General features: G+C 37.1%; 4 protein-coding genes across 4 annotated transcripts; 2 read left to right on the forward strand and 2 right to left on the reverse strand.

The window, feature by feature from the left end:
• Nucleotides 1-10,769: 10,769 nt before the first annotated feature.
• Nucleotides 10,770-20,605, reverse strand: LOC112775599 (uncharacterized). Its single transcript, XM_025819344.3, has 21 exons — nucleotides 20,147-20,605; nucleotides 19,603-19,701; nucleotides 19,340-19,491; nucleotides 19,085-19,157; nucleotides 18,860-18,982; nucleotides 18,350-18,458; nucleotides 17,441-17,520; nucleotides 17,207-17,288; nucleotides 16,190-16,329; nucleotides 15,990-16,100; nucleotides 15,786-15,902; nucleotides 15,591-15,680; nucleotides 15,452-15,505; nucleotides 15,100-15,174; nucleotides 14,906-14,981; nucleotides 14,700-14,799; nucleotides 14,199-14,268; nucleotides 13,781-13,854; nucleotides 13,212-13,321; nucleotides 11,785-12,042; nucleotides 10,770-11,460 (listed from the first exon to the last, which is right to left on the reverse strand). The coding sequence occupies exons 1-21, from the start codon at nucleotides 20,270-20,272 to the stop codon at nucleotides 11,192-11,194; spliced, it is 2,388 nt and encodes a 795-aa protein (XP_025675129.1). The 5' UTR covers nucleotides 20,273-20,605; the 3' UTR covers nucleotides 10,770-11,191.
• Nucleotides 20,606-28,365: 7,760 nt separating this feature from the next.
• Nucleotides 28,366-30,530, forward strand: LOC112777335 (CBS domain-containing protein CBSX6-like). The gene has a single exon (XM_025821686.2). The coding sequence runs from the start codon at nucleotides 29,097-29,099 to the stop codon at nucleotides 30,369-30,371; it is 1,275 nt and encodes a 424-aa protein (XP_025677471.1). The 5' UTR covers nucleotides 28,366-29,096; the 3' UTR covers nucleotides 30,372-30,530.
• Nucleotides 30,531-32,239: 1,709 nt separating this feature from the next.
• Nucleotides 32,240-35,894, reverse strand: LOC112775567 (ubiquitin carboxyl-terminal hydrolase 2). Its single transcript, XM_025819266.3, has 6 exons — nucleotides 35,725-35,894; nucleotides 35,544-35,599; nucleotides 35,203-35,249; nucleotides 33,615-33,661; nucleotides 33,398-33,500; nucleotides 32,240-33,296 (listed from the first exon to the last, which is right to left on the reverse strand). The coding sequence occupies exons 2-6, from the start codon at nucleotides 35,572-35,574 to the stop codon at nucleotides 32,520-32,522; spliced, it is 1,005 nt and encodes a 334-aa protein (XP_025675051.1). The 5' UTR covers nucleotides 35,575-35,599; nucleotides 35,725-35,894; the 3' UTR covers nucleotides 32,240-32,519.
• An 8,292-nt stretch (nucleotides 35,895-44,186) lies between these two features.
• On the forward strand, nucleotides 44,187-49,842 carry LOC112779827 (uncharacterized). Its single transcript, XM_025824176.3, has 14 exons — nucleotides 44,187-44,519; nucleotides 44,937-45,065; nucleotides 45,586-45,678; nucleotides 45,836-45,964; nucleotides 46,597-46,680; nucleotides 46,764-46,882; nucleotides 46,965-47,066; nucleotides 47,238-47,354; nucleotides 47,834-47,890; nucleotides 47,972-48,038; nucleotides 48,322-48,375; nucleotides 48,494-48,583; nucleotides 48,737-48,775; nucleotides 49,353-49,842. Exons 1-14 carry the CDS (start codon nucleotides 44,478-44,480, stop codon nucleotides 49,446-49,448), a joined length of 1,218 nt encoding a protein of 405 aa, XP_025679961.1. The 5' UTR covers nucleotides 44,187-44,477; the 3' UTR covers nucleotides 49,449-49,842.
• The last annotated feature ends 22,247 nt before the right edge of the window (nucleotides 49,843-72,089 follow it).

Genomic DNA, 72,089 nt, shown 5'->3' on the forward strand with positions numbered 1-72,089 from the left:
TTAAACGCCAGAAATAGCACACAGAGGGCGTTTAAATGCCAGAAAGGTGCAGGGAGCAGAATTCCTTGACACCTTAGGATCTGTGGACCCCACAGGATCCCCACCTACCCCAACTCACTCTCTCTCCTCTTCACACCTCTCCATAACACTCTTCCCCAAATACCATTCACCTATCCAATCCTACCCTCTTTCCCATAATCTTTTCACCACTCACATCCATCCATCATAAAACCCCACATACCTCACCATTCAAATTCAAAACATTTCCCTCCCAAACCCAACCCCTCATACACGACTTCCTTCTCTCTCTTACCCTATAAATACCCCTCCTCACCACCTTCAATTTCACACATCATACACACTCCTACCCCCCTTGGCCGAATCCAAAACACACCTCCGTCTCCTTCATTTCTTCTTTTTCTCCTCCTTTCTTTCTTCTTTTGCTCGAGGACGAGCAAACCGTTTAAGTTTGGTGTGGAAAAAAGCTCTGCTTTTTGTTTTTCCATAACCATTAATGGCACCTAAGGCCGGAGAAACCTCTAGAAAGGGAAAAGGGAAGGCAATTGCTTCTACCTCCGAGTCATGGGAGATAGAGAGATTCATCTCAAAAGTCCATCAAGACTACTTCTATGAATTTGTGGCCAAGAAAAAGGTGATCCCCGAGGTCCCCTTCATGCTCAAAAAGAGTGAATATCCAGAGATCCGACGTGAGATTCGAAGAAGAGGTTGGAAAGCTCTCACCAACCCCATCCAACAAGTCAGAATCTTAATGGTTCAAGAGTTCTATGCTAATGCATGGATGACTAAGAACCATTATCAAAGTGTGAACCCAAACCCAAAGAATTGGCTCACAATGGTTCGAGGAAAATACTTGGATTTCAGTTCGAAAACTGTAAGGTTGGCATTCAACTTGCCAATAATGAGAGGAGATTCTCATCCTTTCACTAGAAGAGTCAACTTTGATCAAAGGTTGGACCAAGTCCTCATCGACATTTGTGTGGAAGGAGCTCAATAGAAGAGAGACTCAAGAGGCAAGCCGGTTCAATTGAGAAGGCCTGACCTCAAACCCGTGGCTAGGGGATGGTTGGAGTTCATCCAACGCTATATCATTCCTACTAGCAACCGGTCTGAAGTAACTGTGGACCGGGCTATCATGATCCATAGTATCATAATTGGAGAGGAAGTAGAAGTTCATGAGATCATATCTCTAGAACTATACAAGGTGGCTGACAAGCCATCCACTTTGGCAAGGTTAGCCTTCCCTCATCTCATCTGTCACCTATGCAATTCAGCCGGAATTGTCATAGAGGAAGACATCCTCATTGAAGAGGACAAGCCCATCACTAAGAAGAGGATGGAGCATACAAGAGAGCCCACTCATGGACCTCAACAAGAGTATGAGGAAATTCCTCATCAAGAAATCCCTGAGATGCCTCAAGGGATGCATTTTCCTCCACACAACTATTGGGAGCAACTCAACACCTCTTTAGGAGATTTGATTTCTAACGTGGAGCAACTAAGAATGGAGCACCAAGAGCACTCCATCATCCTCCATGAAATCAGAGAGGACCAAAAAGCCATGAGAGAGGAGCAACAAAGGCAAGGAAGAGACATAGAGGAGCTTAAGCACTCCATAGGATCTTCAAGAGGAAGAACTAGCCGCCGTCACTAAGGTGGACCCTTTCTTTAATTTCCTTGTTCTTATTTTTCTGTTTTTCAATTTTTATGCTTTATGTTTTGTCTATGTTTTTGTCTTTATTACATGATCATCAGTGTTTAGTGTCTATGTCTTAAAGCTATGAATGATTCCATGACTCTTTCACCTTTCTTAAATGAAAAATGTTTTCTGAAAAAGAAAAAGAAGTACATAGGTTTCGAAATTTATCTTGAAATTAGCTTAATTATTTTGATGTGGTGGCAATACTTTTTGTTTTCTGAATGAATGCTTGAACAGTGCATATTTTTTATATTGAAGTTTATGAATGTTAAAATTGTTAGCTCTTGAAAGAATAATGAAAAAAGAGAAATGTTATTGATAATCTGAAAAAGCATAAAATTGATTCTTGAAGCAAGAAAAAGCAGTGAAAAACAAAGCTTGCAAAAAAAAGAAAGAGAAAGAAAAAGTAAGCAGAAAAAGCCAGTAACCCTTTAAACTAAAAGGCAAGGTTAAAAAGGATCCAAGGCTTTGAGCATTAATGGATAGGAGGGCCCAAAGGAATAAAATCCTGGCCTAAGCGGCTGAACCAAGCTGTCCCTAACCATGTGCTTGTGGCGTGAAGTTGCCAAGTGAAAACTTGAGACTGAGCGGTTAAAGTCATGGTCCAAAGCAAAAAGAGTGTGCTTAAGAGCTCTGGGCACCTCTAACTGGGGACTCTAGCAAAGCTGAGTCACAATCTGAAAAGGTTCACCCAATTATGTGTCTGTGGCATTTATGTATCCGGTGGTAATACTGGAAAATAAAATGCTTAAGGTCACGGCCAAGACTCATAAAGTAGCTGTGTTCAAGAATCAACATACTGAACTAGGAGAATCAATAACACTATCTGAATTCTGAGTTCCTATGGATGCCAATTATTCTGAACTTCAAAGGATAAAGTGAGATGCCAAAACTGTTCAGAAGCAAAAAGCTACTAGTCCCGCTCATCTAATTGAAACTAATCTTCATTGATAATTTTGAGATTTATTGTATTTTCTCTTCTTTTTATCCTATTTTGTTTTTAGTTGCTTGGGGACAAGCAACAATTTAAGTTTGGTGTTGTGATGAGTGGATAACTTATACCCTTTTTGGCACTATTTTTACATAGTTTTTAGTATGTTTTAGTTACTTTTTATTATATTTTTATTAGTTTTTATGCAAAAATTACATTTCTGGACTTTACTATGAGTTTGTGTATTTTTCTATAATTTCAGGTATTTTCTGGCTGAAATTGAGGGATCTGAGCAAAAATTTGATTCAGAGGCTAAGAAAGGACTGCATATGCTGTTGGATTCTGACCCTCCTGCACTTGAAGTGGATTTTTTGGAGCTACAGAAGCTCAATTTGTACGCTCTCAATTGCTTTGAAATGTAGACATCTTGGGCTTTCCAGCAATGTATAATAGTTCATACTTTGCCCGAGATTTGATGGCCCAAACTGGCGTTCAAACGCCCACTAGAGACCCTTTTCTGGAGTAAAACGCCAAAACTGGCAACAGAACTGGAGTTAAACGCCCAAACTGGCACCCAAGCTGGCGTTTAACTCCAAGAATGGCCTATGCATGTGAAAGCTTCAATGCTCAGCCCAAGCACACACCAAGTAGGCCCCAGAAGTGGATTTCTGCACTATCTGCACTTAGTTAATTATTTTCTGTAATTCCTAGTAATTAGTTTAGTATAAATAGCACTTTTTACTATTGTATTCGCATACTTTTGAGACTTTGATCACTTTTATGTTAAATTTGGGAGGCTGACCACACGGCCATGCCTAGACCTTTCATTCTTATGTATTTTCTACGGTGGAGTTTCTACACCTCATAGATTAAGGTGTGGAGCTCTGCTGTTCTTCATGAATTAATGCAAGTACTATTGTTTTTATTTCAATTCATGCCTACTTCTTCTCCAAGATATACTCTTGTATTTAATTCTGTTAAGTCAGAATGAAGGGGTGACCCGTGACAATCACCCACTATCTTCATTACTCGCTTAGCCAAGATCCGCGTGCCTGACAACCACAAGCAATCTACATGATGTTTAACGTAGTCATTGGACGACAGCCAGAGTATAATCTCTTGGGTCTCTGATCTACGGACCGAGTCCGGGAGATTAGAACCTTCGTGGTATAGGCTAGAACCATTGTCAGCATTCTTGAGATCCGGAAAGTCTAAACCTTGTCTGTGGTATTCCGAGTAGGATCTGGGAAGGGATGACTGTGAAGAGCTTCAAACTTGCGAATGTTGGGCGCAGTGACAGTGTGTAAAAGGATAGAGAGATCCTATTCTGACGCTAGTGAGAACCGACAGATGATTAGCCATGCGGTAGCTGTACCTGGTATTTTTCATCCGAGACGAGAAATCCGACAATTGATTAGCCGTGCAGAGATCGTACCTAGTATTTTTCATCCGAGAGGATCATACAGCTTGCCATGGAAGGGAGCACGCATGATTGGAAGAAGACAATAGCAAAGCAGAGGTTCAGAAGCAACAAAGCATCTCCAAACGCTTATCTGAAATTCCCACCGATGAATTACATAAGTATCTTATTTTATTTTATGTTTTATTTATCTTTTAAATATCAAAACCTCATAACCATTTGAATCTGCCTGACTAAGATTTACAGGATGACCATAGCTTTCTTCAAGCCGACAATCTCCATCCCTTACTCACGTAAGGTATTACTTGGACGACCCAGTGCACTTGCTGGTTAGTTGTGCGGAATTGTGAAAAGTGTGAATCACAATTTCGTGCACCACCGTCCCCTACCGCCGCTGTCATGGGCCGCATGGTTGTTCCCCTAAGCTATCGCCGCCATTGTTTGGATTGTAGTGGTCAAAACGGCCGCTGATGGAGTTCACCGGAGCTGTTTGGGAGTTGTTGCCATTCCGTTGTCTCGATTCCTTCTTAGTGCAATAAGTTATTTTCCTTCAAAACTTTTATAGTCGTTGTTCTATTATATGTTGCTAAGGTTTTATGATGTTAATGTCTTAGGGTTGAAATAACGTTCTTGCGTGTTGTGTTTAGAGGTTGTGGCTGCTGTGGGGATGGTCGGCATTGATGCCACTGCTGCAAGATAAGAATAGAAATGGAGTCTGTCGCGGTGTTAAGTCGCGAACAAGGTAAGGGCGCTTTCCTTAAACTCATTTTATTTTCAAGATTGTTATAAATCGATATTGATGCAAAAATATATTTCAGTGATTATGTGAGTCTTATGGATTGACTGAGTTATTTTGAAAGAATGTGATTGTTTACTTGATTGAATTCTTGATTGATTGAGTTGGTGTTGTGATAATTAATGAAATCTTGATTTGAAAATCCGATTGGTATATTTATATTGAGAATTGAGTTGCGTTAGAAGTCTGGTTTATATATATTTATATTGAGGAAATGTTTGGTTTGAAACTGTTTGAAAAGGTTGAGAATTCTAAGTTATTGGTTGATGTTGTTGAAGTTGGTTCAAATTGGGATTGATGAGATTGGATGATTGTGCATTCCTTGTATTGTTTTAACTATGTTTGAACAAATGATAGATCCCTTATGCTGGTGCTGGTGACGCTGAAGGTTGTTCCGGATGTGGTATTGGCTATAATTGTTCTCTAAGTGTAATTTGCCTTGTACTATTTGATACCGGTAATTGACTCTATTTTGAGACTGATTTTTTATGGTGATTTGATTTGAGTTGGGCCGGAGGCCATATTTTGGCTTGATTTGGACCAGAGGCAGAGTTGATTTGATTATATGTTGGGCCAGAGGCTGAAATTGATTATGTTATGAGATATTAATTGAGTTTTGAAATTCTTTAAACTAAAGAAGTGAACTTTCAATTTTTGGATAATTAATTATTAATGTTTTGAATATATTCATAAGATGAGCGATAATCACTATAGTTGAAATCAATCCTTTTCTTATACGTATCCTCTTATGACAATTCTTAAAAGCCTCTACTGAGAACCAGTGAGGACTATGTTCTCACCCCATACAAATTTTCCTTTTCAAGACGGATGAAGAGTTTAAGGAGTTTCTTCTTTGCATCTGATTGTGTTGTATATTATTGTATATATTATAGTTTTTCCTCGCTTTTGTTATTATATCTTTATAAGAGGAATAGGAGTTGTAATGACATATATGCTATAATAATTTGTAAGTTACTTATATAAGAAGTCTGGTTTGTTTAATAATTTTGTTATATGTGATTCATTAAGAAAAGTATTTTCGGTTTTTCAAAGAAAACAGCGATATAGATTTGAGTCAAAGGCTCCTATTCTATTATTAGTATATAGAAGAAGTCGTAATATTCTCGTTATCAGAGTGGCGCAGCCAGAAGCGTGACATTCTGATAGTAAAGATGTTACAGTTTATTTATGCAAATTATTAGATAGTGATATCTATATAAAAATTTCTGAAGGACTAAAGATATCTAAACCATCCAATGAATATTTGCAGGAGTTATAATCATTCAAATTGCAAAGATCTTTATATGGTCTGAAACAATTTGGACGAATGTGGTATAATCGTCTTATCTAGTATCTGGCCAAAAACGGAATCAAGAATGATAATATCTGCCATGTGTTTTTATAAAGAAATCTGCATCTGGGTTTATTATAATTGCTGTGTACGTTGATAAATTAAATATCATTGGAATCCTTGAAGAGATTCCAACCATCATAAAAGCTCTAAAAGAAGAGTTTGAGATAAAAGATCTTGGAAATACCAAATTTTGCCTCGGCCTGCAGATCGACCATACAAACAATAGGATCTTTATTCATCAAACAACATAAACAGAAAAGATCTTGAAGAGATTTTATATGGATAAGTCACATCCATTAAATACCCCAATTATTGTAAGGTCTTTGGATGTGAAAAAGGATCAATTCTGTCCTAAAGAAGAAAATGAAGATATCTTTGGTCCCATATCTCAGTGCCATTGGTGCACTAATGTATCTTGCTAATAATGCATGACCTGATATATCATTTGTTGTGAATTTAATAGCAATGTATAGTTCCTCTCCAATCAAAAGACATGGAAAGGAATCAAACAAAATTTTCAATATCTTCATGGAACTGTTGATATGGCACTATTTTATCCATATGAATCCAAGTCACAATTAATTGACTATACAGATGCAGGATAATTGTCTGATCCATACAAAGGAAGGTCTCAAAAAGGATACCTATTCACATATGGTGATACAGCTATATCATGGAGGTCTACAAAAACAGACGATAGCCACAACATCCTCTAATCATGCTGAAATACTAGCGATACATGAAGTAAGTCACGAGTATTTTTGGTTTAAGAGTTTAATCCAATATATTCTGTTATCATGTAGACTGATTGATCATAAAATAGCTCCAACTATTTTGTTTGAAAATAATACAGCATGTATTGCTCAACTTAAGGGTAGATATATCAAAGTTGATAGAACAAAACATATTTCTCCCAAATTCTTCTTCACTCATGACTTTCAAAATCAAGGAACAATTAATGTCCAACAGATCAACTCAAGCAATAATTTGGCAGATTTATTTACAAAGTCACTTCCAAAATCCTCCTTTGAAAGATTGGTACGTCAGATTGGGATGCACTGATTTCAAAATATTAAATAATGTCAACAAGATGGGGAGACTGTACTCTTTTTTTCTTAGTCAGATTTTTATCCCTATTGGATTTTTTTTTACAAGATTTTTAACGAGACATTTTTTATCACAAAGGATAGTGTACTCATGTTCCTTCATTAAAATTTTTTCCCATTGAAATTTTCTTTTGTAAGACTTTAGTGAGGTATAATCCTAAATGAACATCCAAAGAGGAGTGTTGTGATATGGATGTCCATGACTTCTTTCACAATATGAGTGGCTCAATTTTTCAATGTTGAAAGACTCATGTTATTAAGAGAGATTGAATTTAATGAGATTTGAAAATAATGCTCCTTGTGAGTGTATAAATAGAGTAGTAGATAAGAGATACACAAAATACTAGAATAAAACACTTTTTTATATATATGTATGCTATAAAAGAGTGAATTATCAAAACATATATGAATTATGTCTATTATATTGAGATAATAATATTAGAGAATATTAATACTGAAATTTTTTATTTACATTTTTTTATTTTATATTTATTTCTCTTCCTTATTTATTTATTTTACAACACTTTGTTATATATAAGTATATTATTCGATGATCTTGCTCTCTTAACATATTGTAGGCCAAGGTGATATTATGCCAACTTTGTCTTCTCCTTCCTGTTTCCCCACTTTGGTACTCTTAGTTTTCCTTCTAGGGTTGACTTATCCGAAGCACTTATTTATACTCATAATTTATATAATTTATTACTTTAGATGAAATTCAAAATAAATCAAACTAAAAATATAATTTTCATTATATTCGAATACTTACTATTATGAATATTATCATTATTTTTCTTGTTCAATATTAATTTATAATAGATTTTAACATGTAGAATCTATCATGATGTAATTTTTTCTTGAAATACTTTTTCTTGATATTTTTGCTAGAAATTTTCATTAAAAATTTATTCTTGAAATTACTTAATCCCTTTAAGACATAATCAAACTTATCCTATTAAATAAGTTGTTTTCAAGAATCAAACAAGAAAACTTTAAGAACAATCATGCTCATATACACTAAAGACCAACCATCAAATCAATTATTTGTATAAAATATATATTTAAATATAAGATATATATTAAAAATCAATTAAATCCCCCATATATTGATATACAACAACAACAACAAAGCCTTGTCTCACTAAGTGGGGTCGACTACATGAATCAAACGATGCCATTGTGCTCTGTCTTGTATCATGTCTAAAGAGAGACCGTTTACATGTAGGTCTCGTTTGACCACCTCATGGATAGTCTTCTTAGATCTTCATATGTCTTTCGCCCTTTGTCCATCTTCCATCTCATCCACCCTCCTGACTGGATGTTCTATCGGTCTTCTTCTCACATGTCCAAACCACCTGAGACGCGATTCAACCATCTTTTCCACAATGGGTGCTACTCCAACTCTCTCCCTTATATCTTCATTCCTTATTTTATCCAATCGCGTATGACCACTCATCCATCTCAACATCTTCATCTCTGCCACACTCAGCTTATGTTCGTGCTCCCCTTTAGCCGCCCAACACTCCGTACCATACAGCATAGCCGGTCTTATAGCGGTGCGATAGAATTTACCTTTAAGTTTTAAAGGCACTTTTTTGTCGCATATAAAACCAGATGTACTCCGCCATTTTGACCAACCTGCTTGGATCCTATGATTTACATCCTGTTCAATCTTTCCATTGTCCTGTATGATGCACCCAAGATACTTAAAATTTTTAACTTTTCGTAGGGTGTTTTCTCCAATCTTCACCTCTATATTGAGGTTTTCCCTTCTCAAACTGAACTTACATTCCATATATTCCGTCTTGCTACGGCTTATGCGCAGACTATACACTTCTAGAGCTTCTCTCCATAACTCCAACTTCTTATTTAGGTCTTCCCTTGACTCTCCCATAAGGACGATATCATTGGTAAAAAGCATGCACCATGGCACAAGTTCTTGGATGTGCTCTGTGAGTATTTCCAAGACTAATGTGAAAAGGTATGGACTTAAGGATGATCCCTGGTGTAATCCTATACCAATAGGAAATTCCTCTGTCACACCACCTTGGGTCTTCACACTAGTTGTGGCCCCATCATACATGTCTTTAATTGCCCGAATATATGCGATCCTTACTTTCCTCTTTTCTAAAACCTTCCATAAGACCTCCCTTGGTACCCTATCATACGCTTTTTCCAAATCAATAAACACCATATGTAGATCCCTTTTATTACTATGATACCTCTCCATCATCCTTCTTAATAGGTATATCGCTTCAGTGGTAGATTTGCCTGGCATAAATCCAAATTGGTTCTCTGTTACTTGTGTCTCTTTTCTCGACCTCCGTTCTATCACCCTTTCCCACAACTTCATAGTATGACTCATAAGCTTAATCCCTCTATAGTTTTCGCAACTTTGTATATCCCCCTTATTCTTGTAGATAGGTACCAAGGTGCTCTTTCTCCACTCATCAAGCATCTTCTTTGACCTTAAAATCTCATTAAAAAGCATGGTTAACCAGTTGATGCCTTTTTCTCCAAGACCCTTCCAAACCTCAATCGGGATATTATCAGGTCCTACTGCCCTGCCATTTTTCATCTGCTTTAGAGCCTCTTTTACCTCGAAGTCTCGAATCCTTCGATAGTAGTCAAAGTTTTGATCTTCTTTCCTTGTGCATAATCGACCAAGGCTCGGAAGAGTCTTCTGTACCTCATTAAATAACTCGTACAAGTAACTCTTCCACCTTTCATTAATCTTCTCCTCTTGAGCCAACACCTCTCCATCCTTATCCTTTATGCACTTAACCTGATCCAAATCTCTCGTTCTTCTTTCCCAGCTCTTTGCGATTCTATATATACCTTTTTCTCCTTCTTTCGTGCCCAAAGACTGGTAGTGACCCTCATATGCTCTTGTTCTTGCTTCACTTACAGCCACTTTTGTCTCTTTCTTAGCCGCCTTATATTTTTCCCAGTTATCTGCATTGCGGCATAAAGACCACTCTTTAAAGCATTCCCTTTTTATCTTTATCTTTTCTTGTATGCTCGCATTCCACCACCAGGACTCCTTGTCTCTTGGTCCTATTCCTTTGGATTCACCAAAACTTTCTTTTGCTGTTCTTCTAATAACTTCTGCCATCTCCCTCCACATCTCTTCCGCGCTTCCATTTCCATTCCACTTTGCCTCTTCTCCTACCCGTCTTAGGAAGCTTCTTTGTTCCTCACCTTTCATCCGCCACCACCTCGTCCTTGGGTTCTTCGTATGATGTCTTTTCCTTAACTTTTGCTCGACGCAAAAATCCATGACGAGCACCCTATGTTGTGTTGTCAAACCATATATTGATATACAAATATATAATAATTAATCATTAATTTAATGATTGACATTTTGTGTGTACGAAAATTTTTTTTGAACAATATTGAGTATATTAATATTAATAGTGTTAATAGCCTTTAAGACGCACACATGGGTTGTCAATTACCGTATGACACTAATCACTAGTAATGTGCATCAAAGAATACAGTGTATTTGATCCATCCGATATTGAAAAGGTTTAAGTACACGTTTAACCCAAAACTTTCCTATAACAGAAACTAATTACATTGCCTCTAAAATGTTGCTTGTTCAACACAAGAAAATTTAGACATGCCCCCAAAACATATGGTGAAAATACCACACAGCCATTATGCTGCCCTTAAGATTTCCCTTCAAATAAAATCATTATCTATGAAAGAATATTACAAATCAACTAAGCCAATAGAAAGCACAATTGAAATTCATATACCATAGAAGTTTCTTCTATTTTAACATGATCACCAGCGGCCAGAAGGAAATGTTAACCTGCAGATTCGACATTTTTCCTTACTCCTTTTGTTGTCTGGCAATTTGCTTTACATCCCAGATGATGATGTTCGGTTTATCCTCTGAGCACCTAATTTTAGAGCAGCTGGTTTGGCTCCCCGGCCTCGGCCTGCTGCCAAGGGTTTGACCTTAGTGGTGGGTGCAGGAGCAGCAATAGCGGCCCAGGGGTCATCATCATCAGTTGCATTTGGTTTCAAATTTAAAGGTTTTGATGTTTTCGGAGCAGGAGCTGCTATGGAACCCCACAATTCATCATCTTCGTTCAACTTCGGTGTACTTTTGCTTCTCGAATTTGAGGCTGAAAGAAATATAAATAAGAAAACCCACTCGATTAACACGAGCAAACAATCAACCAAATTATACGGATCACTAATTATAAAACAGTAGAATCCCTGAAACATAACGGTATTTCTCAAGATAATTATCAAATTCAATGCCATCTAACAAACAACAAAAGCTCAAAGTGCGTTCTGCTTTAATTCCCGAATTTAGTAAAGGCCAATCCATTCATTTGGTGCAAACATGCAGAAAGAATTCACACACACACGCACATAGTATACATGACTTTCAATATCTCATTCATATTTCCAAACCAGAACATTAACACTTGAATACTTGATACCTAGTTTTGTCTGTGCAACAGGTTGAGTAACTGGCCGCCGTTGAGCTGCTTGAATGTTTGCAAGAGCCGGAGCTGGCTTCGATTCTTCTAGTGGTTCCAGATCACCCCACCCATCTTTGTCATCTTCATGCTCTTCATCAATTCCGTTCTCTAGTTCCCCCCAACCATCCGTTGATGTAGGGGATGGAGGAGCAGGCTGTTCAGCAAAATCAGTTGAGGAGCTTACTCGAACAGGTACTGTTGATGGTGTTTCTACAGCTAGAATACACAAAATGCAAAAAGAAATAAACATGTTAGACCTAAAACCAACTAATAGAAGGAAACCTTTCTAATAAAGCAAGATAACGTCAACAAATCAAATAAGGAAGAAAAAATAACGGGTTCAGTTTTGCCTTCTCCTCACACTTCTCCATTTACTTATCCTCCCCTTCATTTAAAAATCATCACAAATGAGAAGTAAGAGGTATGCAGATGAGTTTTGGAAGCACACGATTTCATTTAAGTAGAAATATGTTGGAATAAATGAAATGTAAGTTTAACAAGAGTAACAGTAATTTTAGCTTAAACGTTAAAATTAAAAATCATATCATACCACAAGTAACATACATTAATAAGCATCTTGTGTTTGTCGTACAAAATAATGACAAAATAGAGGGATGTAAAATAGATAATCTAAGATAAATGGATAAACTAAAGGAGAGGTGACTGTTACTTGTGGTAGAATCTAGAAATGTATCATGTAAGACTAAAATAAAATATTACAACTAATAAGCCTACAATGTCATATAGGAATATATATTGGTTATTACAAACCAAGAGAATAAATAAAACATTGTAAAGATGAGAAAGTTATGGTTAATAACAGCACAGATTAGACTGTCTCTAACAGCAGGTACGGCATTTGACATAAAAGAAAATGGACATGAAAGGAGCGATACCCAAAGTTAATAAACCAAACTGTATGGTGGCTTCATCAGTTATATAGTAAGAACAGTTCAATCTTCAGATACCCTCTCAAAGAAAAAGGGGAGAGACAACAAATCCTTTAAGAAACTTTTCTCAGATAATTTCATTGTTTTAGAGGAAGTTCCATTATCTTAATCCTAACACATACATTTGTCATTCCAGGAAGTCAATTTTTTATTCTCTAAATAGCTAGTTTTAGCATTATTCTGGTTAACTAGTATGATTGACTAAGGCTAATTGGAAGGCATCATTAGCATTTGAAATTATCTAAATGATAAGCAGGGTGGAACCCTCCCGCATGTTGTAGATGTTCAGTGCGAAAGTAAAGACTAATCAAAACAGCTTGATGCAATTCATGACACAAATTTAGATTATGCAATAAGCAGATCAGGTTCAAAATAAGTAAATGCTTGAGACACTAGTACCCAAAAACACACAAGCACACTGATCATTTAGCATACCTGAGCTGGCACTAGAAGTTGTTTGTGTACGTGTGCTAGTAGTTGCTGAAGCAACTGGAGCATGATGATCAGAAGGTTTACCCTTCAGGGTCAACGAGCTCATAGCCCATCTGTGGAGTGAAAAGAGTTTAGTCAGGAACACAAAGACGACGGGAAGAATCAATCATGTTAAACAAGGAGAAATATCAGGTACTCTATGTTGACATGCACACTCGCCTTTGAGAATATAAGAGATATCTCATGCTTTCCTATGCTACCATGTACGTTATCATTGGTGATCCTCCCTAGTTATCATATTCATATATTTATTTATGTGGCCACTGAATCAAGTTTTCAAAAGCAGACTACAAGAGATTACATATTAACGAAAACAGTACCAAAACAAAGTAGACAAGAATTTAAGAATTAGCTACTATTTGCTGAATTTCTTTGACATTAATAGACGGGGTACTGCAGCTAAATAATCATAATAAGAAAAGCTAATGCCAAAAAATGTTTAGTGACATTCTTGCTTTCTCTTAATCTTTAACTTGTTAACTGACAAGCCAATAAAATTTGCACGGACATACCCAAGTAAGCCAGCATTTTCTGGAACAGACGAGCTTCCCATGCCTGCAGCTGCAGCACCCTCTGCTACATTTGTCTGGAAGAGAGAACAGAAAAGAACATGACCATCAGAAATTCAGTATCACAGATCAGCAATAAAAGGCGCCAACAAAAAATTATCACCACAAAAAATATTTAATTTAGAAGCCAGTCAACAAAAATAAAAAAGTTGCTCAACCAGTCCAACACTAAACTATATCTATGCAGTTAAGAGCCCCAATACTGCACCTCTGTACATGCTAGTCATTCATGATGGATGCAGGCCATAGAGGATAAACCGCAAATACATAAGAAACCAGTTTAGCTAAGAGTATGTCCATACACATAAGATTTACTTACAGTCAAGCATCTGAATTAAAGATGAAAAACTTCAGAATTTACCTTCTGATAATAATTCTTCGCTATCTGTAAAAATTGATCAACAGCTTGAAATGCCTTAGCTCGAACATCACTATTTGGAACATGACAAGGATAACATAATCAGTGTCTTGAAAAGGAGAAATAACTAAAGATCTGATCATAAGAATGATATCTATTTGGAATCTGAACACACAAAACAACCAAAGCACCACATAGCGCACAAATAAATGCTCACACAAAGGAACATTCATCATGAACATTCCCCTACAACAGACTGGAATTTGAAAACGGAAATCAAAAAGAGAATCTTGCAGCAATGCTAGTACAATTGTATGATGAAAAACTAAGTGAACCCATTAAAAGATATTAAATAATCGCATATATCAATTTACTAGAGAACTCCTTCATGTACAAATAGCAAAAGGGATCTAAGGAAATAATAACCGATTAACCATTCTCTTCGACTTCTAATGAAATGTTTTTTTCTGGAAAGAAATAAAGAAAGAAAAAAAAAGATGTAACCTGTCAGGATCAATTGTGAGTACAACAACATTAGGAAGAATACGCGTTGCAACTTCAGTAATGTCATAGTAGGAACTGGTGGCACATAAAGCCATAATGCCTGACCAAGTAAAGTTAAAATGGTCAGAAAATACTGCTTGAAGAATTTATCAGCTGAACAAGAACAACTGAATAAAAACACTAATAGATGTGTATGATTGAGTTACCTGCTGCTCTAGCAGGAGGAAAAGTATCACGCAAAGCACGAGCAGTAAATGCATTAATCAACACTCTTTTTCTTGTCTGCAAAGATAGTTATTAAGCCATCAGTAAACTCAACAGTGAAACATAAGCTACTATCATAAAATAAAATATAGTAAACCAATTCTATTTGAGTTTACAGATATCATTTAGATCATACCCCATCATTTAAGTAGGTTGCAATATTTCCCAACAAGATGGTGGTATTTGTTCGTATAGCTGGTTCTTCATCAACCTACAAAGCAAGTTTCAGGTTTATAAAGTTTAAATTGGAAAACCGGAAAGAGTTAAAAAAAAAAAAATTTCATTTAAAAAAAATTAAAAGGGTAGCCCAGTGAACAAGCATCCCATGTTAGTAGTTAACGCAGGGTCAAATGCTCCAATTTGAAACGAATTTAGCAGTTATAAACTGTTAACACAAAGCTAAAAGAAAGCTATCATATGCTTCACTTCCTCAGTCACCAGAGGCAACTAATCTATAACTCCCCAAACTTTAGTGGTTTAAGCAGTACCTGTAACTTTGACAGATACTTTAATAACGACCCTGAAATTGTCCTTTGAGACAGCTGCAATTATGAAGAAAACATAAAAATTCAAGTAAAACCAGAGATAATGCATAATTTTCTAACATGAATACAAAAGAAAGCATGCCTTTGGAGCCAGAGTTAGCATGGATTTGAGAGTCAGCTCCCTTAAAAAAGCAGATGTATCAGAGAACCCAGTAGCAACATGAGGGTAAACCTGAACATAAGCCGATAAGCGTCAACAATAATTGCAAAGTAATCATATTGTAGTTGAGAATCTTTCTTGATGTAACAAGAGGAGGACAGAAAAAGAATCACATACCTGCTCATCAACAATTTGTGCTGTTAATGACTCTCCATATTGATCAATATGTTGAAGTAGGGCAACTCTAATAGATCGGTCATTAGAGGCATATAGTTTAACAATTGTTGGAAGCACCTAATATTAAATTATAATGATGAATACTGAATCAGAAGGAATATAGTACTTTATTAAAGAAAGAGGAAAAAGTGAAAAAACTGATACCTTGACACGAAACTCCTCAGCAGAAAGCCAGGAACCCATTTTCAAAAGTGCAGTCAAAGCAGGGGCAGCAGCTGAACCAAATTCAAGGGCAGAAGCTAATAAAGGAAGTAACTGTGAACACCGAAAACGAGTGACATAATCAATTGGTATTAAATGAGGTTGATATGAATTGTAAAATTATAACTTCCAAAGAGATTTACCTTCTTCAATACAATTGGACGAGGAAGCTGCTCTGCTAAATTTGGAAGCTTGCGGAAGAAGGTGTCTTTCTCAACACTATCTTTCAAACTCAGAATTTCCATGAAATGTATTGTATCAACCAACTTATTTTGAAAATACTCTGCAAATCCATAAGGGATCAACACAAATTAAATACAAGGATCACGGAGAATTAGATAAGGGATTCAATCAGGTGAGAACTATTGAAACAAGGGGAAACTCTGGATGTGCTATAGATTGTTGATAAAGCGAAATTTCATTTCAACTGTTTGCAATGACCCTGAAGCAAAAGACCCCCCCCCCCCCCCCCAAAAAAAAAAAAAAAAAAACACACACACACATCTTTCTCTAATCTGGAAATAGCGGAAATCAATGTATATTATATAATGTGCTCAAACATGACTCTATCATCTAAACGATAATCTCAATACGTGTATAGGCTCTAAAAATGTGAATCACCATCTTTTCTTTTTTCTTGTCTATAAATAGTTGAGCAGGAGAGTTTACAATCATATATATAAGCAGTAACAGATGCTAAAATCAGTTTACACAGGCAAATTCTGCAATATGATATGACCCTATCATATTAAGAATAACCCTCAGTACACATATATAATACCCTAAACACAACAAAATATATTGGTGCGCATACCATCAAAAAGTAGGGTTTAAGGTTTAGGTTTAGAGTTATACAACACATGGCAGACTTTAACTGCAGCATGATTATGACAAAGTACAACCTTTAGAACTGATTAAACAAGGAACTTCCAACAAAAGCCTTATGCTAGCTAAGAATAGATTGCTAAACCATTTATTTATTAACAATAACATATTGGTCAAATTTATGCCTCTGAAGACCTCAATATAACAAGTAAAGGCTTTAAGTAGCCAAGAGCCATTACAAGCTACAAATCAAACTAATATCACCAAGCTTATGATAATATCAAGATAAAGAAATGTTGTTTAACTATAAATATATCAAAGAGCAGAGCACCTACCACTGTTTTCTATAAGCTTTGAAGTATTTAATCTACGAGAAGGCATGGAACTCAGTAGTCGCTGGTAATCTGGAAGCAGAGACTGAGAGAGGGGGGGGGGACAAAGATGAAGAACGACTATTCCATTAGAATAAGATGTAAATCAATCACAACAGACTAAAACCACCCTTAGTCTTTGCACACAGCCATAACTAAAATATAAAAACAAACCGATAAATTCCTAAGTAAGCTGACCTTTGGAATGGAGCCTGTGTTGCGCAACTCCTCTGTTTTTCCCAATCTCGTGCCAGAGAATATCTCATAGATTAGACAACCTAAAAAACCAGAATGAGGGAAGTGCACTTGGAACAGGTAAAATACTAATATATAATGGGGCAAAAAATGTTCTGTGAACCTACAACATGTGTCACATAAGTTAAACTAAGGTTACTAACTCATAATTCAAAGAACATTTATGTTAAGAAAAATGTTTGGATAACTAATAAAATGGTTTTTATTATTCCATTCATTATAGTTATCCAAACATACCATATGATCTGTTCCCCACAAAGCAAGAACTAATTGAGGCCCCAAAGTTGGCAAGTATGTAGGCATGCGTCAAAGACCCACTCCTCAAAAGCTTAATATGTTGTGCAAGGTTGGACATTGGCTTGTATATCCTAAACACAACCTTCACCGTATACCAATCTAGACCTTAAGCATGAACAATGCAAACACTCGCTCACTGTGCTGAAGCTCACTTTATTTAGAACAATGGAGGTGGCCGGAAAGAAATACTAACCACAGTTCATCTAGCATGCCAAGGACCAACTCTCCAAGAAACTTAAACAATTAAGTGAAAGTTCAAGGTTTAGTTTTTATAACTCTAACCGCAAGAATTTCACAAACTAGAAATCAAAACTTAATAGTATGTATATTTACAGAAGCAGAGAAGCAACAGGTCTAACTGAAGAATAAGTTTCGAAACATAAGTGATGGCCATGTGCTAAATGGGATACTAACTGGCATCGATAGCAAATGAAAGTTGTCACCATCGGCATGCAAGGAAAAACAAATAGAAAAACACTGGATCGTCCTTATATTCCAAATTGCTATTATATTGTGTTATTTATTAAGAATATAAAGGGTCAGCATATAACATACCCATGCCCCAGGAATCAATGGACCACGGAGGAGACTTCTTAATTGCAGCCCAGTCCGATTTTACCAGCTCCATTGGTTTGTATTGTGCCCCAACAAGCCATGCATATTGCTGAATGGAAAACATGAGACCATATTTATTTTAACTACTTCAATTTTTAATTGAAAAAACAAAATCAGAGGAAATCCTTGCAATTAGCCAAAAAAGAGTAAAATTGCAAGGGAGCATCCAGTATGTCAGTCAATTTTGTCATAAATGCAGCAAGTATACAACAGATGGCTGAAACTGGAAAGCAGGTTACAGATGGCTCACTTCAGTCTACTCAACTATTAATGGAAGGTAACTTTTTAGATTTCATATAAAAATTTTGTGGCCTTACTTGGAGGAATTATTTCACTAGGATGAGTTCCTAATGTATGAGAGAGAGAGAGAGAGAGAGAGAGAAGGGGGGTTTAAAATGTAATGCTATAGCTAACATATATACAGGGTAGTACAAGCAATCAAGAAATTACCAGCATTGAGGTAGATGAAGTTTCATTATTCCCATCAAACTCCGATAGAACATCAAAAGCATGGAGTTTCCAGTCCAAAGTTTGTGTGACGACAACACTAGCCATGCAAACATTACCATGAACCTGCAACGGACAAAGTATGTCAAGAATAACAAAACAAAACTAATGATCATGAGAAAGAAGAACATGAGAGCCAGAAACCACATTTAGCTCACAAATACTCACAAGTTTACAATCGTTATTTAAGAAGCTCACAGCTTTAGCTACTTGGTGCAAACCCCAAGCATAGTACTCATCCCTACAGCCCCAATAATCAATATATTAACAAGTGAATTTTAACTTAATTCCATAAACCAGATTAACACATGACAGTACTAAGAAAGTGTAGACCATAAAAAAGAAAACATAAAAGAAATGTTTGGAGCAATTGAAATAAACACTTGACAACTGAAACTTATGAAGTAGGAAACCCATTCTTACCTTTGTGTACCTTCAAGGCCTAGCTCCCTAATCTTGTCCGTAAGTGGCATCACAGGTTCAGTCACAATGTAGATGGTAACCTTGGGAGAACCGCCATCATAGGTTTCGACTTCGGTACTATGAAGAAATGACAAGATATTCGGATGCCTAACCTGAAATCCAGCACTACCATTCAAAAAAAGGGGAATTTTCGACGAAACTGAAACTCTCACAAACCTTTAAAAATCTGACAGCACACAACATAACTTTAAGATGAAACTCACAGTTCGGAGTCGCTTGACACCATTTCGACCCGCCGCTAAATGCCCATCCTGGGCGGTGCTCCCAGTCAGAGAGAAGATTGATACCGGAGACCCGTCATCCTGAATTTGACAAAAACTGTAGCATTATCAACCAAATCAACGTGAAATTTAGAGGACTATCATCATTCAATCTAGCAAGTCCTATGCAGAAAGCTCCATGCTAAATCTCAACCAAGAAAATCAAATAGTGAGCAAGTGCATCATGAATCAAATCAATTGTTTTTGTGTGGGTGGGGGTGGGGGGGGGGGGGGGAATGGCAAGTAATCAACTTGGTTCTAGAAAGCATAAAAGCACATCACCCTAAATCAAATTAACCAACTCATATAGCGACTAAGTAACTACATGATTGATCGATTGTTGCTAATTGCTATGTGATATAACTAGATGAGATCAAGCAACATGTATTATAACATTAAAACTAGGCGATCATTAATAGTTACAATCATAATTATAATCATAATTGTAATTATAATCCTAATGAGTGGGATAATTAGGAGGGGGTACCTTGTTGGTGCCGCGGTGATGAACCCAAGAGCCCCAAGCGGAAGGGTAAGCCTCGCCGATGTTGTAAGGCAGATCCTTCAACCCTGTCCCAGATCCACCCACTACCTCTTTCAAAAATTTGAACATTTTCTTCTTCTTTTCTGGCTTTTATTATTGTGAATTTTGGAAATCTGAAGAAGATGATGAAGGTGGAATCTACTTAGTTGTGCTGCTAGCTACTGTGTTACTGGATCTGATTGCTTCGTTCGTTCGTTCGTTAGCTTTCTGTTCTTATGCCTTCGCAGCAAACACAGATCCTTATTGTAGATTCGTCTACTTCAGAAACCCGTCGATTTCCAGTAAACTACGAAACACCAGCCATATTATTATGAAATTCTTCTTATTAATTCTGCGATTTTTTGTTATCGTTTTAGTAAGCTAAAAATTAGTTTATTTAAGTGTAAACACCCGAATTATTTTGGGCTCGAACAAATATTTCTCAATTTTGTTATCAATAAAAATATTTTTAAATTATTTAAAAATATAATAAAAATACTTAAAAAATATTATTTTTTATAAATAATAAATAATTTTTGTATTTAATAAATTGTGTAAATATTTGATTTAAAAGTTTGATAAAATGATCATTTATTTTTGGTTAAATTATCCAATTGGTCCTTATATTTTTAGTGAAATTGTAAATTGATTCTTACATTTTAAAAATTTGTAATTGAATTTCTAAAAAAAAATTAAAATTTACAATTTAGTAGTCTCCGTTGTTCAAAAAGTATTTGATTTAACAGAATATTTTTAACATATTCTCTATTTTAAACATGTGAATGCGTGTTTAACAAATAAAGACCAATTTGTAATTTTAGTAAAAATATGGAGACCAACCATATAATTTAACTATTTGAAAATGACCAAAAATTCTCTAAGCTATCGGAATCCACCTCTGCCCCTCCCTAGCTCTCTCACTCTCACTTTTTCACTTTTCAAAATGGCACCCCAACCTTTGCGCTTTCTGTCTCTCACCTCGGCTCACTATCGTCGTGCCTCTCGGCCGCATCGCCGCACCAAATCCACTGATAAATTGAGTTACTATTTTTATGTTGATTTATTGTTATTTTCTTCTTAAACATTGAATTGTTCGTTTTGAGCATGTTTGGGATTGGAATTGTTCTCTTCCATTTATCGGTGTTCAGTATTGAGATTGGAAGAAAAGAAAAAGTCGCCGAAGAAGAGAGGCAAGATGGAGTAACGGTGGGGACTAAATTATAAATTTTAATTCTTTAGATGGACTCAATTATAAACTTTTAAAATATAGGGACCAATTTACAATTTCACTGAAAGTGTAGAGACCAACGGTATAATTTAACCTTTATCTTTTTATTTTTTATTTTTTTAATTAATTTTTATTTAATCTAATTAAATCAAACTTTATTTGAAAATAAACTTTAACAATATTCTCACCATTTTTTCATATTAGATCGTACCGATCTCTCTCATTTCTTAATCCAACTTAAGAGAAGTAGTGAATAAAGTAAACAATCTCGATTCTTTCTCTAAACTTGATTCAAATCTTTTCATCTAAAAACAACAATTCACAAGCTTGTAAGCTTTAGCAAATTGCCCTAATATTATGCACTTTAATTTTGCATAAACGTGTGATATTGTATCTTTTAATTTTGCTAATAACATACTCGTTGATAAAATTATTAGGTGCTCAGTGCTCTTAAGAGTGCGTGTGTGTTGTGCCTCTAACCAAAAAATAATAAAAATTGTGTTATTCAATAAAAGTTGAAGTAACGTGAGAGTATGAGAGCAGGAGAGCGAGTGGGGTGGGGAACCACCAGGAGGGAGTAGGACCCAAGGGTTTGGAACCGCGACAAGTTTCTTCAGTTGGAACAGGATTCATTCACTATCTTTGTGGACAAGCTACCGGGGGACATTTCAAAACAGGAGTTGTTCGGTTTGTTTTCATGGACAGGGAGGATTAATGATATATACTTGTCGAGGAAGACGCGAGGTGGGGTGGTGTATTTGTTTGCGTTTATCCGGTATACTACGAAGGGGGGAGCCTTGAAGGCGATCGCAGATATGAATCGGACGCGTTTAAGGGGAAAGGAGATTTTCGTCGGAGAGGCTCGCTTTAGGAGAGATGGCTCGAAGGGGAAGGAGGTGCGGGTCAGTACTTATATGAGGAAGGATACGGGAAATACAATGGTTAATACCGGGCACATTCTTGCAAAGAACGGGACTCTTGAGGCAGCAAGGGTAGTGGACTACGGGGCACATTCTGCATGGAGCAAGGATCAGTTGGCCTGGAGAATGAGTCAGGAGCCTGGGAGAGAACCCCAAGAAGGGTGCTCGAGGAAGGACTTGGAGGCTAAGGAGGGCATGGTGGTACAAGCTTCGGTGGTGGAACGTAATTTGGACTGGATGCACAGGAGCCTTGTTGGAACTACTATAACAGCCATTGATTACGGCTGGGATAGTGAAGGTGTGCGAGCTGGGAGCGCACAAAGCATTGCTTATCTTTGCTAGTAGTCGGGACGTGGATGAGGCTCTCAGACTCAACATGAATGGTCTCTTGAAGGCATTCTGTAGAATTGGTCGGTGGAGTGAGACTGACCGATGTGATAAACGAGGAGTTTGGATCGAATGCACTGGGGTTCCGATACATGCTTGGGCTGAAGCCACTTTCCGGACTATTGGGGAACAGTGGGGGGAAGTGGTGGGTTGTGATCGTGCAATTATGTCAGGAGAATCCTATAGAGTAGGCCGGGTATTGATTGAGACGAGCAGATTTGCGGTCATCCGTGAAAGAATCGGCATCTCTGTAGGTAAGGCTATGTTTGATGTCATGGTCACGGAGATGGACTGCGGGGCTCACCCCGTCCTGGGTAGGGCACCGGTGGCGGAGATGGAAGGTAACCAAGGAAGCGGTTCTGGAGGCGGTTGTGTTACCGGAGAGGACAGTACTGATGGTGATCATGGTCGTCAAGCACCGCTGGGAGGATGGGATGCGGCGGAGGAGTTGGTGACGCTACCGGTACGGGAGGAAGGTACGGAGAAGGGTCGAGGGGTAATTTTCTTGGAAGAATTGGACGAGTGGCATAACAAACTTTTGAATTTCAAATTCAGAAGTGCTACAAATACGGAAGTTGGTCCCAAGGTGACGAAGGCTGGATATGCGGGATCTTCAGCTAACGGTAAGGACGTTGATTCAGAGAGAACGTTGTCATGGGATATGGAACATGGGAGGGGTGATGCTGATGCAGATGTAACTAGTATTATGAGGTATGTGGGGCAGAGGGAGGTGCATGTGGTTCCTAAAACCTTATTGGCCCAAGTGCAACAAAATGAGGTTCAGGAAAATCAATTGGGCTTACAGCACTACAGCCCACTTGATGGGTTTGACAGGTATTACGGGAAGGGCCATGCTACTAGCAGCTTGGAGCGGGTTCACAGCCGGGTCTGGCCCAAGGAATCTGATCTGCAGGTTATGCGACTTCACGGGGATTGGTGCCCGCAAGACAGTGTGAACTTGGACAGCGGCGGGGAGAACCGATCAACTCGCGATGAGGCTCGGTGGAAGGAAGGGGGGACTCGGCAGCGCGGAGGGGGAGATTGGCTGGGTATCCCGTCGGATGGAGGCGAAGGGAATCGGGCGAGGCTGGTTCATGGTTGTGGTGAGGGACCTCCTCGTCGAGGGGCGGATAAATTGGAGACTGTTGGCCGGTTGGAGGTCACGATGCCTACGCAACACATGGGAGGCCTGGTCGAAGATTGCACTAACGTGGTGATGGCCATGGAAGGTGATACACAGGGTACCTTGGGCGGGACAGCTAGGCGTTGGGCCGAGGGAGGAATGGGGAGCTCGAATGGGTTTGAGCAACATGGTGAGGTGCAGGGAGCATTGGAAAGTGTGAAACGGTGTGAGAATACCGGTCAAGGGGTAAAAGGGATTAACAGCCAGGGGGAAGTGGGGGTAAGTACGGAAGCAGGATGCGCTGGGGAATGTCATCAGTACCAACAGTGTGTGACAGGGGGTATTGGACTAGATGGCCACGGTGCAAGACAGGTAAATGGGTTGTTGGAAAGCTCGGTGACGAATACGGTAATTATTGGGAGAGGACTGGCAGGTGAGGGAGTTGTACACAGCAATGTGGAGAGCGACGATGCATCCGAGAATTCTGACACCAAGCGTGCGGAGGAGGTGCAAGAAAACAAAAAAGCTTGGGATTTGGCAATGGAATCTGGGGTGGTGCTAGACAATGAGGAAGATGATATTATGACAATCCTACAGGCTCAGAATGAGAAAATAGCTCGGAGGAGAAAACATGCCAAACAGAAGGAAAAAGCAAGGAGAAGTCGTCCGAAAAACAGAAAACAGGTGTGTAAATCTGGTTTACAATGATCTTTGCATCTTGGAATGTACGGGGGTTGGCGGGAATGGGGAAATTAAGTATGGTAAAAAATTTCAGAAATAAATTTAAGGTGCATATGTTAGGCTTGATAGAGACCAAGAAAGAGGTGGTGAGTAAATTTGATGTTGTGCAATTGTGGGGTAATGATGGAGTGTGTTGGGAGTTTGTGGAGGCAGAAGGTGCATCTGGAGGCTTACTGTTAATGTGGGATGAAACGGTGTTTAATTTAAATAACTGTTATAAAGGAGCTAGGTGGTTATGTGTGGATGGGGTGCTGATAAAAAATAATGTTAGATGTGCATTCTGCTTAGTGTATGGGGAGCATACTAGGGAAGCAAAGCTTGTTGTGTGAGAAGAATTAAGCTTTTTGGCTGGATTATGTCAGATGCCGTTCTATTTTATGGGAGATTTTAACAAGGTTGTAACAGTGGAAGACCGTCTTGGAGCTGGGTCTTTGCCACAGTCTGCAGTAGAGTTTAAATCTTGGATTAATGACATGGAACTAAGGGACCTAGATTTATCTGATCGTCGATTCACATGGTTCAGGGGCCAGTCATGTAGTCGCATTGATAGAATCCTGGTTAGTTTGGAGTGGTTAGAAGAGTTTCCTGAAACAAGGCTACGCGGGGGGCCAAGAGGGTTGTCCACTGTCCATTGGTGATGAACGTCACAAAGGCGGGAGGGGGCCGAAGACCTTTTCGAAGCCTAGATTCTTGGTTTACTCATGATGGGTTTCTGAGGGTGGTAAAGGAGGAGTGGAGGAGCATAGGTGAAGTCCAATTTATAGATAAGTTGGCAGCTTTGGCGGATCCGCTGGGGAGATGGCATCGAGAAAATTTCGGTAATATAGACATGCGGATTGATAAGTTTGAAGAGGAGATTAGGAAGGTAGATGATATGGCGAGCCAGGGCCTGCATGATGGTACATTGGAAGCTAGACGCAAGGCGCTTGTGGGATCTTGTAAGAAGTGGTATGTCAGGAAAGAAATACATTGGAAGCAGATGTCCCGCTCTAGACATGCTAAGGAGATGGATAAAAATACTAGATATTTCCACAATATTGCTTCTACTCGGAGGAGGAACAATCGAATCGATGCTTTAAGAATCAGTGGAAGAATAGTGAGGAATCAGGCCCGGATCAAAGTAGCTATAAGGGATTTCTACAAGGACTTGTACCATCAGGAGGCGTCACCGAGTATAGGTATTAGGGATGGACTAGTTAGGTGCATCACTGATGAGGAGGCAGCAGAGCTAGAGCGCCTACCGACTGCGGAAGAAATAAAGACTGCAGTGTGGGATTGTGACTCATCAAAAGCGCCGGGGAGCGATGGGTATAACATGAATTTCATCAAGAAATGTTGGTCAGAAGTTGGGAAGGAATTCACAGAAGCAGTGTTGGGATTCTTCCAGTCAGCAGTGCTACCAAGGGGCGCAAATGTCACCTGGGTGGCGTTGGCACCAAAATTCGTCGGAGCAACTGAAATTAAGGATCTGCGTCCAATTAGTATGGTAGGATGTGTTTACAAGGTCATTTCTAAGGTGCTGGTTCGAAGGATGAGACATGTGATGCCAGGACTAGTGGGCGAGACTCAGAGTGCTTTTGTACAGGGCAGGAAGATCCATGATGGGGCTTTGATAGCTTGTGAAACGGTACAGTGGTTGAAGTCACGGAAAAGGAGCTCAGCAATAATTAAACTAGACTTCCAAAAAGCGTATGATAGGGTTAGGTGGAGCTTCGTGGATATTGTGCTGCAGAAGATGGGATTTGGAGATAGGTGGAGGGAGTGGATTAAGGAGTGTGTATGTTCTGCGTCTATGTCACTTCTAGTTAATGGCGCTCCTACTAAACCATTCAAAATGGAGAGGGGACTTCGACAAGGAGATCCTCTATCTCCCTTTCTATTCGTCCTTGTTGTTGATGTTCTTCATAGAATGATTGGAGAGGCGGTGAGGAATGGGCGCATATGTCCGCTCTTGGTTGGCCGAGATCACATAGAATTATCGCACCTATAGTTTGCAGACGATACTATCCTCTTTTGCCCTCCAGAAGAAGAGACCATACGGAACTATAAGCGCCTGCTCCGCTGCTTTGAACTGATGTCTGGGTTGAGCATTAATTTTGAGAAGTCCAGCTTCATTCCGGTCAACTGCGAACAGCGTTGGGTGTGGAAGATGTGTCGCCTGCTGGGGTGTAAGGAGGCATCCCTCCCTGTTCGATATCTTGGCATATCCTTGGGAGCGAATCCAAGGCTCGTGAAGACATGGAAACCAGTAATTGACAAGGTGGAAGGAAAGCTTAGTTTGTGGAAAGCTAAGACCCTTAATAAAGCGGGTAAGTTGGTTCTCATAAAATCTGTTCTTAACAGTTTACCTATCTACTATCTGAGCTTGTACAAGTTGCCTAAGGCTGTAGCAGAAAAGTTGATAGCCTTACAAAGACGATTCCTGTGGAGTAAAGAGGACAGGAGGACCGGGATGCCACTTGTGAGATGGGAGGTAGTGATGGCGCCCAAAAAGGCGGATGGATTGGGTGTGGGAGATGCAGTGATTCAGAATATGGCCCTACTTTTTAAATGGTGGTGGCGATTTTCAAAGGAGGACTGCCCCTTGTGGAAGAAAGTAGTATGTTCGTGTAATAACATGAGTCCTGCTGAGATGCTGCATGGGCAGCCTGTGCCTCAAAGAGGGGGGCCTTGGAAGGATATATGTCAGCTTCGAATAAAGGAACCCCAAATAAGGGAAAGGATGATCAGAGGACTATCGATGGACGTTGGGAATGGCAGAACAACCCGATTTTGGGAAGATGTCTGGCTACCTGGTGGGGTCTTGAAGGAGATGTTCCCAAGATTATTCTCGGTCTCAAACCTTAAAGAAGCTGTTATTGGGGACCGTGGGTTTTGGGATGGCTTGGAGTGGATATGGAGCTTCCAGTGGAGGAGGCAGCTATTTCAATGGGAACTGGAGCTTTTGAACCAACTCCATGAGATTTTACTGCCAGTAAACCTAACATCTGAGAGAGAGGATAAGGTCGTCTGGAAATTTGATAGAACTGGTGTATTTTCAACTAAATCCTTTATCCAGGTGGTGCAAGAAGCGACCCTCCCGGAGGAAATAACGAGCTATAGCTTCACTAGTGCGGTTTGGAGAGGCTTCGTTCCGCCCAGGGTTGAACTATTTACTTGGTTTGTGTTGATTGAGAAGGTCAATACTAAAGAACGACTATCCAGACTAGGTGTTATTGGTCAGCAGGATACTATGTGTGCCTTATGCGGTAAGGCTGTGGAGACTGCTTTTCATCTATTTGTTGGGTGCGAGATCACGTGGCAGGTGTGGAGCGCGTGGCTATTCGCCCTTGGAAGGTCATGGACCATACCAGGTACACTGAAGCAACACTTTGAGAGTTGGCAGCATGCGGCACTGAGAAAGCTTGAGAAAAAGAGGTGGTTAGTTGGATTCTTTACTGTCATTTAGGCAATCTGGCTCGAAAGGAATGATCGAGTTTTTAATGATCATGGCTCAAGAGTTGTGGAAATAATCAACAAGTCCTTCATGTTCTCTGACGAGTGGCTTGGTAGTGCCCCCTATGGATGTTGATGACAAGTACAACGCTGACAAGAGATGATATCACTTGGGGTTGTTAGTCATAATTTGTACTTAATTTTTACATGTTTCCTAGACTCTACTTGCTCCACTGTACTGTGTTGAGCACGCTTTAATTCAAAAAAAAAATGATAGATTAATATTGGAACAAATTTTTTCCAATATACTACTGTTTTAAATTTTTATTACCAAAATGTCGTCGTTTTTACTTAGGTGCACTGTTTTATCATGGTAACATAAACCCCTCATATTTGTTTTCGCATTCTGACTGGATGGTGTTTAACCGAATTTTAGGCTCTAGCATGTGAAAAAACATGGAATGGCACCGTGATAAAATGGTGACATTTAAATAAATAATTTAAAAAATATAATATTTTGATCATAAGTGTTTAGAATAATAGTATACTGAAAAAAAACACTCTTAATATTGTCAGCATTTTTGATGGAGTGTCCGAATATATGATATATCTCAATGATGTTAGTAGCAATTTTATAAATTCTCCCGTTGTAATTGCCTTGAAAAAAATTTAGCGATTTAACAAATTGGTTTGCTCAATTTCACACCGCATATATAGGGTGTGTTAAACTAACAAGCCATTCATTCTTCAAAACATGCTAAATATTCATAAGCCACAAACCAGAGTAGACCTCGTCAGTCTAGTCTTTCGGAGTTAGACAGATATATTTGGATGTTTGATTAATTTTCCTTAATCACCTCCTTCTTCAAATCCTAATTCTCCTTATACATCTCTTGCTCTTTCACTCTCTCCTACATTTGATCCTATACATTTTACACACATAGCCCATTCACAACATTAAGTCACATGAATCGATCCGATTCGTCATCCGGGAGATACAGAAACTATGAAATGGCCATGAATTGCACACGAATCGTGGGAACCAGTCTGGTGTAAGAACACCATCAATCAAATAAGTTTATGGCATTGGCCTTTGTGTATCACACAGTGGGAGATCTCACTGTTGGAAAGCCTGACTTGGTTGAATTTCATGACACTGAGACACTTAAGTCAGCAATTCAAGCAATAGCAGATTCACCTGGAGGCAGCATACCAATCTGGAAGAAGAGATCATTGTCGCCGTCGTCATCATCCTCAGATGTTAATGCCCATGAAGACAATGAACTGAGGCAACAAAGATTTGTTGGCATGCTCAGTTCTCTTGACATTGCTGCTTTCTTGGCCAACACGGCAACTAGTAGTCAGGATCAATCTTTGGACATGGACAGGAAGCTCAACTCCCCAGTTTCCGAGGTGGTTGTCCCAAACAACTCCCTACTAAAGATTGTTGATCCTTCAACAAGGCTCATCGATGCACTCGAATTGATGAAGCAAGGAGTAAAACGCCTGCTTGTTCACAAGTGCCTTGTATGGAAAGGTTCGTGCAAGCATTTCTCGGTTGTTTACTATTCTAGATGGCTCAAGAACATTGAATCTAGCAACAGCAAACAAACAAGCATGAATTTTCAAGCATCCTCGACATCATCACCATCAAGAGTTACCTCGATTCCTAACAAGTTTTGTTGCCTCTCCAGAGAAGACGTGCTCCGATTCATCATTGGTTATCTTGGAGCTCTGGCACCTCTTCCTTTAACCTCCATGGCTCATCTTGGTGCAATCAATTCCCATTACAACACCGTTGAATCCTTCAAACCGGCCATTGAAGCAGCAAAAGCAACTCCAACGGACTCCATTGCGGTTGCAGTGGTGGAACAAACACCGGAAGGCAAGAACAAGATTATAGGGGAAATCTCTGCGCATAAGTTGTGGAAATGTGATTACATAGCTGCATCTTGGGCTTTGGCAAATCTGTCCGCAGGACAATTCGTAATGGGAGTTGAAGATAACGATAACAATAGTGATATTGAAACTGAGTTGAGTGTGGATACAAAAAGACCTAAAAGGTTCAGTAGCAGGAGCATTAGATTCTTGAGTAACCCTTCAGGCCCCGGCATTTTCGGCCAAAGCAGGAGCATGTACAGAGGAAGAAGTGCTCCTTTGACATGTAAAGTGAAAAGCACATTGGCTGCTGTCATGGCTCAGATGCTTTCACACAGAGCAACTCATGTTTGGGTGACTGAGGATGAGAGGGATGATGTTCTAGTTGGTATTGTAGGATATGCCGACATTTTAGATGCTGTGACAAAGCCTCCTACTGCATTTATCCGTGCAACTAAATCCACTGAGATAATGTGAAATAAGAACTGACTTGAAAATTCTTTTTTATTTTTCCTTTTTAATGATTGTGTCTATTGTGCTGTGCGGCATGTGTTGGAAATGCGATATTTGCCAAAAGATTTTCATGTCTAAGAAGGTTGCCAATATTAATGGAAGATAATATCTCTGTTGGTTTTATTTAGCTCAATCTGCTTCAGCTCAGAAAATGTTTAAAGTCCTCAAATTTGGATTTAAAATAGGGAACTTAATCAGATACTTTTCATCCAAGTAAAAAAGAAGACAAACAAAAGAAATAAAACACAAGCCAAATCAGATGGCTGGGATCATGTCTAAACTAATAAGGTGTTGAAGCTCATCGCAAGGTTGATTCCAATCCAAATACGGGTCCGCACTAGAGGTAGCAGGTTTGGCCATAAAATTAGCCACATTGTTTGCTGATCTTTGGATCAAAACTATGCTAACCTTCCAATTCCCATTCATGACCTCTTGAATCTTCTTAGCCAAATCCCACTCTGCAATACCATTACTGAACATCCTTCTGTTCACCAAAGAGAAGGCATCCAAGCAATCTGTTTCATAATACACCGCTCAGAACCCACTGTCCCAAGCAAACAGTAAGCCCCACCAAATAGCAAACCTCAGCAAGTAGAACGGTACTAGTTTCAAGTTTCCCAGTACAGCCTTTCAACCAACAACCATCAGAGTTGCGGAAAATACAACCAAAACCAGCAAGACCATTGGAAGCACTTAAACTAGCATCACAATTTAATTTAACTGGATTAACAGTGGGAGGAAACCGGGACAAAGTAAAGAGAAGGAGTTCAGGATTGATGCATGGAGAAAACAATACGTAGCTCCTTAGCTGAGCTACGGATCAATCTACCCACTTTGCTAGTACTCCAAGAATCATCCGAGTTAAATAAGTCCTTATTTCTATCTCTCCAAATCCACCAAAGGGACGAGTAAAACACAGAAGCATCACCTTGTCTATAGCTTTTATGAAGCCATTGACTCAAATTTGGTTGGTGTGAATACAAGCCTAAAAGGTTCCAAATCTCTTTGGGTTTAACACTAGCAATTGATCCCTCAAGATTCCACTTGTCAAACCAGAAAGATTGATTCAATGAGCCAATACACCAAATAAGACACCGTCCATTCTCGTCGTGCCATGCTTTTTCATTCGCTTCTTTTCTTCGTCGCTTCTTCCCCTCGTTCCCTTTCTCTTGGACATCTCACTTGAAATGCAATCAATGCATTCATTCTTTTCGATCTTATACTCAGATAGACTGAACATTCACCCACCCAATTTCGATAAAAGGTGAAGTCAAAGCTACTCGATCATTCAACAAGGACAGCTGGAATCTACGCGTTGATCCAACCTGCGCTACCAGCTGTCTTCTTCTTCCATTTCTATTCAGCTTGAAAAGAAGCTTCAAGCCCAAGAGTTGAGGAAAGGTAGGTTTCTTACTTAGTGCTTGCATTAAGGGCTTCACTTACGCTATTTCTTAAAAGTATTAAGGCTTTCTTATTAGTGTATTAATCAGAACTCAGATTCAAAGTTCAACTCCATGCATATTGCATGTGTATGCTTGAACTTGAATCTTCAATTTGTAGAACAAAGGAATGCAGTTTCCAGCATTAATTTCACTTCTCTGCAACATTATGTATTTGCACATCCCGTTAAGCTTAGTAAATTTCTGAAAATTCAAAATGTCTGTTACTTAACAATCTATGTGGCCTTCCAAGTTCTGCGACAACAGAAACTGTTTTCGACCCCTTTTTTTCATAGAAGTATCATGGACAGTGAAGGAATTCCCATCCACTTGGTTGTAGGTGGGTGTTACACAATAAAAGATTAAACATAGTAAAATTCACTAAGCCAAATGTTGGTTTAAAGCTTAAATTTTTCCCTAAACAAAATTAAAGGCACATTATCGAATCCAGACAAATGATTCACCAGTAAAGTGAACTCAAGAATCTTAAACTGAACACTGCAAGTAACCTGGGATCAAAAGGTTTGCAACAGTACTCAACAACTGCTTAAATCCTAGAGCAAAAAACAATAAATTAGGAAGTTTTCAACATGATACATATGAGCATGCTTAAATATCAGGGGAGAAAAACCCACATAAAATGTTTGTCTAAACTGATTAACAAGTACATTCTTCAACTAGTACTGCTTGTTTTTTGCTTTGCCTTCTCAATCAGGGGCTTCAACTGCTTCTTCTCAGCAAGAATCTTTAGGAAGTTAAACAAGAAGGGTATGTAATTGTGTTTCCTACGAATATTTTCTGTTCTCCATTTCTTAAACTTCTCTTCCTCCATCAAGATCTTCTCTGTAGCGGCTTCAATCCCAGCATTAACTTCAGAGAGAGAATTGTTCAGTAACTCAAAGTTGCTGTTGTCCACCAGTCTCTCCGACTTCGATGCAGCCAGCTGCTGCAAAATTCGCTCCCTCCTCTTCTGAAGCTCCTTGAGCTCGGCAGTATAAATCTCCTTCCTGTTCTTGATGATCGCCATAAGATTGAACCTTATTTCGCTTTGGGAATACCTCTCAATACGCTCTTGGATCACAGGTTGCACCATCTTAAGCCAGTCCATATCGGCTTGTCCACCAGAGCACTGGCCAAGGCTAATAGGACCCTCCTTTAATCCATCAAGCTCATACAACACCCCATCAACAGGAAGATAGCTAATAAAATGGTAAACATCATCATCTTTGGTAGCAACCTTTTGCTCTTCAGGGACAAAAGGTTCTGGCCTTGCAAAGCTATTATGGGCGGTACGTATGGCTTCACTATTATTGATGGCCAAACCTTTGAGCTCAGGAGGAAAGTTCTTGGTAAATTCTTTCAATTTGGTCAACTCTGGGCCAATATCAACATCTGGTGAATTTAGAAGAATAGACAAGATCGCCTGGGTTGCACAAGCATTATTAATTACCTACAAATGCACAAGGATTAGAGTTTTTTAAGATCAGTAAAACTGTAAAACGGTAAACTATTATGATATTTGGTTAGAAAAATTAAAACAAAGCAGCAGACCTGGCTTGCAAAAAACAAGTTGGGGTTTGGATCTTTGATTACAACACGGTCATCCTTTTCTCCAGGACGCCATTTGAACAGAAAGATCAACCCATACACAGGCCTGTTATTGACAGTGCAAATCCCAAAAAAAGGGAGTAAAGGCAGATGCTCATAAATTAATTATCATGATCAGTGAATATCAGAAGTCCAATACTAACTGAGACAGTACACTAACCTAAGGCTGTTTAGAGACTCAAGGTCCAATGAATAAAGTTCCTCAACCTGCCAAATAATCGCAGGTACAAAGATCATAATCACAAACAAAAACAGAAACTGAGATATGTATCTCCTCTCCGGAACTCATAAGATGATATGAGACCAGTAGAATCTGATACATGCATCCAAGTTGGAAAACTAATAGAAAATTAAAAGAACACAAACTGATAGTCTGTAGTGATAACTCAGGAACTTGAGACGCCTGACCTCTCCCGAATTCCCCTTTCTTTTTCCCCTCACCAATTCCCTTTTCCCATGTCCCCTGCTGCTATGTGAGAAGTGCTTAGTTTACAATGAAATTACAGCTTTCTCACTTTCTAGGTGGAATTACAACCCGTACTCTTTCTAAAATATACATAAAGAAAGTTACAGACAGAAATACTAAACAAATATGGAGGTACAAAAATAAAATGAAGTTGCCAGCTTATCCATTTCATAACAAACCTGACTGCAAGTTAAATCAGATAGGAAATTATTTTCCATGTCCATAGATTTTACTAGAACTATTCTGGTCACCAAAATGAACACTTGTTTTTCTCCCCATTAGCCTGTTCCAAGAAATAAATTATTTGTTCAGTTGATGGGAAGTGTAGTTATCTTCCCCTTCTAGATTTACTATTTCCGAAGGTCAATTTTCTCTTCTGATAAGGAAACCACCAACTTATACCATTGTTGTGACTTATGAAAAATCTTATATCATTATCCCAGAAAGGTTTTTTTCCCCTTCTTTTTTTAAAAAAAAGAAAAAGAAAAAAAGAAATTCCCCAAACTATTATCAATTTAAATAAGGTTGCACATGATTCTTCTACTTCATGACATTTTGGTGCTGTAATGCTATTATGCTGAAGTACACTGCTGTCGTGTTATTTTTAGTTCCAGAATGATGGAACAATTCCTTTAGGATTTAAGCATAGACCTTTGCTTTTATAGGGTTTCTGATGGCTTGCTATAAAGGTTTTTGGAGGAGGCTAAGTTTTAAACAGCATATAGTTTATGCCCAATGCTTGCATATATAAAATGCATTAACAAATTGTTTAACATAATATAAACATATATACCACCAATATTATTTACCATGAATTGGTGTTCATATCAGTCAATGGTTACACAAGACTACAAGAGGAAAACAGCTGAAACTAAATTCCCTATTTTCTCAATGCTTTCGCATATACATAAACACCTCCTTAGCTATGGTTCTATTTTCGTTTTACTAAAGACGATAAATAAACAAGCCCAATGCCTTATAGCCCCAACCCTTACCCCGCAAAATTGAAATCCCATACCATGAAGCTGGGTCCTAATACATATCCAGTGAATATTGAACACAAATGGCAATATTTGCCAGTTTATTATCCCTGTGAAAACGTGGATGCTAGAGCATGCCAATGAGATCAAAGCAGAAATCCTTAAGGAAGCAAAAAGTCATAAAAGAGAATACCAAAAATAAAGGGGGAGAAAAACAACATCCAAACCTAAACTAAAACCATGAAAAGTATGTGCGATTCTAAAAGAAAACAAATTTCATAGAATAAAAATAAGTTACAGACCTGTACTCCTTTCACTTGCATTTGCTGAATGAGTTCTGTAAAAACCCCTGACAACGAAAAATATATATAATTTAATGACAAAAAAAAAAAAAGCAGTAAACTACTACATAGTGTACCAATTTACGAATCAAATTCTATGTATCCAGTGATCACAGAATAAACAAACATAAGATTACTTTTTTGCGAGCCCTCACTCTAGCAATCTATATAGACATGTTTGTGTAAAAGACGTCAACCATTCAGCGAACATAGTAAATTAATAAATAAAAGGAAATATTTAAAAAAAAAAACTAATTGCAAATTTATTGGGAAAAATTGAATAGCATGCAGAAAGAGCGTACCTGGATCGGATTCAATGGTGCACCACGACATGATTTTGGATACACGAATCAACAATCTGCACACAAAAAATTACAAAAAAAAAAAGACAAGAAAGAATCAATTTTAATTTTGTTTTCACAGCACCGAAACGAGAATGGGATTTTTCATATAAAGCAAAACCACAGATGAAGGATTAAATACCTCTTCCTCTGTGTGTCTCTGGTATATGTCGAATTCGAGTAGCTTCGTCGTCTTACTTGCAACCTTTGCAAATGAGGGTTTATACTTTTTGCTCGTATACCGTCAGCTCTCCACCGCTTTACTTTTTAATTTATTTATTTATTCCATTTCCAATTCAAAACAAAATAATTAAATAAATAAAACCTGAAAACATAAATAAATAATTAAATACGGGATATACGATGGATTTTTTTTTGGTTAAATTAAATAAAGATTATTAATTAGAAAAATACATTTAATAAGAAAAAATCATAGTTATCTGAACCGGTAATTAATCCGGTCATACAACTGAGTCACTGAGTTACTGATTTAACTGGTGGGTCACTCATTTACCCGTTGACTCAGTCATAATTAAATAAAATATTAAAATTATAAAAATAAATTAAAATCAAAGTTAAAATTCAAAATATATATCTTTACAAGTATATTAATAACGCTACGTCAATAAAAATAATTATCTTATATATTTATGTATATAATTACATAAATAGTTATTTAAAATAAGGAATATAATAGAATAATTGTGTAAAATATTTTATAATATTAATATATTAAAATTAAATTATAAAAACAAATAAATACAATATTATTATTGAAGAATAAAAATAATGTTTTACAATATAATTATTTTAATATGATATTATTAGTTTTTTAAGAATGATAAGTGTTTGGTACACAAAAGGTTTTTTCCTTTTAGTATATATATAATTATCTTATATATTTATGTATATCATTGTATAAATAGTTATTTAAAATAAGGAATATAATAGAATAATTGTGTAAAATATTTTATAATATTAATATATTAAAATTAAATTATAAAAACAAATAAATACAATATTATTATTGAAGAATAAAAATAATGTTTAACAATATAATTATTTTAATATGATATTATTAGTTTTTTAAGGATGATAAGTTTTTGGTAAACAAAAGGTTTTTTTTCCTTTTAGTATATATATAATTATTAGCATATTATTCAACAAAGAAAACACTAGCCTGGTGGATTAGTTGTGTTTTAATTTGGGAATGTCTCAAGTTCGAATCCTGGCTTGCTTTTGGATGATTAATACAATAAAGTTGTCTCCTACTGTGATCCCGCACACTGCTGGCGCACTGTGGACGCGCGATTACATTGATTCGGTTGGGCCAATTTGATCGGTTCAATCCGGATTTGACCGGTTCAACTCGAATCAGATCGGTTTTTCGCAGGCCAATAGCAAAAAGGTCAGATACTTAATCCGAACCGACCGATCCGGTCTGGATTTAATAACTATGAGAAAAATTACCAAAATACACTACCGGTTATATCCCGGGTCCCAAAAAAAAGCATCAAATAATAAATATACAAATTGAGAGGCTCTATACCAAAAATAAATATAAAAAGAAAGAAAGAAAGATAGAAACCGGGCGGCGGTGCACCAGAATAGGCCACAACGACAAGAGAGATTTAATGCATAAATGTATAGGGTTTTCTGTACTTTAGATATAGTTGTCAGAACCGAACCGGTAATTGAACCGGTCAAACTACTGGATTACTGGGTCATTGGTTCAATCGGTGGATTACTGGTTGAACCGGTTAACCCGATCCTACATAAATAAAAATAAAAAATAGTAAAAAAATTAAAGTTAAAATTTAAAATACATATTTTTACTAATATTTTAAGAATATTCAGCTATTCTAAAATAACATGAAACAGAAATAATAAGTATTTTGTTAATTTTACTCTATCATAAATATTTTATTTTGTTTTTATATTAAAATAATAATTATTTTCAAATTTTAATAATTTTATAATAAATTTATATCTATTATACTATTATATACTACAATTATTTATTAAAAAATAATATTAATAGATATTATATAATTATGAAAAGAAAAAAATAAGTGAATTTATAATTATTGTTAAATAAAATATAATTAATTTAAAAATAAATGAGTTTATCACTAAAATTAAAATAAATTAAATAGAAGTAAATATATTTGATAAAAGATATCTATATATATAACAATTTGTAAAACATATTAATTAGAATTGTGATAGCTTGGTGGTTGTGACTTGTTCCTTTCACATTGTGGATAAGGGTTCGAACCCCACCCCACCCATTTTGAAAAATTTTAATTTCCAGCGGTTCGGTTGGACCAGTTTTACCAAGTTTGATCGGTTTTTATCGGTTCTCTTTCTTTTTCGGTTTAATTAGCAAACCGGACCGGTTTAGGATCCGGTTCATCGATTTTTCAATCAAACCGACCGGTTCAGTCCGGTTTTTACAACACTGGATATGTACATTTTAAAAAAAGTTTATATAAGTTGTTTGTTAGCTCACTCATTTTTCACACTAAATATATCTCAATTCCATTAATTCTTATCTAAAAAAAATGGCCAATAATAATTTTTTTAGTGGTAGTTTATCCTAATGGAATTATTAGAAACGGTGAATAGAGGATGATATTTAAGTGTAATTCACCTCTGATATTGTGTACTTGCTGTGTTGATTTTCTAGATGCGCTTAAAATTATCATTGAGCAACATGGGGACAATTGGTTCAAAGGTAGTTGGTAGAGTCGCATATAGGAACTTGTTCCTGTCGGCACTGCCTTGTGGATGTTTTATTAACAGGACGTTTTGGGTTAAAGCTGATATGTCAGTAGAATGTTTGATGTACATGCTAGGCTAATGGCGCAACAATATTATGGAGTGGTATGCAAAGGTTCGTGATGTAGGAGGTAGTTTTGGGTCATCTTCTTCAATATCTGAAGCAGTCCTGGTATTAGAAGTTTCAAACCATTATCACACTCTTAATCTGTATGCGATGCAACTAGACGACCCTTTCAATCTCGGTGACAGCGAAGATTACAACACGGATAGCGGGGTAGAATCTCGAGTGGGCTACAGGTTTAAGAGTAGAGATGCTGTGTTGATGGCAGTGAAAATTTACAACATTCAAAGAAATGTTGAATACAAAATTTTGGAATTCAATAGACTGAAATATCATTGTCGATGCAAGCAATTCTCTGTTGGGTGTCCGTGGAGCTTTTACGTATCACTACATCAAAATCACAACTATTGGTAAGTGTTGTATCCTACAATATTCTAAATTAAAGTAATGTTTATTAAAATTTGTGTTACATAATGAAAAATAAGAGTTTTGTTGTAGGGTGGTGCAGAGGTTTGGAGGGTCACATACCTGCTTAGCGCCAACAATGTCTCAAAATTATGCTCAGTTGGATAGCACTTTGATTTGTTCTGTTATCCTGCCAATCATACATGCTGACCTGTCTGTATTTACAAAGTGCAGTGCAACAAAACTATCATTTCAAGTCATCATATCGAAAGGAGTGGATGGAAAAGCAGAAGGCTATTGCACATATTTATGACGACTAGGAAGAGTCGTACAATATGCTTCCTACCCTTTTACAAGCTTTGTCTGACTACCTCCCAGGCCCTGTACAAGATTGTGTTGTTGTTCTATACTACAATGGAAACCTCATTGACAGAGAGTATAGCAAGCTTGATAAGGTGTTCTGGACCTTTTTTGTGTGTATCGAAATTTTTAAGCACTGTAAGTCATTTGCATCAGTTGATAGGACACATTTATATGGCAAATACGGGGTGTGTTACTAATTGTTATTGCTCAAGATGGAAACAACAATATTCTGCCCATAGCATTTGTACTTGTGGAGTCGGAGTCCACCGAATCATGCTAATTCTTCTTGACGAATTTGAGGCAGCACGTCACTCTGCAATATGGTATACTTCTCATAAGCTAGAATATTAGGCTTGGTTTGGTAAGGCTTTTCGAAGAGGTGCTTGTTCTTTTTAAAAGCTCAAGCTCCTCATATTGTATTTGGTAAATAAAAAAAATCATGTGCTTGTGCTTGTAGCTTTTAAAAGATCGGGGTACTTTTAAAAACACCTAAAATAGAGCTTTTCAAAGTTGGCTTGTGCTTTTCAAAATTTAAAAGTCTAATATAACATCATATATTAACTAATTTTCAAATTTAATACTTACATTTATGTCTATTATAGTATTTTTAAATTTTAAAAACTATTTTACCAAACGCAATTGATGTTGCTTGTGTTTATTGAAAGCTATTTTTAATTTGATTTGTCAAATATAAATGCTACAACTTTTAAAAAGTCATCTTTTAAAAGTTAACTTTTATAAGCTACTTTTAAAAAGTAAAAGCTTTACCAAACTAAGCCTTAGTCCATAGGAACCAGCAGAGCTCCTTACCTTAAGTCGTTGCTCATGTCTTTAGAGAAAACCTAATACTATGAAAAGTACAATGTGCCGAAGAAGAAGAAGGAGGAAGAGAATCCTCAAAATGTCGCACTTCTCCTCTTAAATACTAACCCTAAAAGTAATTCAAATTCAAACTAAAATAGAATCAAATTTAAAATAAAATCAAATCTAACTAATTAATGTTTTTCTTCAGCCAATATTTTAATATTTTCTTCTTACAAATCCTCAATTAATGCTGTGATTAGTGGGTCTAAGCTGAGCCTTTGATTAACCACACAAGTAATGAAGAATTGAAGATTCAGTGGCTTAGTTTGAGACCCCAAGAGAGTGTTCATAATCCCACGTTGCACGTGTAGAATTCATGTGCAACGTGAAGCTCAATTTCAATTTAATTCACTCTCTGTCTTACCCATGTTGGACGTGGAGAGTCCCACATTGAACGTGGCTTTAATTTCCCTCAATTCTGATGTTTGTTTGCTCTCAAGTGTTGCACGCCAAAAATCCCACATGGGACATGAACCAGGTGTTGTGAGTATGCATGCATCATGCATACCTCAAAATTATCTTGTTGTGTTTACACATGGGTTATGCATACGCATGATAGCCCATGTACCATGTTGATGTCTTCACGTCCCACGTTGAAATGGGGGTCATGCGTACGCATGAATGAGAAAATTTTCCATTTGTGCGTATGCATGGATCATGTGTACGCACGGCTTCTGTTTTGATGTTGGATGCCAATGTTCCTACGTTGCACGTTGAAGGACCTAGTGCTCCTAGGAGGGCATAATTGGTTGGCATGGCATGCTTGACCTCCCACATTGCACGTGAAGCTTGATTTCAACATAGAGAGCTCTCTATTTAGTCCAAAGAGTTTTCTGTTTGCTTTTCTATTCTTGCTCTTTGTTGTTCAAAGTGATTCCAGGCCTTCTTTTTCTTTAATCTTCACCAATTCTCTTCTAAATTCATAAATATACACATACACATAGGAGTCTTCTAAATTCTCTTCACCAATTATTTTTATTGACGGCGCTAAAATTTATTAATATGATATGTTAAATGATATTACAGCATACACATATGAGTCTTAATTGACTATTAACATGATGGGTTTATGAAATTATTTTAAATCAAACTTTAATTGAGGGAAGAACTTGAGGCATTGAAATCCCTTAATTTGTGATTTATTTGATTTAATTTCATAAACTTATCATATTAACCGCCAATTAGGACTTTTAAATGTGTATTGTGGTGTCATTTAACATGTCAGATCTTACTCCATTAGCAATGGAAATTATGGAAGGACAAAATGACTAATTTAAAATGTTTGAAGGACGGATTTGATTAAAAAAGTTTTTTCGAAAACTAATTTGAAAAATGAGTAATCTTTCAAGAACTAATTAACTAATTTGACTATTTACTCAAGAAATTAAGATATACTAACACCATTCTCTCTCTCTCTCTATGGAGAGGTTCATTTTCCAGAATATTCAAGAATCAATAACCATGTGTTGCAGAGGTTATAAACAAATCGATTAGGAGCTACAAAAAGTGAGCTGATTTTGATTTTTCTAGTTGTTGATAGTAAAGTTGAAGATGATTATAGTTTAATTTTCGGTTTATTACGAAAAATTATTCGAAAAGACTTCTACAAGATGCTCCCACCGTTAACTACTTCAATTTTATAGTAAAATACATGCCCTACCAAGAAAAAGACAGAATTTGTAACTTGCTATCCTCTTGCCTAGTGGAGGAGCCCAGCCCGGGGTTCTAACCGCGTGCCTGTTGAAGAATGAGCCGGCGACTCATAGGCAGTGGCTTGGTTAAGGGAAACCACCGGAGCCGTAGCGAAAGCGAGTATACTCGTAGTCTCTGAAGGATGAGAACCGACTATGTATGTAGCACCTACATCGAGAATTTAAGTATTGTATACGTCATTAGTCCGATCCTTTCTTTCTAACTATCTTCCTTATTGCGTTGAATTTTTTGTCTAAAAAAAATCTGCAGCTCCACAAAAAAAAGAAAAATTCAACAAAGAAAAACCAAGGACGTAATTATAGGCAAAGAAAGAGAGGTTGACATAAAATAGGTCGTCAAAATTGAACTTAATGAAATTACAAATTGTATTAAGCAAAAAGTTTAACTTAAAAAGCAAGGTTCTAAAAACCGGACCGGACTGGCCGGTTCGACCAGTTTAACCGCGAATCGGCAATGTAAGCGGTCCGGTCCTCCTTTAAAAACCGCTAGAGAAAGAACCGTTCAAAAATCGGTGAACCGGCCAAAAATCGGCCGATTGAGCCGGACCGGTGACTGGCCGGTTCCTTTAAACGACGCCGTTTTCTTAATTGTTTTAAAAAAATTAAAAAAATGAAAACCTACCCGACCCAGCACCCCCACCCCCATTCATTCATCTCAGTCTCACAGTGAGTGAACCCTAGCCCTCTGAAGTTCCTCTCCATCGTCGCCCAGTAGCCCTCCATCGTTGCCGCAGTCTGAGGTCGTCAGCGCCACCGCCGTCGCCTGGTCTTCAGCACCAGTAGCCCTCCATCGTCGCCTGGTTCCCAGCCCAGTAGCCCTCCATTGTCTTCAACTTCTCAACACCAGTAGCCCTCTCATCGTCTTCATCGTCGCCTGGTCCTCAACACCAGTAGCCCTCCATCGAACCCAGGTGAGTGACTCGTGGTCTTCATCTTCTCTGAACTTCCTCTGCTCATCTTCTTCGTTCTTCGCCTCTTCGGTCCTCTGCTCATCTTCTTCATTCTTCGCCTCTTCGGTCCTCTGCTCATCTTCTTCGTTCCTTTTTTTCCTCAGTTGATACAGAAACATGAAGACGTTCCTAGTGTACCCGTTACGCGATTTTTGTTCAATTTATTGCTGTTTTAGTGTTTTGCACTTTTGCTGCTTTGTAATTGTTAATTTGTTAATCTGTTTTAATTTGTTACTTTGTAATTGTTAATTTGTTACTCTGTTTTGTTAATGCTGAAAAGTGGAAACTTACTCTGTTTTGCAATATTGTTGAATGGCTGAATACTGTAGGCAGAATTGCTGTGGGCATAATTGAACCAATACTCTTATAATTCATGGAACAATGACTCTTTAAAGGTTTTGTATCTCGATGTAGCTTTCGGCTCAGATTAAGTTCTATTGATGTTCATGATGATTCAAATTCAGATTTGCAGGTACAAAATGGCATATCATTCAAACTATAGTCATCTCCTGGATCCTTTGATTGAGAACAATTAAGAGTTATTCATGGTGGAGAGGCTTATCATGATGGGTGCAGAAACATGTTATTTGAACATTCAAAGAACATGACACTGATCATAGCTTCACTGATGGTCCCAAAAAAGAACACAAAAGTTTGGCAAAGACTTGTCTACACAATGGATGAACCATGCTGACACCTATATTCATACATAGTACACTACAATTTCTTTGTAATCAAACACTTGCATGATCCCAAATCTTTGGGAAGAAATGCTAAGGGACTGAGCGAAAATGTAAGCCTTAGTTCATGTTGTAAATTTTAAGATTAGTTTGAACTAAAATTAGATTCGTAATTCATACATAATCCTAATAAGTGAACGAGCCATTTATGGAATGTTTGATTTTTTTGTTAATTGCTGTAGGCAGAATTGCTGTTAGACTATAATTATATTTTAGAATGTATATTTATAATTTATTTATTATTTTATTTTAAAACAATTTTTTTGGTTGAACCATCGATTGAACCGGTTAGACTAATAAACCAATGAACTAGTAATTAAAGCAGTTTGATGATTGGTTCGGTTTTCTGAACCTTGTTAAAAAGTTAAAATCACACAAAAAGGGTTTAACGTTAAGAAGGGAAAGAGTAGATATTTTTTGGCGGCTAATTGTGTAACTTCCGAACACGCGAAGAAGAAAAACGAGCAAAGGATGATAAAAGCCAAAGCGGGCGTTTGAGTTTGGAGGAGTTCGTGTGTGTCTCGTGTTTGTTTCGTCTGCGTCAAAATTCTCTTTCCCGTCACTCTTTCGCTTTGAAAATGATAAAATAAAAATAAATAAAAAATTGGAAAAAATAAGTAGGAGTATATAAGCATTTTCATATTTTACCGTTTCCGCTACTTACGTCAACTAATTCTTTTCATTCTCTACTATATTTAAGCAATTAATCTTATGTTTTATAATCCACTCAATTAATTTTTAAATTTTAAAAGATTACGATCACCATCTTCTTCTCCTTTCTTATCGCACACTAAATTCATTGACTATATTTATATTTATGTTTATGTTTATTCCTCCTAATCCTAATTATTGCGACTATAAAATATTTTCGTCAAACAATTATTGCTACTTCTTTTTTTTTCCTTTTCTTTTCTTTTGTTCTCTTCCGTTTACTTTTTATTTTGAATTGTTCATGCGTAACATATAGAACGACATAGCCCTCTGCAGAGAATTCTCTGCGTTTTCAACGCCAGAATATGAAGTCACCTTCATCTTCTTCTCCTTCTTCTTCTTCTCGGGTATATATAATATATATACATGTTATCATCGCTATTGCTTGCTTTTCTCTCTTTTTTATTCTTTTTAATTGAATTTTTATTTTCAGAAACCGTAGCCTCTTCTTTTTTGCTTCCGATTTTGATATCAATTTCGCAGGGTTACATTATACCTTGTTATTCAAATTACGCTTTTATTCATCACCTTGATACGCAAATCACTCTTTGATTAGGATATGTTCCAATTCAATGTTTTTATATCCATATAGGTGATATCGATTACTTGCTTAAACACTTCATGTCATGCAGTTGAACTAGATTTTGTTTTCACGTCAACAATGCTTAACTTTTTTTTTTCCTTTCAATTCGATTCAATTTCAGAGTTAGTGTGTTATTATTGTCTTCAATCTAATAGCATTCTTATCTTTTGCATTGAATCAGGCTGTTTTGGTTGCTGATTCCAAGAGTAAAAGAAACTATTGTTGTTCTTATACCCTATTTCCAGCAGTTTGTTTGATATGTCTTGGCCTGTTCTTCGCTTTTTCGTCCTTCTCGCAAGGCTACAGAGAGGTATGAACAAATAGAAGCATCATAACATAGGATGAAACATTGAACCGATTCTCTGCATTGATGACGATCTATCTATAATCTAAGATCACAGAAAAGATGGTAGAATTTTGGCTTAGATGGTATGGACATGTTTAGTGAAGCCTTGTCAAGGGTTACATTAGGGTTGGAAGTGAATCAGATGATGGAATTGGAAGGTATTCGTAGCTAGAGGTAGCGAGAGACTTAAGAAAATGTGGAAATTATTGGAAGATTTAAATATAAACAGTTCAAACACAGATAAAATTTATGATTAGGCACTATGGTGTCATTTGATCATTGTAGTTGATCGGCAAGTAGGACAAGGCTTAGTTGTTGTGTTATCGACCATGGTAACAAAATCAGTGTTTTAAAGTGTGCCCTGTATTTAAGTTGGAGGGTATTTGATTATAGTTCAAGCAACCAGTTTTGATTTTGGCTTTTGTTTAAGTACTGTTTGTTTTCCCACCAATCATAGAATGATCCTCTACGTGTCATACTACAGAAACTAACAACCTGGAGTGTGAACACTCGGAATCAAAATGTGGACAGCCTGACTCAGAAAATGGAAACTGATATAGTTAAGGATAAATGCAAGGTTCATTCTCTTACCGTGCCTTCATTCTTAATCCACTAAGTTGTACATAATATTTAACTGATTAATTGTTTTTTTCCCTGGACGAGTCATATTCATTGTTCTATTATTCTAGATGTTCAAAACTTTGGTGCTTATATTTGTTTATCTTGTTTAGTAGAACCAGTGCAGGCCTAGGGGAAGCGAGGCATTACCTGCTGGTATAGTGTCCAGTACTTCCAGCTTTGAAACGCGACCTCTATGGGATATTCCTGCCGTAAGGAAGAAGCATCATCAGCGCAGACAAGTTGTAAGTTTCAGTCAGTCATGAATAACTGAATACTTGAATTCCGCGCGTTAATAGGGTATTGCAGTTTCTCCAATGCCCATCGGTTTTAGGGGGACATCATGTTATAAGTGATGTGATTGATATGTTTCTGAATGTACAGCTTCACGATGATACTATCCTTGATTTGAAAATGTAAAGATGTAAAATGCAATTAGGTTTTACAGACATCCAATATATTTTATTGCCAAATTTATACCATGATCCCATGAGTGAATATGATAATATAAAATTTTTACAGTAATTAAAATTAAACTCTTTAATAAATGTGCTCATATACGAGGCCAAGATACTTAGGCAAGTGTCCAGAATTAAAATTGAAAGAATTTTTGAGATACCCTGCTCTGTTTGAGTTGCGGCAAGATCACCACCATATCCTGATATGGGAGCATTTGGACTTTAGATATCTTTTGAAAGTTTGTCCTCTCCTTGTAGATGCATTTTTATTCTTTATTGTTTGTGTTTAAAGTTATTGGTATAGCTTACATAATCTTTTTAATTGACACTTCAACGGCATGAAACACGTATCATGATATAATAGTCTTAGTTACTTTTCATTTCTTTATAGTATGCCTGACTTGCTTATACTTTATCAGGAGGAGGTAAACATGACGAGAAACTTGTTTGCGATGGCAGTGGGGATAAAGCAGAAGGATCTTGTGGACAAAATGGTTGAAAAGGTACCAGTCTGATATAGTTTTCTCATTACTAATAATCCAAGTTGATCCACGTGTTGTGACCCTCCTTCTACTCCAAATTTCAGTTTGTAGCAGCTAATTTTACTATGATGCTCTTTCACTATGATGGTATTGTCGACGATTGGAAGGAATTCGACTGGAATGATCATGTCATTCATGTGGCAGTACTCAATCAAGGCAAATGGTCGGTATCCTCACATTTCATTCCCTTCCCATATTTCATTTTTCTTCAGTGAGTCTTACCTGAACATGTTTCCAATGATTAGGTGGTTCGCAAAGCGGTTCTTACACCCCGATATGGTTGAAGAATACGATTACATTTTCCTTTGGGATGAGGACCTTGGAGTTGAAGAGTTCCACCCAGATAAGTATGTTGAAAACCCTTTCTGATTTCTGAAAATTATAAAAAATACAGTTTGATGCTCTTGGATTGTTTAATTAAAAACAAAATAGGGGAAGATTACTTCTGTTTTTTTTTAAAAAAAATGGGCACTCCTATAATGGGACAAAATCTTAATGATTCTCAAATGATTTTTCAGTTATATATCTATCATTAAAAGTGAAGGGCTGGAGATTTCACAACCAGCTCTTGATCCTCAACTTTCTGAAGTTCATCATCAGATAACTGTACGTAGTAAACGGACGATGGTACACAGGTTCTCATTTATATGCTTTTTTATTCTTTTTTGTCAGCTATGATATTTTCTAATTTCGTGGAACATATGTTCTTAGAAAGAACATAACTAGCAAAAATATTTTCACTATTCTCAAGATTTCTGCCTCCCCATTATATCATAAGTTAGACCATTACTACAAATAAGCAATTTGTATTACAAATATTGAATGGAAAGCCTCTTTGGTTCGAATAAAGTATTATAAGCAAATCCAATTCTTGATACACTTTTCTGGGTGTTCTATTTTCCCATGCATATATATGACATCAAGATTTGCTTATGCTTTTGAAGTTTAGTACTTAAAAGGTAGTTACCAAATTGTAATCATACATTTAATCTGAGAACGAGAAGATGAATTTATTAGAGAAAATTAAATAGAAGAAACGCATAGCTTAACGAAAAGCTTTTGAAGATGCATTACTCACAATCATGTTCTTACATACTTTTGGTTGTGCTTGCAGAAGGACATACAAAACTGGAGGTTGTGATTTGAGCAGCACTGCTCCTCCTTGTACCGGGTAAAGTTTCGGTAATAAGTAATTCAATTGGCTTTCTCTTTACTTTCCTAGACTTGAAGAAAGATTATCTATTTTTTTCAGGTGGATTGAAATGATGGCTCCTGTTTTCTCAAGAGCTGCATGGCGTTGCGTTTGGTATATGATTCAGGTGCACTATTCTGTTCTCTTAGCCTCATTTTGTAATTGTGTAGGACAATGTTAGGACAAATACTTAAAAATACTGAGATATGAACTTGTTTGGAGAAACAGGCTAAATGCCTTTTTCCCGAGATAACATTTGTCTTATTTTCCGTTCATACAAAATTTAAGAATAGTGAGAATATAGATTTTTTGTCCTTTCGTCTCAGTGCTTCGTATATATAGGCATTACTTGAAGAATTGCTTTGCAAAATGGTTACATATTCATTCAACTTTTGTTGTTTATGTTACAGAATGACTTGATCCATGCATGGGGTCTTGATATGCAGCTCGGATATTGTGCTCAGGCATGTTATGCTTATTGTTTTTTGGATTCTTCAATTCTATTTTTTCTATTTTTTCTATATTCTCTTATTTTTTAATCTTTAATTTCTAGTTCAATGTGACTTTGTTTCTTGTATATAGGGTGACCGAACAAAAAATGTTGGTGTTGTGGATGCTGAATACATAATTCACTACAATCGTCCTACCCTTGGAGGAGCAGACAAGCCAAACGTAACGAAATTTAGCATTTGATTGATGCTGAATAGCATAGAAATTCTTAATTAAGTTTTTAAAAAATTATATTTTCATATCATCTACTTTAATTGGATTCTGTCACTTGTTCTATCTGGCTTGAAACTGAGACGACTACTCTGTTATTCGCAGGATTCTTCTCAACCTCAAGAACAGGATCATAGACTTGATGTAAGTTACTATCTTATTAATTGCTTGTCGATTAATGCAATAAAATGAATCGTTTAACATATTAAGTTAAAAACTTTAAAGTTTCTAACATATTTACTTGTCACCTTTAATCTATATAGATATCTCTAGCTAATTATGTAACTATCTTTTGATCTCTACTTGTCGTATGGAATTTGTTTTCTCAAGTCCATGAACATATTTTCTATAGTGCTAAAAAAGATATATTATCAAAGGAAAAAACAGTTAAGTCACACTGAAAACCACTATCTCCATGTTAATTCCTTCCCCTTGTCTCATATATTGCATTTTTTGTTTGAAATACTTATTACTACATTCACTTATTTTAATTAATTTCCAAATTTGTAGAGTATCTATCAGTTCATCACTAATATATCATAATTACTTTGGGATCAAGCAAGGCCTATACACATAGTATTATTATATATTTAAGATTCTAGTATACGATTAATTTTCTGTTATTACTTATTAGTGTACAGTGTGTTGCCATTGTCTTAGTCATTTTTGAATTATTTTTATTGAATTTTTTTTTTTTACTAACATATTGGAGGCTGTGCAGGTGAGAAGACAGTCTTTCAGGGAATTAGATCTGTTTCAAAAACGTTGGAAAAAGGCAGTTGAAGAGGATCCATGTTGGGTTGATCCATTTCATTAGCCAGTGATGCAATCAAAGTGGCACTCAAAAATTTTATGTAAATTCTGCACATAAAAAAAAGACACGCCATTCATGTAAAGAGAAGAAAATTCAATTGGATACAGGTAAATTAAAGTGTTCATAGTGAGAATTCCTAGAGGAATCTCTATGGTAATTTGATCTTAAATTATAATTTAAGCTAGGTGCATCATATGGGATATTTAGTTCATTCCATTTTTAATCAGCGTTTTAAGATGAAATAAATAATAAGGGAAGGCACACAATGATGATGGATAAGAAGTTTGGAATATTGATGAAGTCCTTCAGGAAACATCTTTTGAATTTTAATTTCAGAAAAGGAATAGATGAATTCATGATCTTTATTATCTTAGTTTTATTTTATTGATTTTGTTTACGTTTCGATTCCCAAACCTTTTTTTATTGCCTTATCGTATAGTGATATTAAGCCTCCTTCCTTGTAGATTCTCTTTCTATTAATTATCATGCAACGTTGTTACTTGTTACTCTTTTCTATATCGTAACCAGGCCAAAAGATTTGTCAAAAAATAGAAAAAAAAGGAATTCAAAGGGTCTCTTTTAGTGACATATTTTTATCCTATTTTCCATTTTTTTAAAGTGAGAAATTGGTTCAGGTACAAAATTATTATTATTATTATTATTATTATTATATTATTATCATCGAATAATAAGAAGGCACAACACATTAATTACGATTACTCAATAAAAAAAGAAAAATAACATAAATGCTTGCATTCTCTTATCTATTATCTCCAAGAATTGAATGCTTGCATTTTAATTAATTCTCGTTTTCAAACAATATTTTTGGCTGAATAGTGAAAACTTCGATAAATATATTTTATGTATAAATACTATCAATTTATATTTAACAAAATACAAATATATAATAAATAAGTAATTATTTTAAATATTTTTTAGATAAAAATTTTGAAATGTGGAGTAAAAAAAAAAAAAAAAAAGTCATGTTATTTCAAATGCTATATACCTTATATTTTTTATTTAATTTTCACTACGATACTTTTTTTTTTAATTTTTTATAATATTTTTTAATGAATTATTGTATCTATAAATAAAATTTAAATTTTAACATTTTTTAAGTAGACGAGTAAATTAATATTTTAATAATTAAATTGGTAATTTTCACCATAGTACTACACCAACATTATTAGTATCTAATAGATTCTTGGCCTGTCATTACTCAGCTTCATGGCATACTAGAGATTCATTATTACATAGACAAAGTAAAAAAAAAAAAAAAGAAAAAAAAACCCAATTAATTAAAGGCTGCATCCAAGGCAATTACAAGACCTAGGGCCAAAGGTACAAGTGCCAGGAGGCTTGCCGGGAATGTTGCAAATTATAGAATAGCAGCAAGAAGATTGCACGCATGACCGTCTGTTCCCTCCAACACAGCATTGGCAAGCTGAACAAACTTGATAGCCTCCAAATATTTTTCTACTCATCACCATCTCTTTCATCTTCATCATCTTATTTGTATTCATTTGCATGGGAATGAATTCCTCCCCGTTTGCCTCCTGGATCATCATCAAAAAATTAATTAAAGTTTGAGACACTTTAGTACACTCTACGACGTGTTTGGTTTGTGATTTTTTTCATTTTCAATGTTTTTTTTTGTTTTTAAGATTTTGTATTTTTGTAAGAAAAAAAAAAAGAAGAAGCTTTTATTTTTTTTATTGTTTCTACATTCGTTTTTACAAAATTTCAAAACCAAAATACATGCAAAACGAAAATAGAAAATGTTTCCACTAATAAAATAGAGGTTTAATTACTCTATTGATCCCTATAGTTTTGCGAAATTTTTAATTAGATTTATATACTTTTTTCTTTTTAATTGAGTCTTTACACCAATTTTTTTAATTGGGTTCCTACATTTTTTTCTCTTTTATTTGGGTCTTTGCACTAATTTTTTTTTAGTTGGGTTCCTATACAATTAAGCCAATTACTGTAAAAAAGGACCTAATTCAAAAAAAAAAAAAATTGATGCAAAAACCCAATTAAAAAAAAAAAGAACCTAATTAAAATTTCACGAAACTATAAGCACTAATAGAGTAATTATAACATATACTACCTCTTTCACAAAATCTGTGAGTTAAAGTTATTTGCATATTAGTCGAGTAAAGAAAAATTGAAAAATTATATTTTTTTACTAAGAGACTCTGAACTTATGTAATAATATGAATTTTTTATTGCTAACTGCTAAGTGAGTTTAGTATAATATTGTACTTATAGAAGGCAAATCTAAAATAAATACATGCATTAAATGTTAACTTGAAATATAAAACAATATATATATATATATATATATATATATATATATATATTCAACATGCAGAAGTACTTAGTATTCACTTAAGGATAGTAGAGACAATAAGACTCACATTGAAATAGGTTGAGAATATGATCAAGAAAAAAATGAGGACACGAGCATGAGCAGCAGAAGCAAGAAGCATGTTGTTATATATGATTCTTTGATTATTTGGTTTGGTAATTAATTCGTACTTACTCATACAGATATATATAGCCACCTAACTTTGCATACTCTTTAGTTGGAAGAGTGGAGATGATGATGAAGGTCTAAATTAAAGGAAAAATGTTTCCTTTGAAATAAGAGTTCTTCTCGATGGAATGACTACTCTAATCTTGTCTCTATTCTTTTCTTTGCACTCTATAGCTGCCCTCTTAGTTACTCAAATTTTTAATAAATAAATATAATTAACACAACTAAAAGTATATTAATTTAAAAATATTCTTTTCATTTCAATGTTTTAATACTATTGCATGAGTAATACATTTATTATTAATATTAGTGCTTAGTCAAATTATATTTTTATTATTTTTTTTATATAGTACAAAAAAGAATAATAACTCAATAGCTAAAAAAATTATAAAGAGGACAACTTAAATGAATTAATTTAAAATTTTTATTTTTTTTATGTCTAAATTTTCACTAAAATTATGTGAGAGAAGGATAAAAAGTTTGTGAAAAAAATAAAAATTCAAATCAAACAACCACCATTCTCTTTATATGTAGGTATAGATAAAATAATATTTTTTCTATTAAACAAAGATTCAATTAATTTTTTTTATATTTAATTACAAAGTTAACATTTTATAATACTATGGAAAAAAATTTGACAAAAATAATATTAAATTAAATTAAACAAAATAATAAAAATAAATAAATAATATATATTATAAAAAATATTAAATACTAATAATCTCATTTATATTTAAAAAGTTATGCTTAATTTTAGGTAATTAAATAATTAAATTATTATTAGTTATTATTTGTTTTAAATTTATATAATACAATAATTTTTATCATTGTATTAATATCTAATAATATAAATATTTCTTATACATTAATTTTTTTAAAGCATGAGAGCAAATAAATTATTATAACGGGACAATTATCTATATACATATTTATTATTGATTTTTTAAAAACTTATGGAGACAATTCTCCTCACAATAAAATAAGTAGATCTGTCCATATATGATAGTGTTCATATCTTGGTCTAAAACATAAAGTCAGACCCAATATGGATAAAGGACCCAACTTTAGAAGATGGCCTCTATCGCATATCTGACCTCTTTTAAGAGGTTGTACACTAACAGAGGGGTTCAGCTCTACTTGTCCAAACAAGTAAACTGCTTTCGGATATCCCTCCGCTACATCTAGAAGAGATATCCTAATAAACTCCCAAGATAAAGGGAGCAGTTATCCATCAATAAAGATGGAACTATTCCAATAAAGGTGGTTACTGACTCTACTATAAATATACTGACACCTCTCAGGTATAACACACGTTCTAATCTACTAAAAACCTGCCTAAAGCCCTTGCTAACTTAAGCATCGGAGTCTCTTGTAGGTACCACCACCCACCTCCTCACGAGGAACTCAGACAGGCAGTACCTCAGCACCATCAAGTTGGACACTCCCACACAAAGGGATATGGACCTCACGTTCAGGTCCAAATCAATGTTTCAGGTAACCCTCGGAACATTAGCGCCGTTGTCGGGGACTTGGAATTCACCTTCTGATAATGGCAGATTACCAGCATGAAGACGTCTACAGGACTTCTGAATCTAAAGCTGAGTCCCAACCTGAGGGCAATGCCCTTATATTGCCTCTATCACACCAAATGCGTGAACCCCATGAAGAAGGGCCATTAGGAAATCCACATACCAGGAGGGTCCATTCCGAAATCCACTATCCTGAAAATGAGGAGCCCCCTCATACAACCGAGATCTTGGACCTAGTTAATGGCTAGAGAAATCGATTGAAATAGCTCGAACACGAGGCTGAGCGACAAGGAGAAGCAGAACGAGAGCTATAGAGAGAAGCAAGACGATAGAGGGAGTTAGAAGAAAAGCTCCGAAAGCTGGAAGCTGACCTTCGAAACCGGACTAACAGGTTGGATAAGGAAGAAAGCCCCTTAGGCCGAGAAGATTCATTTATAGAAGAGATCATAAAGGCTAAGGTTCCTAGAAATTTTAAAACACCCGATATGAATCTCTATGACGGGATAACCGACCCAAGGCACCACCTCAACAACTTCAAAAGTAGAATGTACCTGGCTGACGCTTCAGACGCCACCCGTTGTAAAGCCTTCCTGACTGCTTTAACAAAGGTGGCCATGAAGTAGTTCGATAACCTGCCACCCAGATCGATAACTAGCTTTGACGACATGGCTAGAAAGTTTTTAACCAAGTTCTCCATTGAAAAGGATAAAATCAAGCACGCCCCGAGTTTGCTAGGAGTTAAGCAAGAGGTCGGAGAATCTCTCTGGGATTACATGGAAAAGTTCAACAATGCATGCCTGGAAATTCAGAATCTACCCACCGAATGCTGTGATCATAGGCTTGGTCAATGGATTCAGAGAAGGACTATTCTCCTAGTCAATATCCAAAAGAAACACGACTTCTCTGAACGAAGTTCAAGAAAGGGCAGAAAAATATATCAATATGGAGGAAAATTTCTGACTCAGAAAACCTCTCTTGCAGTCAAACCTGCCTTACCAACCTCAGGATAAAGAAAAGGAAACCAAGAAGAAAGTGGAGAAAAATATAGAGAAGCCTCAAAAGTACCACAACTACACTCCTCTAAGGGTTTTCCTGATGGATGTTTACAGAGAGATATGTCACACAGAGAAGCTTCCACCTCCTCGCCCGATCAAATACAAGAAGGTCAGAAGTCGGACAGAATACTGTGAGTACCATAAGCTCTATGGACATTCCACCAACGAATGTTATGATTTGAAGAATGTCATAGAAAAGCTAGACATAGAAGGTTGGCTAGACCGATACTTGGCTGATAAATCGGGAGACCCGAGAAAAAGAAGATAGGATGAGGAAGGAGGACGACAAGAACGTCCACCTCAAACCATATTCTACAATGGGAGAATCACCCTTCTGACTTGCTTACAGAATGGAAGCCATGATTCTCATAGAAATAGCTAAAGAATCACCTAGAGTCATATTTTAGAATAAAGGAGTTAACATCCAAGCACAAAAGGAAGAGCTCGACCTCTTCTCCGAAGTCCGAGAAAGAGATCGAATTAGGGAGGAAGCTCTAAAGCAAAGGATGGCTCTAAGGTATAACCAAAATGTGATAAAAAGGAACTTCGCCACCAATGACCTAATCTTGATCTGGAATGATATTGGAGTATAAAAATCAGGAGAAGGAAAGCTGGTAGCAAATTAGAAAGGACCTTACAAGATAGTAGAGGTCTTAAGCAAAAGTTACTATAAAGTATCCAATCTCCAAGGGTGGGAGCTCCCGAGGTCTTTGTACACATGTAACCTTAGAAAATACTACATCTAAATAAAGCAAACCTCGCGCCTTGGTGTACTCTTTTTCTCGGGTAGAAGGGTTTTTAACGAGGCACCAACACAGGGGATAAGGGCACCTGAGCCTCTAGTAAGTAAATTTGTAGAGGAATTTATTAATTACTAATAAAAATTTCCATCCTATTTCTTTCTTCAAAAGTTTTCTATTTTTGAACGCATTAATTTAAGCTTGACAAACCGCAAAAATCATTAACTGACCTAAACATGGTTGGAAAGATGAAGCGACGAGGTACAAGTTAATGTAAGAAGTTATATAAACAACTCGTATAAAGTGACCTCAAGGAGGATGGATAAAAACGAGCTGTGAAAGTAACTTAATAAAGGCTGACTGTTAGAAGTCGGAATAGTGGAAGGAAACTCTTAAATTAATAAAATTTGCTATGGCTCAAAAGTCAAAGCAAACTATAATCCAGCTACAAACAAAAAATAGAGCAGCACTCTGTGATATAAAGGAACAGTTATTGAACATTACTTTATAAAAAGGTTATAGAAACAACTAAATAAAAGGTAAAAGTGTTAAAAAAAAACTACCAACAATTATAAAAAAAAGTCAAAATATTATAAGACCCATAGAATCAAAAAGGGCTCAAGACGTTTCCCTAATAAAAGGGGTAACCCTAATAAAAGGGGTAAGGTCCTCGCCCGTGACTGCATCTTTTTTCTTGGCCGAGGGAGTTGGAGGATGAACAGATATTGACACGGCTAGAATACTAGCAGGAATCGAAGAAAAGGTCTCCACGAAAACAACTTCAGGCAGGGCTTCCGACGTTGAGGTTTGACTGACCTGAGGACCCGAGGTCTTCGGGTTAAGGGGAGGTTCCTCCTCATCTTCATAAGGAGCAGGGACAATCTTGCCATCCACCACAATATTGTCCGTGAAAGAGAAAGTTCAAGGTCGGGAGCCAAGACCTTGATTTGAGCCTCTAGGTTCTCAAACATCTCGTCTATCCCCAAGGCCACTTACTCCTCAAGTTCAGCACATCTCTCTTTCATCTTCTCCAGCTCCTCTTGGAGTTCCAGCTTTTCCCCGTAAACACGAGTATAGCTTTCCTCCGATTTCTTCATCTTTTCCTCGGCCAAGATAGCAGCAGCCTCCGACTTCACTGACCTCTCCTGAGCTCTCTCAACGTCGGTTCTCAAAGTCTCCCTCCCTTTCTCCAGGTCCTTCTTAATATCACTAAACCTTTCCAAATCAGCTCGAGCGGCCACCAAAGCACTAATTGTGGCCTGAATAAGAGTGTTTCTCAGCTCCCTAGCCAAAGTAGTACACACACACCGACCGTGCGAAGTCCGCCACGAGCTAAGGTTTGGAGGTGATTCTGAAGGGCCACGTCATCCATGCTCACATGGTAATGAGGAAGAAGGTTCTTTTCACCCCAAGCCAACACATCAAAACTCTTCGTATAAATGCTGTCCCCCTCATCCACCTTCAGTTTCTTGGAGGGGACTTCTGCTGAGGAGGGAAACTGAGGAGAAGAGTCAGGGGGTATAAGTCGGGAAGTAGGGGTTGGGATGATTATCTTCGCATCGGAGGGGCTCGACTCTGACTTCTTCGGAGAAGATCGGGTGGAGGAGGATCCGAGTTTTTTTTGTAATTGGAGGTTCCGAGCTACCGCACTCTTTTTTGAATTTCTAAGTGTTCTCATATGAGCAGATTTTGGAGCCATACTCTCTACAAAAACAAAGAAAAAAGTTAAGAAAAGACAACTGGTGCACGGAATTGAACTCCGCACAACTGAACCGGCAAGTGCGCCGGGTGGTCCAAGTAATACCTCAGGTGAGTGAGGGTCGAATCCCACGGAGATTGTTGGATTGAGCAAGCAATGGCTATCTTGTAAATCTTAGTCAGGCGATTAGAAAAGATGGTTGTGTATGTGAACGCATAAATGAAATAATAAAGAACAAAATACCAGATTGATGTGAAAACAGTGATAAAGATTTAGTTAAGGCTTCAGAGATGCTTTTTCTTTCAGGATTAACTTTTCTTACTGTCTACTTCAATAATGAATGATTCATTTAATGGCAGCTGTAAGTGACTAACTCATGTCCTCTCATCAAGTCAATCTCTTCTAAACCACAACAGTCCACCATATCCGAGTAACTCATGTCCTCTCATCAAGTTGACTGATGGCTTCTCATTGTAGCCGAAGATGAAGCTCTAAGCAATCCTCCCCCCTTCGCGATCTTGCTCAAAACGCCACAGACAAGGTCAGATCTTCCGAATTAGAGAATGTTGCTTTTCTGACTCTAGCCTTAGCGCCAAAGAGACCTCAGTAACCAACGGTCAACGAGATTTCATGTCACGTATCCAAAGTTGCCCAGGTACTCTCTTAGAATCCGCAATGGATTCTCTATCTTTAGTTCAATGCTATCCGGGTCAGGACTCGCACAGAACCCATGTAGAACAAGGATGAATGTCACAGTTCACCCCCAATTCATTAATATTGAAGAACGAGAACACATAAGAGAATAGAATCAGACACATTGAAATAGAAACAGTAATATTATTAATCCATGAGAATTAGCAGAGCTCCTAACCCAAACTTATGAGGTTTAGTTGCTCATATTGTACAAAAAGATAATAGTGAAGCGTGCAAAAGGGCAAAAGTTCCTAATAAGGGTGATCTCTTGTCTATATATACTAATCTAATGACTAAGGATTACAAAAGTAAGATAAAATGGACTCCTAGTGCGAAAATCTACTTCTTGGGCCCACTTGGTGAGTGTTTGGGCTGAGCTTTGTAACACCCTAATTACCCTAAGCCGTATTTCATGCCATAAAGCAAAGGTTAATCAAAGGTTACAATAATTCTAAGGCTTATACATATTTATATATAAAAGCCCGATGAAGGATTAATCTCAAAGAAAGAATTACAAAAGCGCGAAACGTTCACACAAAGCTAACGCATAAGATACAAGGTATAGATGCAAAAGAATGGAACATATATAGATATAAGAGTATAATAATCATAGGGAACTAGTTGCAGCTTGTGGAGTTTAAGCCGACTAGTTACAACCAGAGAAATACAGTTTAAAGTTAAAACAGCTTATACAACTTATCTCTCAAGTAAGCCCCTAAGGCTATAAAGTCTAAAACAAAAAGGGTGAGAGAAAGTACTACAACAAAAATAAAACAGAAATAAACCAGGAAGAAACCATACTCTGCTCTGCCACCATGTCCGCAATTTCACCGAGGTGAATTACGATCTGCATCTGAAAAACAACAATAAAGTATGAAATGAGAACCGGAGGTTCTCAGTATAGTAACAGTGCCCAATAATGTAAGATGTAAGGTTCCGAGACGCCGAAGGCAATCCTAGAACTTCACACCAAACCGATATTCAAGCTTAACATAAATAAATAAATTAAACCATAAACCATAAGCAGGGTTATCTAAACTTAGGGGGTTTCTAACTAGAACTAGTCACACCGCTGTATCCCACAGCCTTCACCAACCTAACCTCCGTGCGATCCCATTGCCACCGCCTATCTAACCTCCTCAGTATCAGACAATCACAGATAATGCAATCAAGTAAAACACAGGTAGTATTCATATATTACAATTAATTCAAGAAGCAAGTAGGCATATTATACAATTAGGAAAACTCAAGTAATCAAAGCAAACAAACACATAAGAGATGCATATGATGAATGCCTGTCTTATTGGCTCGTGATATCACTTGTCGGTCCGTAAATGCCAACCTGACACATCCTTCCGGATGTAGCATTTTCTGCCACGCCAGAGATATAGTGCCCTACACACTCATGCAACAACGAATCTGCTACGCCAGAGATATAGTGCCCTGCACACTTATGCAGTAGGGAGTCTCCTACGCCAGGGATATAGGCCCCGCACACTTCATGCAGTAGAGAAGGAAACAACAACAACTACTCATGCAACAAAGAAATCTGCTACGCCAGGGATATAGGCCCTGCTCACTCTTAACAACAACTAATCATGCAGTAGAGAAATCTGCTACGCCGGAGATATAGACTCCGCACACTCTCAACAACAACTACTCATGCAGCAGAGAAATCTGCTACGCCGGAGATATAGGCTCCGGACACTCTCATGTAATTCAATACTTTCATCATTCCTTTCTGATTTCTCAACTCATCATAACCCTCCCATCACCGGTTTCCAACTTTTCAAATTCATCATAAGCGTTCCCATTCCTCATGAATCTCTTCAACCATACATTTCATAGCTCAACATTCACCAATTCAAGCTAGAAAACTACACAAACCTTCCAAACCTAGGTTACCGGCTCTAAACTCATAACTAACAATACCCCTATTCATTCCTTTATTATTTTTCCCTTGATTCAAGAACCTAAAACTGGCAAAAAGGTTTTTAACAACTATTACGGCAGTTTGCAAGCTTGCCGGAAAGGTGAAACAGTTAAAAACAAGAATTTAGTTGAAAAACAGGCTATGTGCGTACGCACAGGGGTGTGCATGTGCACGCCCAGGAGGATTTTCAAAATGTGTGTGTATGCATAGAGGTGTGCGTACGCACAAGTGTAAAATTTTCCAATTCTGTTTGCTCACACAATGCGTGCGAATGTCCTCAACAGAGTGCACCTTCGAACGTGTGCGTGCACACCAGTGTGTGCGTGTGCACACAAACCAGAAATCACAATTCTACAACATCACAAAATTTCTGATTCTGGCACCAACTTCTGACGATCATATCTTTATCTACAAAATTCCTATCATTTTAAAGCTCTTTAAATTATCTTTAGTTTGATATAAAATTCATTCAATTTCAAAAACCGTAGCTCAAGATATGATCTGTCAATGTTCAACAAAAATCCATTTTTCACCAAAAACACTAAAACTCAACTTTAACTAATTCTCAAACCAAAATTACTTATTCCATATTCAAAACAATCATATTGTACCTATATCATATTCACATATCCTCCAATTAATTCCACAATCTAAAATTCACATTTTCTTCATTTCCATACCTAATTCATTAATCAAATCATTAAGCTCTCAAATATTACACAACAACATTACACCTCAATAATTTTCTTACACATAGATCCATCACTTACCACCCATCATTATCATAAAAGTCACCCAACATCAACCTTACACACCATCAATAATCCACCAACCTTAACACAACATCAACCACAAGATTCAAAATCCAAAATCATCATCAACATATATCATCACACATCATAAATCATCAATATCCTCTATTCCAAACCATCACAAACATTTTACATTAACTTATTACCTTAAATTGTCATAATCCTCATTATTCATCAATATAACTAATCACCATCAATACTCATCAACACCAATAATCCTCAACAATCATCATCAACCACCATAATCTAATACAACTAACAATTAACATCAATTCACATATAATTATTCATACGCCAATATCATTCAATCCTATCTTAGGGTCAACTAGCCTAAGTGTCCAAAAACATTACATATTACATAAAGAAAATCGAAACCATACATTGGCCAATTTCCAATATGCACAAACACTAAAAGCTTCGCTCCAACAAGCTTCCATCAAGCTCCAAACCACCAAAGCCAAACCAAAAGCCACAACCAACTCCAAAAACAAGCTTCATACATACAACATAACCATGCATCAACAACTAAAGCTCACACTACACTAAACCACAAGGATATAGAGGTTTCTTACCTTATCCAATGGTGATTGGGGCAAGGCCTAACAATTAGCCGCTATTAGAGATCACCTAAACAAGCAAAATCACAAAATCTACTCAAAAACTCTAACCCAAAAATGCAGAAATCTCGGGCTGGAAACTGGGGATTGAGTTTTGAAATCTTACCAGCAAAACTTAGATAAAAACAAAGAGCTATGAAGAGCTTCGCATGACCGCAAATGGCTCGTCAATCAGAGCTCCGTAGCTCAAGATATGGCTTCCGTAATGTGGTGATGGATAGTGTCACCCCCTTTCTTCTCCCTTCTCTCTTAATCCGTGCCTTTCTCTCTCTTGGAGGTAAAAAATGAGCTGAAAGCTCATTAAAGATGTATATATATGTTGGGCCTTGTGCCCGGTTTGGATCTGGTCCAACCCGTTAGCGTTTTTAGAAATGGGCCAAAAGCTTTAAGATTAGTGCCCGATTTTCAATTCTAAATTATTTTTGTCCTTTCAAAACAACCAATCAATTTTAAAAATCTTGTTTTCCAAAATACACGGTACTGGACAGACTAGAGCCGGTACTACTAGCTTAAGCGCCAGTACGCAATTTTTTACAAAAACTTTTCGAAAAAGATACATTTTCCAACTCAGAAAAATTCATTGAAATCAAATTTTACCTTTATATTTTCAAATTAAAACTTCTAAAATTTGAATCTACTTCGGGCACTTAAAAATTATTTTATTAAAACGGTTTTACATGAAAAACTCTGGTTCTTACATTCTCCCCTCCTAATAAAATTTTCACCCTCGAAAATTCGAATTACGCGATATATCCTCCTCGAAGCGTTCTACTGTGTCGATGTCCCCTCTCACCTCCGCTGCGTCACTTCTCGTCATTAAGAATCCAAAATTTTCCCTTAAAACCAGATACCACTTTTGTAACATTTTTCCAAAACCTTCAAAACAAGTTTATTCTAAACCAGTTCATTGTTAAAGCTTTCGCAAAAGAGTCAAAAATCATTTACTCGGAAGTCGATTACTTTAAATCACGATTTTCTTAAATAAAAACTTTTCAATTTGAATCCCTTTTGATAAGATAAATTGGAAACCAAATTCACAAATGAACAAAATCAGAGAACTCACTTTTCTTTTAAACCATATCATTTAAACCAAGAGTTCCGACCAACTTTCAAAACCAAATCATTTAAATCAAAGTTCCAAACCAAATTTCAAAATCATTTTAGGCTTTAAAACTTTTTCAACAAGATTCAAGACCATACCAGTTAGAAACTGAAAATCATAGTTAAAAACCACAAAAGCATCCATCGTTACTTCCGTTGCCACTGCTGTTGAGCCGCACCCATCAACCAATATGCCACAAACTCCACGAACAGATTTTTCTGGAACATGTTGAACTCGTAACGCATAGGCTAGGTTAGTCATCCTCCCTACCTCTCCGTTAACATGATCGACCTCATCCGAGAGTTGCCATTCGGGTTTCTTTTTCACACCAAAAAATTGATATCAAGGTGATCAGTCTCAATATCTCAATCTCAGTGCTTCAATTATCCCCAAAGGCACTCACAAACAAGCATGCTATGCATATCAAACAGATATCCTAAATAGCACAAAAAAATGACCCAGAGTGTGCAACGAAGTACAATCGGTCCATCTCTCAGGCTAACGAGGACGAACTGCTCTGATACCACTAAATGTAACACCTTAATTACCCTAAACCTTACCTCATGCCGTAAAGCAAAGGTTAATCAAAGGTTACAACAATTCTAAGGCTAATACATATTTATATATAGAAGGAAATAATATATTCTAGAAGCCCGATGAAGGATTAAGCTCAAAGATAGAATTACAAAAGTGCGAAACGTTCACACGAAGCTAACGCATAAGATACAAGGTATAGATGCAAAAGAATAGAACATATATAGATATAAGAGTATAATAATCATAGGAAACTAGCCGCAGCTTACGGAGTTTAAGCCGACTAGTTACAACCAGAGAAATACAGAGTTTTGGAGTTAAAATAGTTTATACAACTTATCTCTTAAGTAAGCCCCTAAGGCTATAAAGTCTAAAACAAAAAGGGTGAGAGAAAGTACTACAACAAAAAATAAAATAGAAATAAACCAGGAAGAAATCATACCCCGCTCTGCCACCATGTCTACAATTTCACCAAGGTGAATTACGACCTACATCTGAAAAATAACAACAAAGTATGGAATGAGAACCGGAGGTTCTCAGTATGGTATTAGTGCCCAATAATATAATATGTAAGGTTCCGGGACGCCGAAGGCAATCCTAGAACTTCACACCAAACCGATATTCAAGCTTAAAATAAATAAATAAATTAAACTATAAACCATCAGCGGGGTTATCTAAACTTAGGGGGTTTCTAACTAGAACTAGTCACACCGCTACATCCCACAATCTTCACCAACCTAACCTCTGTACAATCCCATCGCCACCTCCTACCTAACCTCCTCAGTATCAGACAATCACAGATAATGCAATCAAGTAAAACACAGGTAGTATTCATATATCATAATTAATTCAAGAAGCAAGTAGGCATATTATACAATTAGGCAAACTCTAGTAATCAAAGCAAACAAACACATAAGAGATGCATATGATGAATGTCTGTCCTATTGGCTCGTGATATCACTTGTCGGTTCGTAAATGCCAACCCGACACATCCTTCTAGATGTAGCCTTTTCTGCCACGCTAGAGATATAGTGTCCTGCACACTCATGCAACAGCAAATCTGCTACGCCAGAGATATAGTGCCCTGCACACTCATGCAGTAGGGAGTCTACTACGCCAGGAATATAGGCCCTGCACACTTCATGCAGCAAAGAGGGAAACAACAACAACTACTCATGCAGCAGAGAAGTCTGCTACACCAGGGATATAGGCCCTGCACACTCTTAACAACAACTAATAATGCAGTAGAGAAATCTGCTACGCCGGAGCTATAGGCTCCGCACACTCTCAACAACAACTACTCATGCAGAAGAGAAATCTACTACGACGGAGATATAGGCTCCGCACCCTCTCATGTAATTCAATACTTTTACCATTCCTTTCTGAGTTCTCAACTCATCAAAACCATCCCATCACTGGTTTCCAACTTTTCAAATTCATCATAAGTGTTCCCATTCCTCATGAATCTCTTCAACCATACATTTCACAGCTCAACATTCACCAATTCAAGCTAGAAAACTACACAATCCTTCCAAACCTAGGTCACCAGCTCTAAACTCATAACTAACAATATCCCTATTCATTTCTTTATTATTTTCCCCTTGATTCAAGAACCTAAAACTGGCAAAAAGGTTTTAAACAACTGTTACGGTAGTTTGCAAGCTTGCCGGAAAGGTAAAACAGTTAAAAATAAGAATTTAGTTGAAAAACAGGGCATGTGCGTATGCACAAGGGTGTGCATGCGTACGCCCAAGAGGATTTTCAAAATGTGTGCGAATGCATAGAGGTGTGCGTACGCACAAGTGTAAAATTTTTCAATTCTATTCGCTCGCACAAGGCGTGCGAACGCCCTCAACAGAGTGCACCTTCCAACGTGTGTGTGCGCAAAGGGCTGTGTGTATGCACAACTTGCAAAATTCGTAAGGTGTGCATGCGCACACAAACCAGAAATCACAATTCTGCAGCATCAAAGAATTTCAGATTTCTGGCACCAACTTCCGACGATCATATCTTTCTCTACAAAATTTCGATTTCTACAAAATCTATATCATTTTAAAGCTCTTTGAATTATGTTTAGTTTGATATAAAATTCATTCAATTTCAAAAACCGTAGCTCAAGATAGATCTGTCAAAGTTCTCCAAAAATCCATTTTTCACCAAAATCACTAAAACTCAACTTTAACCAACTCTCAAACCAAAATTACTTATTCCATATTCAAAACATTCCTAATGTACCTTTATCATATTCTCATATCCTCCAATTCATTCCACAATCTAAAATTCACATTTTCTTCATTTCCATACCCAATTCATCAATCAAATCATTAAGCTCTCAAATATTACACAACAACATTACACCTCAATAATTTCTTATACATAGATCCATCACTTACCACCCATCATTATCATAAAAGTTACCCAACACCAACCTTACACACCATCAATAATCCACCAACCTTAACACAACATCAACCACAAGATTCAAAATCCAAAATCATCATCAACATATATCATCACACATAATAAATCATCAATATCCTCCATTTCAAATCATCACAAACATTTTACATTAACTTATTACCTTAAATTCTCATAATCCTCATTATTCATCAATATAAATAATCACCATCAATACTCATCAATACCAATAATCCCCAACAATCATCATCAACCACCATAATCCAATACAACCAACAATTAACATAAATTCACATATAATTATTCATACGCCAATATCATTCAATCCTATCTTAGGGTCAACTAGCCTAAGTGTCCAGAAAATATTACATATTACGTAAAGAAAACCAAAACCATACCTTGACTGATTTCCAATATGCGCAAACACCAAAAGCTTGGCTCCAACAAGCTTCTATCATGCTCCAAACCACTAAAACCAAACTAAAAACCACAACCAACTCCAAAAACAAGCTTTATACATACAACATAACCATGCATCAACAACTAAAGCTCACACTACACTAAACCACAAGGATATAGAGGTTCCTTACCTTATCCAATGGTGATTGGGGCAAGGCCCGACAATTACCCGCTACTAGAGATCACCTAAACAAGCAAAATCACAAAATCTACTTAAAAACTCTAACCCAAAAATGCAGAAATCTAGGGCTGGAAACTGCGGCTTGAGTATTGAAATCATATGAGCAAAACTTAGATAGAAACGAAGAGCTCGTTGAGAGCTTTGTGTGGCTGCAAACAGCTCGTCAATCGGAGCTCTGTAGCTCAAGATATGGCTTCCGGAAGGTGGTTGGTGCACGAATTGTGAATCACACTTTTCACAACTCGTACCACTAACCAGCAAGTGCACTGGGTCGTCCAAGTAATACCTTACGTGAGTAAGGGTCGAATCCCACGGAGATTGTTGGTTTGAAGCAATCTATGGTTATCTTGCAATTCTTAGTCAGGAAGTCAATTTTATTTATCAGTTGAAGTGCGAATAAACAAGAGAGTATGGGTTAAAGGTTACTTGTTATGCAGTAATGGAGAATATGTTGGAGTTTTGGAGATGCTTTGTCTTCTGAATCTCTGCTTTCCTCTGTCTTCTGATTCACGCACACACGTCCTTCTATGGCAAGCTGTGTGTAGGTGGATCACAGTTGTCAATGGCTACCATCCATCCTTCCAGTGAAAAGGGACAAGGTGCGCTGTCACCGCACGGCTAATCATCTGCAGGTTCTCAATTGTACCGGAATAGGATTTACTATCCTTTTGCGTCTGTCACTACGCCCAGCACTCGCGAGTTTGAAGTTCGTCACAGTCATCCAATCCCAGAATCCTACTCGGAATACCACAGACAAGGTTTAGACTTTCCGGATTCTCATGAATGCCGCCATCAATCTAGCTTATACCACGGAGATTCTGATTAAAGAATCTAAGAGATATTCATTCAATTTGATGTAGAACGGAGGTGATTGTCAGACACACGTTCATGGATTGAGGAAGGTGATGAGTGTCACTGATCATCACCTTCTCCATAGTTAGGCGCGAATGGATATCTTAGATAGGAACACGCATGTTTGAATGGAAAACAGAAATACTTGCATTAATTCATTGAGACACAGCAGAGCTCCTCACCCCCAATAATGGGGTTTAGAGACTCATGCCATCAAAGAGTACAAAGTTCAGATCTAAAATGTCATGAGATGCAAAATAAGTTTCTAAAAGTTATTTAAATACTAAACTAGTAGCCTAGGTTTACAAAAAGTGAGTAGACTATGACAGATGGTGCAGCGATCCACTTCTGGGGCCCACTTGGTGTGTGCTGGGCTGAGACTTAAACAATTCACGTGCATAAGGCTGTTTTGGGCATTCAACGCCAGGTTTGGATCCATTTCTGGCGTTGAACTCCAACTTTTAATCCTTTTCTGGCGCTGGACGCCAGAATTGGGCAGAGAACTGGCGTTGAACACCAGTTTAAGTCGTCTATCCTTGAGCAAAGTATGGATTATTATATATTGCTGGAAAGCTCTGGATGTCTACTTTCCAACGCAATTGGAAGCGCGCTATTTCGAGTTCTGTAGCTCCAGAAAATCCACTTTGAGTGCAGGGAGGTCAGAATCTAACAGCATCAGCAGTCCTTTTTCAGCCTGAATCAGATTTTTGCTCAGCTCCCTCAATTTCAGCCAGAAAAATACCTGAAATTACAGAAAAACACACAACTCATAGTAAAGTCCAGAAATATGAATTTTTCCTAAAAACTAATGGAAACAAACTAAAAACTCACTAAAACATACTAAAAACTATATGAAATTAACCCCAAAAAGCGTATAAAATATCCGCTCATCACAACACCAAACTTAAACTGTTGCTTGTCCTCAAGCAACTAGACAAATAAAATAGAAGACTAACAGGTTGAGAAGCAATAATATCTCAGAGTTTTGAGTGAAGCTCAGATTCTAATTAGATGAGCGGGACTAGTAGCTTTTTGCTTACGAACAGTTTTGGCATCTCACTTTATCCATTGAAGCTCAGAGTGATTGGCATCTATAGGAACTTAGAATTCAGATAGTGTTATTGATTCTCCTATTTCAGTATGATGATTCTTGAACACAGCTATTTCATGAGTCTTGGCCGTGGCCCTAAGCACTTTGTTTTCCAGTATTACCACCGGATACATAAATGCCACAGACACATAATTGGGTGAACCTTTTAGATTGTGACTCAGCTTTGCTAAAGTCCCCAATTAGAGGTGTCCAGAGTTCTTAAGCACACTCTTCTTTCTGCTTTGGACCTTGACTTTAACCGCTCAGTCTCAAGTTTTCACTTGACACCTTCACGCCACAAGCACATAGTTAGGGACAGCTTGGTTTAGCCGCTTAGGCCAGGATTCTATTCCCCTAGGTCCTCCTATCCACTGATGCTCAAAGCCTTGGGATCCTTTTTATTACCCTTGCCTTTTGGTTTTAAGGGTTATTGGATTTTTTTTTTGCTTTTTTTTCTTGCATCAAGAATCATTTTTATGATTTTTCAGATTATCAATAACATGTCTCATGTTCATCATTCTTTCAAGAGCCAACATATTTAACAGTCTTAAACAACAAATTCAAAAGACATATGCACTGTTCAAGCATTCATTCAGAAGACAGAAAGTATTGCCACCACATGTAACTAATTAGAATTTCTCTTATTAAAACTCGAAATTTTATTGCCTCTTATTCAAAAGATCTACTATTTTATTCATGTTTGCTGATGATGAGAAAAATAAACTGGCTTAATTAGAGACAAAATCAAAATAGATACTAATTACTACTATATGACACCTAAGGTGAACTTCTATAATGACACTATCACAGAGTTAAAGCAGAAATTGGAATTTAACAACCTTTGTTCTGGGAAGTGGATGTTCCTCTGATCCGTGGGGTGCTTGGTCCTTCAAGAGATAACTTCTGGCGCTTCAATTCCCTTAAGTCACGCCCTTGCTCCTCTTGTTCTTTAAACATATAGGTAAGAATTTGACGTTGTTCCTTCTGTTCTTTTATTATTTGTTCCATAGCTTCCCGTATCTTGGTAACAGACGTCTCAAGATACTCCCAGTATTCAGATTGAGGGATTTCTGGGAGAAATTCCTGTGTTCTCTTCTTGGTGGGATCATCCTGTGCTTGTTGTTTTTCCATTGATGCTTTGGTGATTGGTTTCTCAACTGAGATATACTCAGTTATTCCCATCCTTACTCCAGCGTCCTTGCAGAGCAGAGAAATCACGCTTGGATAAGCCAACCTGGCTTCTTTAGAATTTTTGTTAGCAATTTTGTAGAGTTCAGCTGAGATTAGATGATGAACTTCCACTTCTTTTCCCATCATGATGCAATGGATCATCACTGCTCTTTTAACAGTGACTTCAGAACGGTTGCTAGTGGGCAACAGAGAATGCCTAATGAAGTCCAGCCATCCTCTGGCGACTGGTTTGAGATCTTCTCTCTTGAGTTGATTTGGGACACCATTTGTGTTGGTGGTCCACCTGGCTCCAAGGATACATATGTCCTCTAGAATCTTATCCAGGCCCTTGTCTGTTCTCATCATTCTCCTGTTGAAGGAGTCTGGATCATCTTTCAGCTGAGGTAGCTTTAAGATCTCCCTGATCCTGTTAGGGTGGGTATGAACAATCTTTCCTTTGACCACGGTCCGATAGTCATAGAAAGCAGTCCTAGATAGTTTCTGCTTGTCAGTTTGCCACATATTAGCATAGAACTCCTGAACCATGTTCCTCCCTACTTTTGTTTCAGGATTAGCTAGGACTTCCCAGTTCCTGATTCGAATTTGCTCCTGGATCTCCGGATATTCATCTTCTTTCAGATCGAATCTAACTTCCGGGATCACTGATCTCAAACCCATTATTTTGTTATAATGGTCTGAATGTTCTTTAGATAAGAACTTCCCTTGATTCCAAAGTGGTTTTGGAACGCTCTCTTTCTTGCCTCTTGGAGTGGGTTGTTTTCCTTTAGGAGCCATGATCTTAGTGATCGCAGATAAACACACCAAACTTAGAGGTTTGCTTGTCCTCAAGCAAAAGAAAAGAAAGGAGAGGGATAGAAGGAGAGCTAGGTGCAATTGTTGATGGAGGAGGGTGGAGGCCGAACCCATATATAAAGGGAGGGGGGTGGGTTCGAAAATTTTGAAAAGATATGATAAAAAGATTGATTTGGAAAAGATAAGATAGAAGATATGATAAGAGAGGATATAGTTTAAAATTGAAAAGATATGAAAAATTTTTGAAAAAGATAAATCTAGATTTTGAAAAAGATATTGATGAGTTGAAAAGATAGATTTGTTTTAAAAAAGGGATTTGAAAAGAGTTGGATTGAATTTGCAAAGAGGCTTGGTGCTTATGGATTAAGATACATTTGATATTTTTAAGGTAGGGTTTTTAGAAATTAGGGGTTTTAGAAATCAGGGTTCTTAACATGTTTATGCAAGAAATCATGAATTAAAAATATGGAATTTTAAAATTAGAATGAAAAAATATGAAGAAGAATGATTTTTACCTCCTCTCCACTATCCTGGCGTTTGAACGCCCAAACACTGCCTGTTTTGGGCGTTCAACGCCCAATTGCTGCTCTCCTGGGCGTTCAACGCCCAGTTGTTGCCCTTTTCTGGCGTTGAACGCTAGATAGCTATCTTTACTGGCGTTTAGCGCCCACTGGATGCCCCTTTTGGGTGCTGAACGCCCAAAATGGACTTTCACTGGCGTTTTCTTGCCAGTGAGCTCTTTTTCTCTGTTTTGAATGCAGATTCCTTCTGTAACCCTGTGAATTTATGCAATTGATTCTTTACCTTAGTGTCAGTGAACTTTATATAAACAAATAAAAATAAAAATAAAAAAATAGGGCAAAATGCTTAGAGGATTGATGCCCCATGGCTGAGTTGCCTCCCAGCAAGCGCTTCTTTATTGTCTTTAGCTGGACCTTGCTGAGCTTTTAGTCTAGCTTCAGCCTTGAGCACTCTTACTCAACGTTGCCTTCAAGATAGTGCTTGATTCTCTGTCCATTGACAATGAACCTCTTATCAGAATCAATATCTTGAAGCTCCACATAACCATATGGTGATACACTTGTAATCACGTATGGTCCCCTCCACCGGGATTTCAATTTCCCGGGGAATAGCCTGAGTCTAGAGTTGAACAGCAGAACCTTCTGTCCTGGCTCAAAGATTCTAGATGACAGCTTTCTGTCATGCCACTTTTTTGATTTTTCTTTATAAAGCTTAGCATTTTCGAAAGCTGTGAATTTGAATTCCTCTAGCTCATTTAGCTGGAGCAATCTTTTTTCTCCTGCTAATTTGGCATCAAAGTTTAGGAATCTGGTTGCCCAGTAGGCTTTATGTTCCAGTTCCACGGGCAGGTGACATGCCTTACCATACACAAGTTGGTATGGAGAGGTCCCTATAGGGGTCTTGAATGCTGTTCTGTAAGCCCATAGAGCATCATCCAAGCTCCGTGCCCAATCCTTTCTACGGGTACTTACTGTCCGTTCTAGGATTCTCTTTAATTCTCTGTTAGAGACTTCAGCTTGCCCATTAGTTTGTGGATGATATGGAGTAGCCACCTTATGGCAAATTCCATACCGAACCATGGCAGAGTAAAGCTGTTTATTGCAAAAGTGAGTGCCCCCATCACTGATTAGTACTCTAGGGACACCAAACCTGCTAAAGATATGTTTCTGGAGGAACTTTAGCACTATTTTAGTATCATTGGTGGGTGTGGCAATGGTCTCAACCCATTTTGATACATAGTCAACTGCCACCAGAATATAAGTGTTTGAGTATGATGGTGGGAAAGGTCCCATGAAGTCAATTCCCCATACATCAAACAACTCAATTTCCAAGATTCCTTTTTGAGGCATGGCGTAACCATGAGGCAGATTACCAGCTCTTTGGCAACTGTCACAGTTACGTACAAACTCTCGGGAATCTTTATAGAGTGTGGGCCAATAGAAGCCACATTGGAGGACCTTGGTGGCTGTTCGCTCACCTCCGAAATGGCCTCCATATTGAGATCCATGGCAATGCCACAGGATCCTCTGTGCTTCTTCTCTAGGCACATACCTACGGATTATTCCGTTTGCACATCTCTTAAAGAGATAGGGTTCATCCCACAAGTAGTACTTTGCATAAGTAATTAATTTCTTCTTTTGTATCCTGTTGTACTCCTTGGGTATGAACCTTGTAGCTTTATAGTTTGCAATATCGGCAAACCATGGTGTTTCCTAAATGGCAAATAAATGCTCATCCGGAAAAGTCTCAGAGATCTCAAGAGAGGGGAGGGGCGTCCCTTCTACTGGCTCTATCCGGGACAGATGATCAGCCACTTGGTTCTCTGTCCCTTTTCTGTCTCTTATTTCTAGATCAAACTCTTGCAGAAGCAACACCCATATGATGAG

Source organism: Arachis hypogaea, chromosome 19 (genome assembly GCF_003086295.3).
Source record: "Arachis hypogaea cultivar Tifrunner chromosome 19, arahy.Tifrunner.gnm2.J5K5, whole genome shotgun sequence".
NCBI classification, from domain to species: Eukaryota; Viridiplantae; Streptophyta; class Magnoliopsida; order Fabales; family Fabaceae; genus Arachis; species Arachis hypogaea.

Coding starts and splice junctions, on each gene's coding strand:
- LOC112777335 (XM_025821686.2), top strand. CDS start 29,097: ATGGCATTGGCCTTTGTGTATCACACAGTGGGAGATCTCACTGTTGGA.
- LOC112775599 (XM_025819344.3), bottom strand. CDS start 20,272: ATGTTCAAATTTTTGAAAGAGGTAGTGGGTGGATCTGGGACAGGGTTG. Junction 19,702..20,146: donor ATCACCGCGGCACCAACAAG/GTACCCCCTCCT, acceptor TGTCAAATTCAG/GATGACGGGTCTCCGGTATC. Junction 11,461..11,784: donor TGTTGCACAGACAAAACTAG/GTATCAAGTATT, acceptor TATTTCTTTCAG/CCTCAAATTCGAGAAGCAAA.
- LOC112775567 (XM_025819266.3), bottom strand. CDS start 35,574: ATGTCGTGGTGCACCATTGAATCCGATCCAG. Junction 35,250..35,543: donor CACCATTGAATCCGATCCAG/GTACGCTCTTTC, acceptor TTTCGTTGTCAG/GGGTTTTTACAGAACTCATT. Junction 33,662..35,202: donor TGCAAGTGAAAGGAGTACAG/GTCTGTAACTTA, acceptor ATTATTTGGCAG/GTTGAGGAACTTTATTCATT.
- LOC112779827 (XM_025824176.3), top strand. CDS start 44,478: ATGAAGTCACCTTCATCTTCTTCTCCTTCTTCTTCTTCTCGG. Junction 47,891..47,971: donor ACTGCTCCTCCTTGTACCGG/GTAAAGTTTCGG, acceptor TATTTTTTTCAG/GTGGATTGAAATGATGGCTC. Junction 48,039..48,321: donor GCGTTTGGTATATGATTCAG/GTGCACTATTCT, acceptor TTTATGTTACAG/AATGACTTGATCCATGCATG.